General features: G+C 44.0%; 2 protein-coding genes across 2 annotated transcripts; both read right to left on the reverse strand.

The window, feature by feature from the left end:
* Positions 1 to 15,393: 15,393 nt before the first annotated feature.
* On the reverse strand, positions 15,394 to 16,762 carry LOC139401851 (centromere protein X-like). Its single transcript, XM_071145836.1, has 5 exons — positions 16,643 to 16,762; positions 16,292 to 16,343; positions 16,094 to 16,147; positions 15,722 to 15,810; positions 15,394 to 15,616 (listed from the first exon to the last, which is right to left on the reverse strand). Exons 1-5 carry the CDS (start codon positions 16,676 to 16,678, stop codon positions 15,602 to 15,604), a joined length of 246 nt encoding a protein of 81 aa, XP_071001937.1. The 5' UTR covers positions 16,679 to 16,762; the 3' UTR covers positions 15,394 to 15,601.
* Positions 16,763 to 27,683: 10,921 nt separating this feature from the next.
* Positions 27,684 to 59,834, reverse strand: LOC139401850 (transmembrane channel-like protein 6). The gene is made up of 20 exons (XM_071145833.1): positions 59,654 to 59,834; positions 57,519 to 57,625; positions 56,835 to 56,978; positions 55,879 to 56,034; positions 54,909 to 55,017; positions 54,647 to 54,722; positions 54,232 to 54,489; positions 53,643 to 53,845; positions 53,101 to 53,245; positions 45,572 to 45,718; positions 43,043 to 43,215; positions 40,362 to 40,452; positions 34,302 to 34,399; positions 31,916 to 32,011; positions 31,655 to 31,730; positions 29,810 to 29,943; positions 29,331 to 29,507; positions 29,087 to 29,165; positions 28,839 to 28,943; positions 27,684 to 28,356 (listed from the first exon to the last, which is right to left on the reverse strand). The coding sequence occupies exons 1-20, from the start codon at positions 59,704 to 59,706 to the stop codon at positions 28,330 to 28,332; spliced, it is 2,454 nt and encodes an 817-aa protein (XP_071001934.1). The 5' UTR covers positions 59,707 to 59,834; the 3' UTR covers positions 27,684 to 28,329.
* Positions 59,835 to 63,667: the final 3,833 nt, after the last annotated feature.

Below are 63,667 nucleotides of genomic sequence, written 5' to 3' on the forward strand. Positions count from 1 at the left end.
ACTGTAGCTGCACCATCCCACATTATTGGGACCCCATCACCTCTCCACCCCCCTCATCTCCCCCTCACCTTTAAACTGTAGCTGCACCATCCCACATTATTGGGACCCCATCACCTCTCCACCCCCCTCATCTCCCCCTCACCTTTAAACTGTAGCTGCACCATCCCACATTATTGGGACCCCATCACCTCTCCACCCCCCATCATCTCCCCCTCACCTTTAAACTGTAGCTGCACCATCCCACATTATTGGGACCCCATCACCTCTCCACCCCCCTCACCTCTCCAACCCTTCACCTCTCCCTCATCTCTCCACTCCCTTATCTCCCCCTGACCTCTCCACCCCCCTCATCTCCCCCTGACCTCTCCACCCCCCTCACCTCTCCAACCCTTCACCTCTCCCTCATCTCTCCACTCCCTTATCTCCCCCTGACCTCTCCACCCCCCTCATCTCCCCTGACCTCTCCACCCCCTTATCTCCCTCAGTTAACCACCACCCTCATCTCTCCACCTCTTCACCCCTCCCCCTCATCTCTCCACCTCATCCCCCTGGGGTGGCAGGGTGGCCTAGTGGTTAGAGCGTTGGACTAGTGACCGGAAGGTTGCGAGTTCAAACACCCGAGCTGACAAGGTACAAATCTGTCGTTCTGCCCCTGAACAGGCAGTTCCTAGGCCGTCATTGAAAATAAGAATTTGTTCTTAACTGTAAATAAAGGTAAAATATATATATTTTTAAATTACCTCTCCACCCCCTCATCTCTCCACCTTTCCAACCTCTCATCCCTCATCACCTCTCCACCCCCCCATCCCTCATCACCTCTCCACCCCCTCATCCCTCCTCACCTCTCCACCCCCTCACCCCCCCAACTCCATTGTTCCACCCCCTCATCTCTCCACCACTGTAGAGGAGACCGTAAAGAACTGATTCTGAACCTCTTGTGTTGTTGGACAGATATTTTCACTCAGGTTTGTTTGGCGCATTACGAATTCTGTGAATATACTTATCTTAGTCCAGCAGATTGGTGATAACTTTGTGAAGTGTATGATACAAAATTAATGAATTCTGTCTGTGGGCTTTTCTTCCTCATGTGAATTGGGCCGGACAACATCTTACGATCTTGAAAAGAAACTGAAGAATGAAAATTCTCAAATGTATTTACCTATTTTTAAGTTGTGTTTAGCCCTAGTCTCTGTTGCCACTGCTAGCCAAAGCCAAATTCCATTATGTCAGTGGAAGCAAGTGTGAGATCTGCTCCCATTCACCAATCTGCTGGACTATTCACAGAATTCACAGAATCCGTAATGCGCCAAACAAACCTGAGTGAAATGATCTGTCCAACAACACAAGAGGTTCAGAATCAGTTCTTTACGGTCTCCTCCACAGTGGTGGAGAGATGAGGGGGTGGAACAATGGAGAATTGAGCTGCACCATCCCACATTATTGGGACAGTAGATCCCTCATATGTTACCGTAGTAGTAGCCCTTAGACTAGTCCTTCACTCACTGGTCCAGTGAACAGCAGCCACGCGCAGGGGATAACCATGACACCTGTGGATGCCAATCCTCTCCGCAGCCTAACCAAAGGCCAAACATCACACTGTGTCCGCCCCCCTGGCAGCTAAAGACATTTCGGTCATTACTTGCTCCTTTCGAAATATCATCAAACGTTTCCCCTGCTCATATTCCCAGCCCGCTGTAAGCCTGATAGACAGGTACCCAGAGGGCCCGTGCAGCACTATTTTTATTTCAGGCCCTTTGATCGTTCCTAAAAATAGGTTGATCTGCTGACCTCTGGTCCCGCAGGGCCAATCAGCTCATTTGGAGTACGACTTGATCCCCCCCCCCCCCCCCCCCCCCCACACCTTTTGACGTCATTTTAGACAAAGCAGCACTTTATTATTAGAGGGAGGCTTCCCGACATTAATTGAATGGTCTGCTGCCATTCAGTTTGTGCACCATGTGTGTTATGTAAGTGGATTTACTCTTGTTATCGTCGACCTGTACCCTGGCCATGCAGGCCACAGTACTGTGGGTGTGTGTGTGTGTGTGTGTGTGTGTGTGTCAGTTCGCAGTACAGTGTATGTGCAGTGTCTACGATAGAATCCATGGCTCCCGAAATAGCCCCAGTCCTCCACCTAATTGTACATCCCTCCTCCTTCTGCTCCCCTCTTTCCCTCCTCTGCTGCATGCCAAGGTCGCTGACCCCATCATCCACCTCACTGGTTCCGGAAGAGTCCTTTCCGCCCCCTGCGTCGTCCAAAACCCCAGCCAATAGGGAGGGCACAGCAGCAGCCCATCCCGGCCCAGGCCTAACAGCAAAGCGCCAAAACCAGTTAGGAGTGATCCCAGGCCGTCCCAGCCCAAGTAGCTCAAACTGCCAGGTATGTTCTAATCAGAACCACCCAGTGGGCCCAGTGGCTCCCTAACGAGGGCCCTTCAGAGGCTCCGTCCGGGGCCCCTGGAACCTCCCACTGTGTTTGTGTCACGGCCGTGGAAACTGCAGGCAGAGCACACCGTCTGGGTATTTACATTCAGTGCACACACGCTAGGGTTAGGGTACACCCTCTCTCCTCAACACTAGGGTTAGGGTACACCCTCTCTCCTCAACACTAGGGTAGGGTACACCCTCTCTCCCCTCAACAGTAGGGTAGGGTACACCCTCTCTCCTCAACACTAGGGTTAGGGTACACCCTCTCTCCTCAACACTAGAGTTAGGGTACACCCTCTCTCCTCAACACTAGGGTTAGGGGGTTAGGGTACACCCTCTCTCCTCAACACTAGGGTTAGGGTACACCCTCTCTCCTCAACACTAGAGTTAGGGTACACCCCCTCTTCCTCAACACTAGGGTTAGGGTACACCCTCTCTCCCCTCAACACTAGGGTTAGGGTACACCCTCTCTCCTCAACACTAGGGTTAGGGTACACCCTCTCTCCTCAACACTAGAGTTAGGGTACACCCCCTCTTCCCAACACTAGGGTTAGGGTACACCCTCTCTCCTCAACACTAGGGTTAGGGTACACCCTCTCTCCTCAACACTAGGGTTAGGGTACACCCTCTCTCCTCAACACTAGGGTTAGGGTACACCCTCTCTCCTCAACACTAGGGTTAGGGTACACCCTCTCTCCTCGAGACATACAAGCTAGGGGATGTTAGGGCCATACACAAACATACACACAGGTCCATGCGACTGTGTACAGTATGTATGAAGTTTGTTATACAGTGTTGTTCATGTTTGTGAGTAGCATATGTGTTTGTAAGTCTTCATGATTTGTGATTGACTGTTAGCATGTATTGCTAGTGTTTATGAAAATCCTACACACTATGAAGTGACCTATCAGATAGTGTTAATATTTTGAAATGGAGAAATACTCCATGTTTTATGTGCCTCCTAAACTGTATGTGGTACATCCAGTGGTTCAGCTACAGTACTGTTACAGCAGGCCAACCAGTCTGAGACAGAATGCTGCAGGGTGTATAACTGTAGCTCAAACTTATAGTCTGGGCCTGAGAAGAAAATAGTTGGAGGAGTGAAGACAGAATATTGGGAGGCTGAGTCATCGTGGGCTCAAACAGAACGATGGAAACCGGGGGGGGGGGGGGGGGGGGGGTAGTACAAGCTGACATGATCCTGACGTACCCTCAAAGGGACAATAAAGTGATGCTGACGTCCAGACTCACTCCACCCTAAAAACTGACATGATCCTGACCTCAAAGGGACAACACGGATTGATGCTGAAGTCCAGACTCACTCCACCCTAAAAAAAGCGACATCAGCCAAGGCCCAACTCCATCACCCACTGTCGCCACCACTATTATCATCAACGACCCCTGTCGTTGATAATCATAGATTTGTGCTTGCTGGCATAGGGTGTTACCATTATTCTCTCAATGTGTTTTTATTTGCTGTTGTTTACAGAAAATGAGTGTTACTGTGTGTGTGTGTGTGTGTGTGTGTGTGTGTGTGTGTGTGTGTGTGTGTGTGTGTGTGTGTGTGTGTGTGTGTGTGTCAAACCTTGGTTACAGTGAAGATTCTGTTTTGTTTGTTTCCTTTCAGGTAAGACAAGAGAAGACTAGCAGTCCAAGCATTGGAGGAGTAGGTCACGTCACGATGAATATCAACCTTAACTCAGAACCAGAACATACAGCACCACACATAAGAAGAACTTTCCAAGTTTCTCATTACTGACCTCAACCCTTTTAACACAGTCAGAATGACTACCTTAATGATACGAAAGACAACATATTGTAGTGACCTCAACCACTGTAATTTCTGACTCTGTTGAAACAATATCAACCCTACCTTAATGAATTACATCAACCCTACCTTAATGAATGACATCAACCCTTCCTTAATGAATGACATCAACCCTTCCTTAATGAATGACATCAACCCTTCCTTAATGAATGACATCAACCCTAACTTATTGAATGACATCAACCCTTCCTTACTGAATGACATCAACCCTTCCTTAATGAATGACATCAACCCTTCCTTAATGAATGACATCATACCTACCTTAATGAATGACATCAACAGTACCTTACTGAATGACATCAACCCTACCTTACTGAATGACATCAATAGTTCCTTTTATGAATGACATCAACCCTGCCTTACTGAACGAAATCAACATTACCCTAATGAATGACATCAACAGTACCTTAATGAATGACATCAACAGTACCTTAATGAACGACATCAACAGTACCTTAATGAACGACATCAACCCTACCGTAATGAATGACATCAACCCTACCTTACTGAATGACATCAACCCTACCTTACTGAATGACATCAACCCTTCCTTACTGAATGACATCAACCCTTCCTTAATGAATGACATCAACCCTTCCTTAATGAATGACATCAACCCTTCCTTAATAAATGACATCATACCTACCTTAATGAATGACATCAACAGTACCTTACTGAATGACATCAACCCTTCCTTAATGAATGACATCAACCCTTCCTTAATGAATGACATCAACCCTTCCTTAATGAATGACATCAACCCTTCCTTAATGAATGACATCATACCTACCTTAATGAATGACATCAACAGTACCTTACTGAATGACATCAACCCTTCCTTAATGAATGACATCAACCCTTCCTTAATGAATGACATCATACCTACCTTAATGAATGACATCAACAGTACCTTACTGAATGACATCAGCCCTTCCTTAATGAATGACATCAACCCTACCTTAATGAATGACATCAACCCTGCCTTACTGAACGAAATCAACATTACCCTAATGAATGACATCAACAGTACCTTAATGAATGACATCAACAGTACCTTAATGAACGACATCAACAGTACCTTAATGAACGACATCAACCCTACCTTAATGAATGACATCAACCCTACCTTACTGAATGACATCAACAGTACCTTAATGAATGACATCAACAGTACCTTAATGAATGACATCAAATCTACCTTACTGAACAACATCAACATTACCCTAATGAAAGACATCAACAGTACCTTAATGAACGACATCAACCCTACCTTATTGAATGACATCAACCCTACCTTACTGAATGACATCAACAGTACCTTAATGAATGACATCAACAGTACCTTAATGAATGACATCAAATCTACCTTACTGAACGACATCAACATTACCCTAATGAAAGACATCAACAGTACCTTAATGAATGACATCAACAGTACCTTAATGAATGACATCAAATCTACCTTACTGAACGACATCAACATTACCCTAATGAAAGACATCAACATTACCCTAATGAAAGACATCAACCCTTCCTTAATGAATGACACTGCTTCTCAGTGCAAGAGGTGTCACTGCAGTACCTGATTTGAATTCAGGCTGCATCCTATACGGCCATGATTGGGAGTCACATAGGGCACAATTGGCCCAGCGTCGCCCGGGTTTGGCCAGGGTAGGCTGTCATTGTCATTGTTCTTAACTCACTTGCCTAGTTAAATAAAGGTTACATTTTTTTTTTTTAAATAACTTAATAAATGACATCAACCCTACCTTAATGATACAAAGGACAACATATTGTAGCGACCTCAACCCAATGCCTAACAACCTCATCAAGAGGCTCGGATATCTTGGCGTGACAGCTAAGGTGTTGAGTTGACAGTTGCTGAACCTGGGTTTGTATCTTGGTCGGGCTACCCCCACATTCGCTATAATATTTATTTTGTTATTATCATAGATATTGGATTTTGAGTACGTTATTCTGGAAAAAAGCTTATTGAAATTCCTGTCTTTAAAGGCCCCTCTTGGGCCGGAGAAGAGGCCTTCAAACATAGCAGTCTGACGTTATCTCACTTAATATATATATCTCTTTCTGTAGAGAACAGAGCTCGAGGAGAGGCCAGGCATGGCTACTGCTGCTTCCATAACGTCAGTACAGATCATGACGACCACCATCACACTAATAGCCACAGCCACGAGCAGGGCCTTTATCCCACGTGTGTCCAAGACCAGTCATCGGGATTGGAGACGGTTCAGTGTGTGTCTCCTGGTAAAAGCCTCCTTGCTCCGGAGCTTCTCCAATGCGTCTGGAATGGGCTGTGTCTCAAATGGCCCCACCTTATTCCCTACGTAGTGCACTACTTTTGACCAGGGCCCAGTAGTGCACTGTGGAGGAAAGGGTGCCATTTGGGATACAGACATGGGCTGTCGACACTCCCTAGCCTTTAATGTACGATCTAGAAAACCTTCAACTCATTACTCTCTTCCACGATCCTCCCCAGTCTGGTCCTAACTGCTTTCAGATGTTCAGTAATGCTGCCTTCAGATGTCATTAGTTCCACTAAGATGCAGAAGGAGAAAAGTGGTGGGGTAGCGCCACTACTTCACTACCATTACAGAGATCTTCCAAGAGCACTTCAGTGGAGATTTGCAATAGTACTCAGTATTGGAGGTTGACTACAGTTAATGTTTATGCATCTCAAATATCTCTGGACAGTAGGCACAATCATTAAATCAAAGGGAACTGTAAAGTTAACTGTCTCTGTGGAATCATGTCTTCTCATATAATACACACATTGTGAATTGACATCTTTATGATTAGTTACAGTATCTTTGTGGCAATTGTAATGCAATACTTTGAAATTGTTCAGTTACTTACACATTAGGAAACTAAATCAATAGTTTTACATATGCAGTGCATTGGGAAAGTACTCAGATCCCTTGACTTTTCCCACATTTTGTTACGTTACAGCCTCATTCCGAGTGGCTATAGAGTTACTCCCAGCGTCTGCCGGCGTAACTCCCTCCGTTGTGCCCTCAACCGACCTTTGCCGGACGTCGGAGCAGGCCCCAGCCTCGAACTCAGGTCCTGTGTGTAGTTAACTGACCCTCTCTGCCCATCGATCGCCATTTTACCTGTTGTTGTTGTCTTAACTGATTAGCTGTTGTTGTCTTACCCATTGTCTTAGCTAGCTCTCCCAATCAACACCTGTGATTGCCTTCTGCCTCGCTTCATGTCTCTCAAATGTCAATATGCCTTGTATACTGTGGTTTAAGATAGTTATCATTGCTTTAGTTTACTGCGGAGCCCCTAGTCCCACTCAACATGCCCCAGATACCTTCTTTGTCCCACCTCCCACACATGCAGTGACCTCACCCAGCATGACTAGTGCAGCCAGAGATGCAATCTCTCTTATCGTCACTCAATGCCTGGGCTTACCTCCACTGTACCCACACCCTACCATACCGCTGTCTGTACATTATGCCCTGAATCTATCCTACCACACCCAGAAATCTACTCCTTTTATTCTCTGTCCCCAATGCACTAGATGACCAGTTTTGATAGCCTTTAGCCGTACCCTCATCCTACTCCTCCTTTGTTCCTCGGATGATGCGGAGGTAAACCCAGACCCTGCGTGTCCCCATGCACTCTCATTTGTTGACTTCTGTAACCTAAAAAACCTTGGCTTCATGCATGTTAACATCAGAAGCCTCCTCCCTAAGTTTGTTTTACTCACTGCTTTAGCACACTCCTCCAACCCCGATGTCCTTTCTGTGTCTGAATCCTGGTTTAGGAAGGCCACCAAAAATTCTGAGATTTCCATCCCCAACTACAACATTTTCCGTCAAGATAGAACTGCCAAAGGGGGAGGAGTTGCAATATACTGCAAAGATAGCCTGCAAAGTTCTGTGATACTTTCCAGGTCTATGCCCAAACAGTTCGAGCTTCTAATTAAAAAAATTAATCTCTCCTGAAATAAGTCTCTCACTGTTTCCACCTGTTATAGACCCCCCTCAGCTCCCAGCTGTGCCCTGGACACCATATGTGAATTGATTGCCCCCCATCTATCTTCAGAGTTCGTTCTGTTAGGTGACCTAAACTGGGATATGCTTAATACCCCGGCAGTCCTACAATCTAAGCTAGATGCCCTCAATCTCACACAAATTATCAAGGAACCCACCAGGTACAACCCTAAATCCGTAAACATGGGCACCCTCATAGATATTATCCTGACCAACTTGCCTTCCAAATACACCTTCGCTGTTTTCAATCAGGATCTCAGCGATCACTGCCTCATTGCCTGCATCTGCTATGGGTCCACGGTCAAACGACCACCCCTCATCACTGTCAAACGCTCCCTAAAACACTTCTGCGAGCAGGCCTTTCTAATCGACCTGGCCCGGGTATCCTAGAAGGATATTAACCTCATCCTGTCAGTCGAGCATGCCTGGTCGTTCTTTAAATGTAATTTCCTTACCATCTAAAATAAGCATGCCCCTTTCAAAAAATGTAGAACTAAGAACAGATATAGCCCTTGGTTCACTCCAGACCTGACTTCCCTCTACCAGCAAAAAAACATCCTGTGGCGGACTACAATCGCATCGAATAGTCCCAGCAATACGCAACTTTTCAGGGAAGTTAGGAACCAATACACACAGTCAGTCAGGAAAGCAAAGGCTAGCTTTTTCAAACAGAAATTTGCAACTTGTAGCTCTACTTCCAAAAAGTTTTGGGACACTGTAAAGTCCATGGAGAATAAGAGCACCTCATCCCAGCTTCCCACTGCACTGAGGCTAGGAAACACTGTTACCACCAATAAATCCACGATAATTGAGAATTTAAATAAGCATTTATTTACGGCTGGCCATGCTTTCCTCCTGGCTAGCCCAAAAAAAGCTAGCCCCTCTTCAAAGGGGGTGACACTCTAGACCCAAACTGTTACAGAACTATATACATCCTGCCCTGCCTTTCTAAAGTCTTCGAAAGCCAAGTTAATAAACAGATCACTGACCATTTCAAATCCCACCGTACCTTCTCCACTGTGCAATCCGGTTTCCGAGCTGGTCACGGGTGCACCTCAGCCACGCTCAAGGTACTAAACAATATCATAACCGCCACCGATAAAAAACAGTACTGTGCAGCCGTCTTCATCAACCTGGCCAAGGCTTTTGACTCTGTAAATCACCATATTCTTATCGGCAGTCTCAACAGCCTTGGTTTCTAAAATGACTGCCTCGCCTGGTTCACCAGCTAGACAGAGTTCCGTGTGTCAAATCGGAGGGCCTGTTGTCCAGACCTCTGGCAGTCTCTATGGGGGTGCCACAGGGTGCAATTCTCGGGCCGACTCTTTTCTCTGTATATATCAACAATGTCGCTCTTGCTGCGGGTGATTTCCCTGATCCACCTCTACGCAGATGACACCATTCTGTATACATCTGGCCCTTCTTTGGACACTGTGTTAAAAACTTATTCGGGATAGGGGGCAGTATTCGGAAGTTCGGGTGACTGAGGTGCCCAAAGTAAACTGCCTGTTACTCAGGCCCAGAAGCTAGGATATGCATATAATGGTATTGGATAGAAAACACTCTGAAGTTTCTGAATCCGTTAAAATAATGTCTGTGAGTATAACAGAACTGATATGGCCAGTGTAAACCCGAGGAGAATCCATCTGGATTTTTTTTTTTGAGCTGTCTGCCCATTAAAATGCTTGTTTATGGGAAAATCAAAGGAATACCTCCCAGATTGCAGTTCCTAGGGCTTCCACTAGATGTCAACAGTCTTTAGAAAGACTTTCAGGCTTGTTTTTTTTTAAATGAGCTAGAATTTGTAGTTTTTCTAGGTGGCTTTCATTTTGACTGTAGTCTTGTGGCGCGTGTGGATGAGCGCGCGCTCTTCTTTATTTATCTCCGGTAATGTACATACTATTCTCCTTCTTAAATTTGATCGTTTATTTACATATTAGAGTACCTGAGGATTGATTAGAAACGTTGTTTGACTTGTTTGGATGAAGTTTATTGGTAACTTTTGGGATTCCTTTGTATGCATTTTGAACGAGGGGAACAGGTGGATTACTGAATCAAGCGCACCAACTTAACTTACTTTTTGGGATATAAAGATGGACTTTATTGAACAAAACAACCATTTGTTATGTAGCTGGGACCCTTGGGATTGCAAACAGAGGAAGATCTTCAAAGATAAGTGATTTATTTTATCGCTATTTCTGACTTTTGTGACACCTCTGCTTGTTTGGAAAATGTTTTTAATGCTTTTGTACGCAGGGCTCTGTCCTCAGATAATCGCATGGTGTGCTTTTGCCGTAGAGCATTTTTGAAATCTGACAAAACGGCTGGTTTAACAAGAAGTTAAGCTTTTAAACAATGTGAGACACTGATATTTTCATGAATGTTTAATATTACGATTTTTGTATTTTAAATTTCGTTAGCGCCCCACCTATCCCAAAAAGGTCACCTTTTGTGACTAGGGGGCAGTATTTTCATTTTTGGAAAAATAACGTTCCCATAGTAAACGGGATATTTTGTCAGGACAAGATGCTAGAATATGCATATAATTGACAGCTTAGGATAGAAAACACTCTAAAGTTTCCAAAACTGTAATCCAAACGAGCTTCAATGCCATACAACACTCCTTCCGTGGCCTCCAACTCCTCTTAAATGCTAGTAAAACGCAATGCATGCTTTTCAACCGTTCGCCCGCACCCGCACCCCCGACTAGCATCACTACTCTGGATGGTTCTGACTTAGAATATGTGGACAACTACAAATACCTAGGTGTCTGGCTAGACGGTATACTCTCCTTCCAGACTCAAATTAAACATCTCCAATCCAAAATTAAATCTAGAATCGTCATCCTATTTCACAACAAAGCCTCCTTCACTCACGCCACCAAACATACCCTCGTAAAACTGACTATCCTACTGATCCTCGACTTCGGCGATGTCATTTACAAAATAGCCTCCAACACCCTACTCAGCAAACTGGATGCAGTCTATCACAGCGCCCTCCGTTTTGTCACCAAAACTCCATATACCACCCACCACTGCGACCTGTATGCTTTTGTCGGCTGGCCCTCGCTACATATTCGTCACCAGACCCACTGGCTCCAGGTCATCTATAAGTCTTTGCTAGGTAAAGCTCTGCCTTATCTCACCTCACTGGTCATGATAACAACACCCACCCGTAGCACGCACTCCAGCAGGTATATCTCACTGGTCATCCCCAAAGCCAACACCTTCTTTGGCCGCCTTTCCTTCCAGTTCTCTGCTGCCAATGAAGGGAACGAATTGCAAAAATTGCTGAAGCTGAAGACTTATATTTCCCTCACTAACTTTAAACATCAGCTATCTGAGCAGCTAACCGTTCGCTACAGCTGTACATAGCCCATCTGTAAATAGCCCATCCAATCTACCTACCTCATCCCCATATTATTTTGATTTACTTTTCTCTTTTGCACACCAGTATTTGTACTTGCACACTCCAGTGTTAATCTGCTCAATTGTAATTACTTCGCTACGATGGCATATTTATTGCCTTACCTCCTCAATTGTAATTACTTCTCTACGATGGCATATTTATTGCCTTACTCCTCAATTGTAATTACTTCTCTACGATGGCATATTTATTGCCTTACCTCCTCAATTGTAATTACTTCTCTACGATGGCATATTTATTGCCTTACTCCTCAATTGTAATTACTTCTCTACGATGGCATATTTATTGCCTTACTCCTCAATTGTAATTACTTCTCTACGATGGCATATTTATTGCCTTACTCATCAATTGTAATTACTTCTCTACGATGGCATATTTATTGCCTTACTCCTCAATTGCACACATTATATGGACTTTCTTTTTTTCTATTGTGTTATTGACTGTACGTTTGTTTATCCCATGTGTAACTCTGTGTTGTTGTTTGTGTCGCACTGCTTTGCTTTATCTTGGCCAGGTCGCAGCCTACCTGGTTAAATAAAGGTGAAATAAAAAATTACAAAAATAATATTCTAAAAGGTTTGCAGAAATTTTTGCAATTAAAGGAATAAGTGGTTTTGGGTGGATTTTTTTCCTTTGACTAATCAATCAGGTACAAGGAAGGAGTGAAAACCAACAGACACTGCCTTCCATGGAATGAGTTGGACACCTGCACTTTAGGAGAATTGTCACCTATACCTACATAAATGTGTGTGGCTTACCCTTTTCATAGTTAGGTTTAGTCTCTGCTGTGTGGTGCACTGCAGACATACACTCAATAAACACATCACTTTTAGGTTGCTAAGTAAAAATGGTTCCATAAATGTGCAGTGCTGGACATGGAATTGTCGAGATCTAATTCACTACCTAAAAGGGGCTGGGTCATGTTATGTTCTGTTAATTACTGATGCCCCCTTTAAGAATGGAGCACCCTTGGTCATGCGCAGTGTTGTTCTGTTATTCTGGTACTAACTCGTTTTAGTAAATGTGAAGCTCCAGTTCAAGTCCTGGTATTCAGTCTTTCTTATTATATAAATAAGTAATAAGAGCTAAGACACTACAGGTCAAACGCCAGGTGTTGTATCCTTGAGCACCCAGCAGGGCTAGCTATGACTCAAATCCCCCCACTTTACATCCAGCTGTATATGTTAGCAGCAGTTGTAAGCCCAGTGAGTCATTCATCAGCTCCACAAATAAAGTGTGAGGTGCTGTACAGCTATGCTGACTCACAGTGAAACCATGCTGGCTAGGGCCTGTCCAAAATGGCACCCTAGAAAGCGCTCTCAGGTTAGAATAACACAGTCATCAGGCTCTCTCAGGTTAGAATAACCCAGTCATCAGACACTCTCAGGTTAGAATAACCCAGTCATCAGGCTCTCTCAGGTTAGAATAACCCAGTCATCAGGCTCTCTCGGGTTAGAATAACCCACAGTCATCAGGCTCTCAGGTTAGAATAACCCACAGTCATCAGGCTCTCTCAGGTTAGAATAACCCACAGTCATCAGGCTCTCTCAGGTTAGAATAACCCACAGTCATCAGACTCTCTCAAGGTAAAATACCCCCCCTACATGCCTAATTTATTTACCATCACAATTACACCCTGCTCTTCCCCTGTGGGCCATGTTCCAATTCCTTCTGTTTTGCTTCTTCTTTTCAAATGGAAGATCTATGCGTGTGGTCTCTGCAATGGTTTGGCTGACACACACACAGAGAGACAAAAACACACTCATGCACGCACACTCCATTCAACTTTCCCCTGGCCTGTACCTCGAAGTCCCATTCCTCCCCTCCCCTCCTAACTAAACATCGCAGGACAGCAGAAGGGAACTTCAAAGTGTCCGGAGGGGGGTACTCCTTTTTTCCTGCCACTTGTCATCATCCAAGGGCCTGGCTGCTCCCCTTATTACTCTAATTGCTTCCAACTGCTCCAGGAGCCTTTGATGGGGGGGGGGGGGGGGGGGGGAGCCAGCCAGAGAGCATGCTGCAACCACCTGTTGTTGCAGAGCCAGACACAGGTGGGCTGTAGTGTGGCGGTGCTGTATAAAAGAGGACTGCACTACTGGGGTGTATTCATTTATGCAAAACTTTCTGGGGTTCCCAAAAACATAAAGATCATCTTTAGAGCTAAGATCATCTGAAGTCAATTGATAGGCAATGTACAAACAATGACCTTAATGCATAAGACAATCATATCTGTTCCGCATAGTTTCTAAATGTTCTGTGATGTTTCTTAGTCCTGAACATGGCCCCTGGTTTCTGTTTCTATTGTATTAAATATGTATAAACATATTCAGTGCACTCCGTAATTATTGTTGTTTTGGCTTTGTACTCCAGCACTCTGAATTTTAAATGATGAGGTTAAAGTACACACTGTCAGCTTTAGTCCTGAATTAATCATGAATAATGAGTGTGAAAGCTGCACAAATATCATACCCCGCCCCAGAAATGCTAACCTGCCATTATTGTAACGGTGTCATATTATTATTGTTAGCATTTTTTGGGGCGGGGTATGATATTTGTGCAGCTTTCTCACTCATTATTCATGATTAATTCAGGACTATCCGTAATCATGGTATCATCCACATTAATGTGGAAAATACCCTCAAATGAAAGCTGACAGTCTGCACTTTAACCTCATTACTCACGATTCATTAAGGACCATGCATAATCATGGTCGATCCATAAAAGTGTTAAGAAACATTCTATTCTTATTTACAATTAAAGGGACTCCAAATTGACACAATACATTGTTTACCATTCACTTCTAAATGGGCAAGAAAATTAATCTGAAACAACCAAAACTAACAACAAATGCATCCAACAAGTTAGTCACAAGCTTTTGCTCCCCTACAAAAGGGGGAACTATGTACAAAAACCACTGTCATTTCAAAGCGGTTCACCTGACATGAATGAAAATACTAAAATTAAAGCGGGCCGTCTGCACCTTGACCATTAAAGAGGCCCGTCTGCACCTTGACCATTAAAGAGGCCTGTCTGCACCGTGACCATTAAAGAGGCCCGTCTGCACCTTGACCATTAAAGAGGCCCGTCTGCACCTTCACCATTAAAGGCCCGTCTGCACCTTGACCATTAAAGCGGGCCGTCTGCACCTTGACCATTAAAGAGGCCCGTCTGCACCTTGACCATTAAAGCGGGCCGTCTGCACCTTGACCATTAAAGAGGCCCGTCTGCACCTTGACCATTAAAGCGGGCCGTCTGCACCTTGACCATTAAAGAGGCCCGTCTGCACCTTGACCATTGTATAATTTCAAATCCAAAGTGATGTCCCAATAAGGTCACCGTATATGTTTTATTGTCAAACACCAGATCCTCCCCCAATGCTGCTGGAGTACTAGGTGTGAATTCCTATCACACAACTGATTACAATAAAGTGCTTTTAGGTTTACAATACATGTTTCCCCCAAGAAAATAAGTGTCACAGACTGATGTAATAAATAAAAAAAGCACGCAACAACTTTTATTAGTTAGCAATGGTTTCAAATGATTTCAAATAACAAACGTAGGCAAAACCACAGAGCAAAATGTACAGAGTTCATTAGAGACCGTGTGCAATGTAACTCAAATAAAGGACTAATTACAATATAATATCCTATATGGGCTGAATGTACGACTGGTGGAAGGGATCACTGCCCCTACCTCTCTCCAACCAAGGTGCATGAATTAAGAAGTAGATTCAGAAACTCTTGGAGGACAATAGAAGTAAATAAAGTGCTTCTTTATGTTTACAAACAAAACAGAAGCCTTTTTCTTTACTTCCATTGTCCTCCAAGAGTTGGTCAATCTCTCGAATTCTGAATTGAGGACTGGATGGCTCTCTGGCTCCACCTTCTGGCCTGAAGTCATACTAAAAATCCAACAGCTGGAGAAGAAATGAAATATGTTATGACTGTTGATTCTTATACTGTCATTCCTTGACAATAATAGGAGAGGATATTTAATAGAATTCATGGGTATATTTACACACCAGTTGAGGCAGGATCTTCTCAAAGTGTTCTATGTCCATTCTGTCACAGTCCTCAGCCTCAGCCTGTTTTATCGTTCTTTGTGCAGCTTCTGAGAAACAAAGAGTCAGGGTCTGTATTCCTAAAGCAACTCGGAGTAAAGACTGCTGATCTAGGCACAGTTTTGCATTCAGCATTTTAGATCATAATGAATACGATTATTCAATACGACACATCTGATCCTAGATCAGTATTCCTACTCTAAAATGCTTTACGAATCCTGGCCCTGATATCTTCATCTCCTATTGAAGTTATATAAACACCATAATCGCAGCCTGTATAAACACCATTGATTTCCATGTACATTACAGCAACAATCAATCGTTTGAACTTACCTTGAACAAACACATGTAGCATCTCTGCCATAAGGAGGACAGCATCGGCACCGACTTGAGAAAAACAAAGAAACAAAGGTCAAATGGCGATGACTTAGTTAACAGCCTACAACTGCTGCTTCATTTGACTAAACATGATCAGGTCCAACTCCTTTCCAGGATAGTTACATTAAACAACTCCGCTAGCTAGCAACTCGCCTTTAGTTTTCTCGTCCTTGAAGAAGCTTGACAGGAGTTTGCTTACAGTCTCCTAAAAAGAAAGAGAAAACCCATGATTCTGAATAACAGTATGCACGACAACAGTACGTTAAAGTTACTGTAGTGAACTGCTTCCAAAAACAACTGCCAGTGTTGTCAGAAGTATCCAGTAGGCTGATGATTTAGCGCGCTACCCCGCTGAATTAGCTCCATACAGTCTGCTCAGTCTAATTTGAAAATGAGGCTTGTGATCTTGATTTAGTTACAAAACGAGGCTTGTGATCTTGCTTTAGTCGAAATTATGTGACTCACAACATATAACAATTAATAGTATTAGCGACTTTCTCTTACCTTTTTGAATGTGATTTCCGCGCTGCTTTCCGCCATTTTCAGTTTTTGTCGATCAACGCGCTCTCAGCAGTGATTGGCTGCATCGAGTCCGTGATTATTTACGTAAAACGCATCGCGCAACGCTTCTATTCCAAAGGAAAAATAGTACCAAATAAAATGTGGAAAATAGTAAATGTCTTAAGAAAATGTGTGTGCTTGCTAGTTTAAAGTGCATTTACAGTTTTAACAGATGGAACTATCCAAGCAGAAGATAAATCTCCTTCAACCAAACTCAATATCACTTTTGAAATACAATGAATAGCCTATTTTTATTTATTTTTATAAATAGCCTATTAACTTTTCGACAAGTTAACAAATGACATGTTGGATTACATGTTGGCCTAAAGTTAAGGCTATCTTCCAAACTAATGTAACAATAAACCTTAAATGAGTAACACACCCATAGTTATTGTAACTATACATTTCTTCTTATGTAATCATATAAAGCGTGCAGGTTGAAGATAGCATACATACAGTAGGTCGTTGAAGGTTTGTGGAGATCTTCACAAATGTGAAAAAAAATCTGTTGAAATTTCAAACGGCATTGATCACGTGCACTTTTAATGTCATTTCAACTGCAATCCAGGTCATTTGGTTCTGCTAATAAATGAAGCACACTGATAACACATTAATTAATCTGTTGTATAAATAAACACAATATCATTGTATTCCCATTTGAACTTTGCTGTGGTTTTAAATGGTTGAAAGCAAAGTGATAGATATTTGGGTGACAACTAAACCAAAAATCAGACATTGTTTTTCCATTGGAATTTTGTTGTGCTTTTAGATGGTTGAAAGCAGTGATACAACATTGGAAATTCAACCCATTTTTAGCTGTCTTTTTGAGTGGGTAATCGCATTGATTAACGTCTCAACCCAATACTACCCAATTATCCACATTGAAAATATGTGGTGATATCAGTGGGATACCGAGGTGAGTGTGTTTCAGTGTGTGTGTGTGTGTCACAGCAGCGGTTTTACCAGGTAGGTGTGACAGGGTTTGAATTTTATGTTTGCTCTTGACACCTCTTCTGACAGGTGAACCTTGTAGTGAAAGATCTTCATATCCACCTTCAGAAACACAGAAAAGTCACAGGGTTAGAGGAGAGAGAAAGAAAAGATGAGAGAGAGAGAGAGAGAGAGAGAGAGAGAGAAGAGGAGAGGAGAGAGAGAGAGAGATAGAAAGAAAAGATGAGAGAGAGAGAAAGAAAATATGAGAGAGAGAAAGAGAGAGGAGAGAGAGAGAGAAAGAAAAGATGAGAGAGAGAGAAAGAGAAAGAGAGAAAGAGAAAGAGAACGAGAGAGAGAAAGAGAGAGAGAAAGAGAGAGAGAAAGAGAGAGAGAAAGAGAGAGAAAGAGAAAGATAGAGAGAGAGAGAGAGAGAGAGAGAGAGAGAGAGAGAGAGAAAAAAGAGATGAGGGATCGTTGAGTTTCATTTTACAGCCAGTCTCTACTCCTGTAAAGTCATAAAATAATCCACAAGACAGCTTTCCCAAGGACAACCAGTCAGATAAACACGCTGTATTAGAGGTAGGGAATTACACTGGCCAAAGAGATCACAGCAATCACAGCCACCAATTATCATACACCATCTAAAATATACACAGGAATCTAATTGTTTCTTGTTGTATTTGTTGCAAATTCATCAACTTTAGCTGCGCTAAACAACCAGACAAGCAAATGACTGCTATAGTGGAGTTTCAGCACCATGGACAGAGGTCAATCAATTCCCCGCTAATCTGACTACAGTTAGACCTGTGCTCTCTCTTTTATTAGTAAATGTCTATTTCCTATTGTAGAGGAGAGTGGGGTAAGTCGAGCAACATTTTTTGCATTCAGCATCACCCCATCAAGGGAAACATAGTATTCTTTCTAACAAATATATTTGCATATTTTTCAGGATGATGTGTATCCCTGGAAATAATCAGAATTAATGTAAATATTACAGTTTTGAAAACATAGCTTGTTAAAAAACCTTCTCGTGGCACAATATACCCCTTACCCAGGGTAAATTAAGCTGCTTACTTGGTGAAAATCTGTTTTTAGGACACAATGTAAAAACGGAGCGCTGGAGCTCATCTGAGCGGTTGGGTTCTGTTTGATGTCATATTGATATGTTAAATAAATGTGTAATTTGTGATTCCGTCGAACCTACACATGAACCTGTTTTTAATTTGTTTTGTTTATTGTATATTAGCTGTGTTCTCTTTCACTTTAACCAGGCTAAAAATAGAGAATCTCAAATGATTAAGGTTTTATACTAATGGTGAAGGAGAAATAAAACATGTAAACTGTTATAGACTTATTTATTTTGCCACTCAACCCAAACTTTAACAACCCGTATGTGTGTTAGGCAGAGCACCCCATGCTCTTGTATAAACCTGGGGTGGCGTAGTGTGGCAGTTTGACTTGTGCATTTGGTGTTCTTTCAAATTAGCCAACAGTGGCATTTTCTGATGTTTTCAACGTGATTCTTCTTTGAATGAACCAGAGAGCGCACATTGTTCCAAAAAAATCTGGCTCTGCCCAAGTACACACAGGTGTGAAGAACTACATGTTAAGCTGTATCGGCCCTTACCCAGAATCACCAACCCACATTTTTAATGATCATGGTCACAGTATGGAGAAGGTCCACGTGGGGCAAAATACATTGATCCTTAGTGGTTTTGGAACAGTCAGCATTTCATTAAAACAAACAACTAGCAACATCTGAAAGCTAATATGCCCTTTTAACCAAAGCAGTAGAGCAGAGCTTCATATTTCACTACTTAACCAGTTTGTCCAGAACCCATAGCCTATGAAAACCCAATTAGTACCATGAGCATACCACCGTGCATCCCGCCGCTGGCTTGCCTATGAAGCCAAGCAGGGTCTTTCCTGGTCGGTCCCTGGGTGCTGCTGAAAGTGGTGTTGGAGGGCCAGTAGGGGGCACTCTTCCTTCTAGTCTTAAGATCAAAATCCCAATGCCCTAGGGGAAGTGATGGGGACATTTCCCTGCGTAGGAGGCTCTCTTTCGGATGAGACGTTAACGTGTGACCTTACTCTCTGTCACTAAATATCCCATGGCACTTATCGTAAGAGTAGGAGTGTTAACTCTGGCGTCCTGGCTAAATCCGGGCGGCAGGTAGCCTAGCGGTTAAGAACGTTGGGCCAGTAACTGAAAGGTTGCTGGTTTGAATCCCTGAGGTGATATCTGTTGATGTGCCCTTGAGCAAGGCACTTAACCCTATTTGCGCCTGTTCTGGATAAGAGCATTTGCTAACATGTACATTTCCATCATGGCACACCTTCCCCTCATTTCTAATTGGCATGTATCACTCCTCACCTCTCCAGCTGTGGTGAGCGTTTTGGCACAAATGATTGTCATCATCTGGAAAGGCACTATATAAATGTTGGGCCCTGTAAAATCTGTATTTTTTTGTTGTTGCCTGATTCCGATTAGTCTTAATTCCAAATTCCGTTTCCTCCATTTCGTTTAAGGTTTCCATTCTCTGTTTTTTCCCTTCATTTTATCAAGAAAAAAAACAACAAGAAAAAAAACATTTTAATAGAAGACAACTAAATTGGACATGGTCCAAGCACACCAAGAGAGTCGTTAAGAGGGCACGACAAAACCTATCCCCCCTCAGGAGACTGAAAATATTTGTCATGGGTCCTCAGATCCTCAAAAGGTTCTACAGCTGTACCATCGAGAGCACTGGTTGCATCACTGGCTGGCAACTGCTCGGCCTCCATCCACAAGGGTAGTGCGAACATCACTGGAGCCAAGCTTCCTGTCATCCAGGACCTCTATACCAGATGGTGTCAGAGGAAGGCCCTAAAAATTGTCAAAGACTCCAGCCACCCTAGACATAGACTGTTCTCTCTGCTACCGCACGGCAAGCGGTACCGGAGTGCCAAGTCTAGGTTCAAGAGGCTTCTAAACAGCTTCTACGCCCAAGCCATAAGACTCCATAACATCTAATGAAATGTCTACCCAGACTATTTTCATTCCCCCCCCTCTCTACACCACTGCTACTCTCTGTTGTCACCTATGCATAGTCACTTCAATAACTCTACCTACATGTACGTACTACCTCAACTTACCGGTGCCCCCCTGTATATAGTCTCGCGTTTGTTATTTTACTGCTGCTCTTTAATTACTTGTTACTTATTTCTTATTCTAATCTGTATTTTTTTAAACTGCATTGTTGGTTAGGGGCTCATAAGTAAGAATTTCACTCAAAGGACTACACCTGTTGAATTCGGCGCATGTGACTAATACAATTTGATGTTCTAAGTCCAAAGAAAAACAACATCAAGAGACCACTTTTGAGGTCTGGATTTCTTTTGCAAATGTTTGATTTTGGGGTGTATTTACCCTTTAATTCCAGTGTGCACCTACAGTAGCAAGAGGCAGTTTAGAAGTGTTTTTGTAGTGCACACGTGATGGCAGAGTTTGCAAAACAAATACCCACTGATTGATTAGTAAGGTAAGCATAGGCTACTTTGTAGTTAACATCTAATTGCAAAGGTTTATGGGAAAGCCTTTCCATCTACCAGAAGATTTTTGATTAGAATCCTCACTACCAGCTACACAAAGTGGCAGGCTTGCGCACCACACATACAGACAAGGAATTCAAATCAAATCAAATGTTATTGGTCACATACACATGGTTAGCAGATGTTATTGTGAAATGCTTGTGCTTCTAGTTACGACAGTGAAGCAATATCTGCAATAACAAGTAATCTAACAATTCCACAACAACTACCTTATGCACACAAATCTAAATAAAGGAATGGAATAAGAATATGTAAATATATGGATGAGCAATGACAGAGCGGCATACGCAAGATGCAATAGATGGTATAAAATACAGTATATACATATGAGTAATGCAAGATATGTAAACATTAAAGTGCCATTATTAAAGTGACTAGTGATCCATTTATTAAAAGTGGCTAATGATATCAAGTCTGTAGGTAGGCAGCAGCCTCTCTGTGCTAGTGATGGCTGTTTAACAGTCTGATGGCCTTGAGAAATAGCTTCCGTCTCCCAGTCCCAGCTGTGATGCACCTGTACTGACCTCACCTTCTGGATGGTAGTGGGGGGAAACAGGCAGTAGCTCGGGTGGTTGTTGTCTTTGATGATCTTTTTGGCAAACCTGTGATATCGGATGCTGTAGGTGGTGTCCTGGAGGGCAGGTAGTTTTCCCCCGGTAATGCATTGTACAGACCGCACCACCCTCTGGAGAGCCCTGCGGTTATGGGCGGTGCAGTTGCCGTACCGGGCGGTGATACAGCCAGACAGGATGCTCTCAATTGTGCATCTGTAAAAGTTTGTGAGGGTTTTAGGTGACAAATTTCTTCAGCCTCCTGAGGTTGAAGAGGCGCTGTTGTGTCTTCTCACCCCACTGTCTGTGTGCATGGACCATTTCAGTTTGTCCGTGATGTGTACGCAGAAGAACTTTAAAAAACTTTACACCTTCTCCACTGTGGTCCTGTCGACCTAGGGCCTCAAGCTTAATGATGGGCTTGTAGAGTACTATGGTGTTGAATGCTGAGCTGTAGTCAATGAACAGCATTCTTACATAGGTATTCCTCTTGTCCAGATTGGATTGGGCAGTGTGATGGCGAATGCAATTCTCATTGCCCTCTAGAAGTTTGCAGAAAATATGAATCACTGATGCATTGTGTTCATTTCTTATGACATGATAAACTTGGGCAAATTTATTAATTTTCAATAGGCTACATTTTGTTGATACTTTCTAAGCTATATAAATTTTTGAACATTGTTTAATTCTGTTTTAATGTCTGGATTCCGTCAGCGTTCTGCATATCGCAGATTTACAGGGCCCTATAAATGCAATCAATCAATCATTACTACTATTGCTGTCACTATCATAAATACTTCTAGCAAACACACATTTTCTTTAGGAAATGTCCCTTTCTAGTAATATCTTCGCTTATTCTACTAAAAGTTCATGCAACATAGGCCTTATAATGTTCACAGCATTGAAAACAATTGGCATTTCATTACAAATCAGTAAATCACGGTACATAAGACATCTGAAAACAAATTGTTACAATCAAACCAAATCATAGAAAGAAATTATAATCTACATTTATTTTTCAACAAATAATCCATGTATCCCATCCAAAATTGCTTAAAAAAAAAAATAACGTAGGTACAGTATCATCCGGCCTCTGATACATTCTCGAAGATGCTCAATTGATGAACAGACCCATGGTCACGTCTGTGGATAGACCTGGCTGGGATGACCTCAACCTTCTGGGTCATCCATCTATATGAAAGATTAGATTTTAGCATGGTAAAAGAGTTGCAAAAACAGTGACTCGTAACTTCTGTTTGACTCTTGCATATGACTTTAGACTTGACTGTGTTTTAATAGTCAAGTATTGAATCAAAGTATATATATATTTTTAAACAAATTGACCTTTGACCTAGAATAGTCTAACCTGCAACACAATGTTACCCTGCATGGATCAGAACACACATCTGTTTATGAAGAGAGAGACTTGAGATTTGACTCAGACTCGCCCTGTTGAGACTTAAGACTTGACTGGTGCTGAAAGACCTGTGACCCAGACAGTGACATATATCGATAAGACTGGCTGCATGTGCTGGATAAAAGCAACCTACACACAACCACGTCAACACAACACTCATTAAAACATGTTTCCAATGTGTAATCACAACAACAACAAAAAGTCAGCGGATTGAAGTGAAAAAATATGATATTCTCTTTATGTTGATGACTTTTTGTGAATCCAAACAGTTTTCCACGTTGATTCAACATCATCATTTTTACTTTTTTGGTTGATATGACATAGAAACATTGCTGATTCATTCAACAAGTCGTTGCCCAATGCTCTGTTTTGATTTACCTTCAGACTGACAACTCTCTTGGCCTCCACTTCCATGCCTCCTATATAGTGAGGACCCGCCCAGTCTGCCGTATCTGCCTCCTCCTCAGAGGAAAAACTCACGTATCCCAACGCACTGGCACTCTTTGAGTCAGAGTCCTGTGGAGTCTTCTTGATCTGTTTTCAAAGGATGGACCATCACCATTACCAATAAAAACACCAATAATCCAAGAAAATACGTTGTTTTAAAGGGGTCAATCTGTAATAGCTACATCCATTGATTCTTGAGGAATATAACTTATCAGATTAGTTCAACTGTCTTACTGTCTTGTCCCATTAGAATGCAAATTATAAGCTTGTTTTACTCCACTGACTGCAGTGTAAAAAAGGTGGAGGGGTGAATGCTATGTTGTTTAAAACTACAGATTTCCCCTTTAAAAAGGTATGGTTTAGGCCTTATCCACGTGAGGCTAATATTACAATAATTGATATGACTTAATCAGCCCACCGTGCATGCTGTAATGCTGCCCCACTGTCGGAAGTAAGCTTGTAGGTATCAATCATTTATGTTAGTGCTGAGATCCTTAATGACAAGCCCGTGATCCTGTCCAACAGATACAAAATAAAGCCATTCATATTTTTATTTTAAAATGTTATCATGGTAAAGTAACTATATTGTGTGTCTGTAATAGGAATACTATGAAAAATACACTACATCCATTCATAGGCTACTAAGAACTACAGACATCAAACCTTAATTTGATAACCCTGTTGTTGCAACAAATCAAAGACTTGATTTGGCATAACTAAAAATGTCCATTAATTATAATCCACATTTCCTGTTGCTGCAGGATTATTTTCCTGCTGTGACAAACTGATCCTACACCTGTAAGTGTGTTTTAGGATGGTCAGAAAAATAAGTGTTTGTTTACCAGTTTGTACTTTTTGGCCAAAGCGGTCCTGTGTTTTTTAGGGAGAGATATGTACACTCTCCTTTGAGGCTCCATTTTCCCCATAACTAGAGGGAAACAGAATAAATCAATAGTTCATTTCATTTGACCCTGTGAAATGCTGTAGTCTTTGGATATTTGCTTCAGACAAAAACAAAATCGATCACTGTAACTTCTTCTATGCTTTATAAAATATATTAAAAAAATGTATCAGTCATAATTAACTTAACATGAAAATAACCTGTTAGAGCAAGATACAACGAATATTTCCTGAGTAGACTTTATTTTCTGCAATAAAAAGGCCAAAATGTGATCTTTCACTAGTAGTATAATGATATATATATATTGTCTTACATACCAACAGAGGTCGTAGAGATGTACATCCACCTGTTTGTTTGGTAGCCCTAAGAGCATTGCATAGGAAACCCCATCATAAGATATAAATCAACAGGTGGATTCGGGGTGGGTACAAGGTTTCTCTTCCTGCTTCACAAGAAGATGATGCAATCCTACTCTTGGCTTTCTACAAGTTCCATGTTACTCATCCTGCAGCATAACTCACATATTACTGGATTGAGTTCCACAGAAATTTCTGAGTAAATGGGCATTGTTCACCCCTACTTCCCTTTGTGATATTTCGCCTCCTAGCAATGAATGTTAAGTAACAATCTAGGCAATGATGCGGGTCATCTTGGGGTCATGATAGGGGCTGCACAAAATGATTGATGTATTCTAATAATTGATAATGCTTATATTGTGTTAATAGAAGGGGAAGGACTATAAGACCCTCCCCCACTACATGTATAGGGTCCTGGACCACAGATTAGCAATATATGCATTATAAGGTTTAACTTCTTATGGCTGGGGCAGTATTGAGTAGCTTGGATTGATAAGGTGCCCAGAGTAAACGGCCTGCTCCTCAGTCCCAGTTGCTAATATATGCATATTAGTATTAGTACATTTGGATAGAAAACACTCTGAAGTTTTTCTAAAACTGTTTGAATGATGTCTGTGAGTATAACAGAACTCATATGGCAGGCAAAAACAATATGGCGGATATCTTTTTGGCTTGTTTGGTCTCTGAGCGCCGTACTCAGATTACTGCATGGTATGCTTTTTCCGTAAAAAAAAATTGAAATCTGACACAGCGGTTGCTGTGAGAAGTTTATGTAAAAAGAAGTTGCTGTGAGAAGTTTATCTACAGTTCTATGTATAATAGTTGTATCTCTTAATGTTTATGAGTATTTCTGTAAATTGATGTGGCTCTCTGCAAAATCACTGCATGTTTTGGAACTACTGAACATAACACGCCAATGTAAAATGAGATTTTTGGATATAAATATGAACTTTACCGAACAAAACATACATGTATTGTGTAACATGAAGTCCTATGAGTCATCTGTGAGTCATCTGATGAAGATCAAAGGTTAGTGATTAATTTTATTTATGCTTTTTGTGACTCCTCTCTTTGGCTGGAAAAATGGCTGTGTTTTTCTGTGACTTGGTGGTGACTTATTATAATCGTTTGTGGTGCTTTCGCTGTAAAGCCTTTTTGAAATCAGACACTGTGGCTGGATTAACGCGAATTTTATCTTTAAAATGGTGTAAAATACTTGTATGCTTGAGGAATTTTAATTATGAGATTTTTGTTGTTTTGAATTTGGCGCCCTGCACTTTCACTGGCTGTTGGCGGGGTGGGACGCTACCGTCCCACATTTCCCAGAGAGGTTAAACTGATTAATCATGTAACTGTAATTAACTAGGAAGTAGGGGCACCATGGAAAATATTCAGATTACAAAGTTATAATTTTCCAAATATAACTTTCAGATATTTTAATATCTGATCAATCAGTCTTGATTAATGAATCATTATTTACCTCATGTTAGTCTCATTCAAAACGTCGAAAATTGTTGGTTATCTGCACGAACCCAGTCTTCACTATGAGTCATCCATTCATCAATTGTCTTAAAATATTTATTTACTAACTAAGTAATTCACAGAAATGCATAATCAAACAGTAGATTGTTACAAGGAAATGATAGCAGAGTTTCCCTAGTGTGATAAACCGGCATCGCAGCTTGGTGGACAAAAAGGGAAGTGCGGGTCAACTGAGATGAGACACTACAAAGTTAAATATTATAACAATTGAAATACTAATCCTTTGCACATGAACGCTCACTCATTCGGGAACAATTGCAATCAATATATAGATTTACGCTCAGTGTGTCGTCTTGATCTCTGTTGAAAAGTTTGTTTCTGTTGGAGAGTATGTCCACCTTCTCTCTATCTATCGGTCGTGGTTAGAATGGATAGTTCAGAGTGACATTCATTCATGTCGTTATAGATAGATGTTTCGGCGGTTGTCGGTCTTCGTGTTCAATAATACAGAATTCCTAGCTGCAGACTAGTAATTAATATCAAAGACTTGTTCTTATTCTGTCGGTATCGATAGTCTAAGAGTTTAACCACGTGGGATGGTTAAATGATTCAGCAGTCTGGTCTCAAACCTTGGCCCTCTTGTTATCGAGGTAAGCTGGTCTGCAACCTTTGTCTTCACGTAATTGAGAGAAATATGGTCTGTTGAGAATTCTCAAGGTGGGGGTTTTATTCGGAAGAGCAGAAAAAGGCTGTCTCATGATGCCAGGTCCCAACTGTGTTCATGGGGGCGTGCCAGTGACTTAAGTGAAACTTTACACAGAAATACAATTCTCTCACATTACATCATTACATAGCATCCCACAAATAGTTTAATCTTTCCTCATTCATCCTGTACAGCAATTAGATGCAAGCCTCATAACTGAGGCTATTATATAAACAGCGTTATGGTAATGTATTGTCTCCCATGAGTTTCACAAAATTTTACCAAATGGACCAATTCATAGTTGGATTCTTCACCGATCTTTTATACCTTCTCCAGAACATAAATGTTGCTCGGAACTCAAGTTCTGTGAGGTGGAAGAAATTCCTTTGTTCTCTCTATGAAAACTCACTCTGTCTCTATACTGTGGCAATGAGGAGATAATCTCCTCCAGGAATTTACAACCTCTCTCTGACCACAGCAGCCTGGGTGTAGGAGACAGGGGGGTAGGGGGATGGTGCATAGAAAAGGGCTGGTGCAGAGGGAGGGGTGCTCGCTGTACCCAAAGAGGGCAACGTCATGACAAACTGTATCTCAGTAAAATCGTTGAAATTGTTGCATGTTGCGTTTATATTTTTGTTCAGTATACATTGAAGCTTGAAAGCGGTGACAGACAGCCCAGAGACAATAAATATATTTACAAATATATATTAACAAAAGGCAAATTAGACAGTTATGGCCCACATTGGAAATACCATACTAGTATAAAACACACCTCGGATGGTCTTGAATATATATCAGTCTCAGTTACATCACATTTTGATGGTCTAGAATACATATCAGTCTCAGTTACTTCACATTCTGATGGTCTAGAATACATATCAATCTCAGTTACTTCACATTCTGATGGTCTAGAATACATATCAATCTCAGTTACTTCACATTCTGATGGTCTAGAATACATATCAGTCTCAGTTACTTTACATTCTGATAGTCTAGAATACATATCAGTCTCAGTTACTTTACATTCTGATAGTCTAGAATACATATCAGTCTCAGTTACTTCACATTCTGATAGTCTTGAACACACATCAGTCATAGTTACATTCTACAAGAAATGTCTCAATGTCCTTCACCACACACATCACTCCACTTTGAGTTCACTTTGACTGGTTGATAGCAGACAAATATCCTTGATGTGATGGGAGTCCAAAATTTAACATGCAGCATCCAATGAATACTCTGGAATAATTTAATCTTCCACTAAAACATATTCAACCTGAAATGACATAAGGGAAACCGATGTCATATTTAACAGAAATGACCTGAATCTGTTTAGACTAACATATCAACCTGAATCTGTTTAGACTAACATATCAACCTGAATCTGTTTAGACTAACACATCAACCTGAATCTGTTTAGACTAACACATCAACCTGAATCTGTGTTTGCAGGACAAGACAGATCTGTCAGAAGACAACACCATGGTTTTGGTACAGACTAACCACAGCAGCAGCTCTTGGAGGTCATACAACAGGGTCATGTTCATTAGGTACCAAACAGAAGAAAGCACACAAACAGGGAGGGCCTACCTGGACTTCCGTTTCTGTTGCTCAACATTTACATTTTCTGTTGCTGAACATTTTACTTTTCTGTTGCTGAACATTTTAATTTTCTGTTGCTGAACATTTTAATTTTCTGTTGCTGAACATTTTCCTGTTGCGTACGCTAATGAACACGGCACAGTCAGGGTCACTCACCTCACTGCCCTGTGGCTGAGGCCTGGAGGAAGGGGACAGTGGATACTGCCTCTTCTCATGGATGGCGTGCAGACTAGTAATTAAGAACTTCTTGTCCTTCCCCTCCTGGTGATGAAAAAGAACAGATGAGTAACCATCAACACACATATCTATCTTTGTAAGAATATTCAATGAAACAGATGTTTTTTGTCTATACATACATACACACACACACACACACACACACACACACACACACACACACACACATTTTCTATTTGCTCCTGTAGCAGACTGATTATTTTCCTTTGGCCGTCTAAAACTTGGGTGTGAATGTAAATGACCATTCTGAAAAAAAAGAGAGGAAACATTAACTGCCAGGTAGATGAACATAACATGCTTAAAACATACACTGTACTGTTAGTGGCTTTGCATAACAGTGTCAGCCAAACGGCACACAACAAGAAATATCCAGAGCAGTCCAAAGAATGTCCTTGTTGGACGCTGACTCACAGAAAGACACCTGCCAACAGGAACAGGAAGAGGGGGTTCTCCACCAAGCAGCTGTGTACCCAGTTGAGCCAGGCCAGCTTGTGGTTGGTACTCTTCAGCTCCTGGGCCCACTGTTTGCCCGAGTGGAAGATGAAGGGGAGGTTCCTGAAAGGACCACAGCCAGAGGAGGGCTTAATCCTATGGGGGGGAGGCGAAGGGAAGAGTGGAAGAAACATTTGGACCACAACATCCTTTTCATACTGCAGTGTCAACCTGAAGCGTACTGTTCTGGCTGAAATATATTTTCTGTTCATGTTGTCCTTCCCAGCACAATTCCAGAGATGCGTACTTTTCAAGGGATGTTACATAGCAACATAGACTCAAAAGTGAAAAGGTGCATGTACTGTATGCATACTTGTGCCTACATTGGTATAGGTTGATATATTTGTGTGTGTGTGTGTGTGTCAGACACCGCTCGTGTGTGTGTTGGACAGACTCACGTCCATATGGTGTAGGTCACAGACACGGTGGCCCCGAGGAAAGAGGGGAAACACAGCAGAGAGATGAAGAGGGTGCTCATCTGACTGGCTCTCCACGGCTTCCTGGATGCCTGGCAGTTCACCAGTAGGCTGCTCTGAGGAGGGAGAAAAGCAACAAGAGTTCACCAGTAGACTGCTTTGAGGAGGGAGAAAAGCAACAAGAGAGTTCACAAGTAGACTGCTCTGAGCAGGGAGAAAAGCAACAAGAGAGTTCACCAGTAGACTGCTCTGAGGAGGGAGAAAAGCAACAAGAGAGTTCACAAGTAGACTGCTCTGAGGGAGAAAAGTAACAAGAGAGTTCACCAGTAGACTGCTCTGAGGAGGGAGAAAAGCAACAATAGAGTTCACCAGTAGACTGCTCTGAGGAGGGAGAAAAGCAACAAGAGAGTTCACCAGTAGACTGCTCTGAGGAGGGAGAAAAGCAACAAGAGAGTTCACAAGTAGACTGCTCTGAGGAGGGAGAAAAGCAACAAGAGAGTTCACCAGTAGACTGCTCTGAGGAGGGAGAAAAGCAACAAGAGAGTTCACAAGTAGACTGCCCTGAGGGAGAAAAGCAACAAGAGAGTTCACCAGTAGGCTGCTCTGAGGAGGGAGAATAGCAACAAGAGAGTTCACCAGTAGGCTGCTCTGAGGAGGGAGAAAAGCAACAAGAGAGTTCACAAGTAGACTGCTCTGAGGAGGGAGAAAAGCAACAAGAGAGTTCACCAGTAGACTGCTCTGAGGAGGGAGAAAAGCAACAAGAGAGTTCACCAGTAGGCTGCTCTGAGGAGGGAGAAAAGCAACGAGAGAGTTCACCAGTAGACTGCTCTGAGGAGGGAGAAAAGCAACAAGAGAGTTCACCAGTAGGCTGCTCTGAGGAGGGAGAAAAGCAACAAGAGAGTTCACCAGTAGACTGCTCTGAGGAGGGAGAAAAGCAACAACAGAGTTCACAAGTAGACTGCTCTGAGGAGGGAGAAAAGCAACAAGAGAGTTCACCAGTAGGCTGCTCTGAGGAGGGAGAAAAGCAACAAGAGAGTTCACCAGTAGGCTGCTCTGAGGAGGGAGAAAAGCAACAAGAGAGTTCACCAGTAGACTGCTCTGAGGAGGGAGAATAGCAACAAGAGAGTTCACCAGTAGGCTGCTCTGAGGAGGGAGAAAAGCAACAAGAGAGTTCACCAGTAGGCTGCTCTGAGGAGGGAGAAAAGCAACAAGAGAGTTCACCAGTAGACTGCTCTGAGGAGGGAGAATAGCAACAAGAGAGTTCACCAGTAGACTGCTCTGAGGAGGGAGAAAAGCAACAAGAGAGTTCACCAGTAGGCTGCTCTGAGGAGGGAGAAAAGCAACAAGAGAGTTCACCAGTAGACTGCTGTGAGGAGGGAGAATAGCAACAAGAGAGTTCACCAGTAGACTGCTGTGAGGAGGGAGAATAGCAACAAGAGAGTTCACCAGTAGACTGCTCTGAGGATGGCAAACAGCAACAAAATAAGAAAGACTAATTAGTCTAACACCGCTGGGGTTTCCACTGAGTGCGATAGCTGGCAACAAAATGGCGGATCCTATTCATTTTCAATTGAAGGAAGTGGCTCGGGTCAAAGTGAACAAGGTCAGAGAAGGCAGGCAAACAGAGCATGAGCGGGTGGGAATTAAGTTGGGGACCTTAAGTTTCTGGACGGGACCTTTACTTACCTAATCGTTTGTCAACACTTTTTGGGCCTCTGGTTATGACAAGTGCAGAGTTTGGACATGATAGTTTGACCTCTTTTAAGGAGTGTACCACTGTCACTGAAATAGTCACACTGGTTGAGCTCTGAGCTGGGGCCTACCTACCTTTTTCATATGGAACAACAACAACAGCTTGAGGATCTGCACAGCTGGCAGTAAAGGAGTGAAGAGCAAGCCTAGCCTGTGGGAAAAGATGACAGAGAAGGAGACATAAATACCACAGAAACCTCAATGACATTATCATCAAAAGAAAGAGAGACGACCCAGGGCTGACGGCACCTGCAGCATCTAACGAAGCATGACAAAACAATTATGTCACAGAGATACGAGGTGAGACGACTCATGGCATGCCAACAGGCATTTTACCAGGTGAGGGTTTGCCCATAGATGAGCTCGAGTACGTTACGGGCGATATCAAACACTGGCTTCCTCCTTCTCCTCAGCACTCCTTGAGAAAACCGCCTATGGGGGGAAACAGAGTGGAGTATCAGTACATTTTACAGGAATTCTAAACAACATGTTCAGCAGGTCTGCCACGTACAACTTCTATTAAAAAAAAGCTTATTTACAAATTTCCATTTCACAAATACACTTTGGCAGTTACAACTTGAACATACTATACAGAATGACTGCTAATATGACAAGAACAGAAATACAATCACATACAAATAGTACAAAAACCTGTATTGGTTACTGTTTAGCTGTCTGACTAATGAAGGTCATCTAATGAAGGGACTCTTGAAGCATCCTTCAAAAAGACTGTAGAACACAGTCAACATTAAAATAGTAGTGTCAGTACATCTCACAGTGAATGTGAAACAAACAAATGCTCAAGCAGTTCTGGCACTCACAACTTCACTACCGACTTCCTCACAAATTACCCAGAGAGCATGTCAAGCACAGTGAAAATAGAATAGCAGTTACATTGCACATGAATTATCTACACAAACATCTTCAAAATATGCTCAGCTGGTTAGTCACTCAAATATTTCCAGATAGAATCTCCAAAGAGCAAGTAGAGCGAATATGAAAATAGTAGAATACACAGTGCCAGTCAAAAGTTTAGACACACTCATTCTAAACCTACTCATTCAAGGTTTTTTCTTTATTTTTACTCATTTTCTACATTGCATAATAATAGTGAAGCCATAACTATGAAATAACACATTTTGAATCATACAGTAATCAAAAAAGTGTTTTAGATTCTTCAAAGCAGCCACCCTTTTTCTTGACAGCTTTGCACACTCTTGGTATTCTCTCAACCAGCTTCACCTGGAAAGCTTTTCCAACAGTCCTGAAGGTGTTCCCACATATGCTGAGCACTTGTTGGCTGCTTTTCCTTTACTCCACGGTCCAACTCATCCCAAACCATCTCAATTGGGTTGAGGTTGGGTGATTGTTGAGTCCAGATCATCTGATGCAGCACTCCATCACTCTCCTTCTTGGCCAAATAGCCCTTACACAGCCTAGAGGTGTGTTGGGTCATTGTCCCACTAAGCGTAAACCAGATGGGATAGTATATCGCTGCAGAATGCTGTGGTAGCAATGCTGTTTAAGTTTATTTGGGCTGCAATTCCTGAGGCTGGTAACTCTAATGAACGTATCCTCTGCAGCAGAGGTAACTCTGGGTCTTCCTTTCCTGTGGCGGTCCTCATGAGAGACAGTTAACTCTAATGAACTTATTCTCTGCAGCAGAGGTAACTCTGGGTCTTCCTTTCCTGTGGCGGTCCTCATGAGAGCCAGTTAACTGTAATGAACTTATCCTCTGTAGCAGAGGTAACTCTGGGTCTTCCTTTCCTGTGGCGGTCCTCATGAGAGCCAGTTAACTGTAATGAACTTATCCTCTGCAGCAGAGGTAACCCTGGGTCTTCCTTTCCTGTGGTGGTCCTCATGAGAGACAGTTAACTGTAATGAACTTATCCTCTGCAGCAGAGGTAACTCTGGGTCTTCCTTTCCTGTGGTGGTCCTCATGAGAGACAGTTAACTCTGATGAACTTATTCTCTGCAGCAGAGGTAACTCTGGGTCTTCCTTTCCTGTGGTGGTCCTCATGAGAGACAGTTAACTGTAATGAACTTATCCTCTGCAGCAGAGGTAACTCTGGGTCTTCCTTTCCTGTGGCGGTCCTCATGAGAGCCAGTTTCATCATAGCGCTTGATGGTTTTTGCGACTGCACTTAAAGAAACTTTCAAAGTTCTTGAAATGTTCCGGATTGACTGACCTTCATGTCTTGACGTAATGATGGACTGTCGTTTCTCTTTGCTCATTTGAGCTGTTTTTGCAATAATATGGACTTGGTATTTTACCAAATAGGACTATCTTCTGTATACGTCCCCCTACCTTATCACAACACAACTGATTGGCTCAAACACACTAAGAAAATAAATTACAGAAATTAACTTTTTAATTGAAATGCATTCCAGATCACTACATATAGAATGCCAAGAGTGTGCAAAGCTGTCATCAAGGCAAAGGGTGGCTACTTTGAAGAATCTCAAATATATTTAGATTTGTTTAACATTTTTTGGGTTACTACATGATTCCATATGTGTTATTGCATTGTTTTGATGTCTTCACTCTTATTCTACAATGTAGAAAATAGTCAAAATAAAGAAAAACGTGTCCAAAGTATTAGGCGTGTCCAAACTTTTGACTGGTACTGTAGGTTAACACATACAAATCTCCACAACATGGGGTTACAGAGGGGAGTGTCAGTACATCTTACAGGAATTATTACCATAAAACACTTCTTACTTCCAAATAAATTCTCCGAAGACTGTGTAGAGAACCGTGAATATGAAATCCACGAGCAGGAAACGATACAGCTCCTGACCAACAAAGCTCTCCCAGCACTGTAGAGACAGACCAAGATACCAAAGTCAAAATATACATTACAACAACTGTGGTGGGAACTCATTAACAGACTAATTGACATCTGAAAAGAGTCTATACTATCCCAAATATGGGAACTCATTTTGTGGGAGAGCAAAATTGCTCCACTTGCAAGGCCTAGGGGGGGGTCCAAAATAAGGGAGGGTTTTCCAACAATTTTTTTTAAAAAGGTGCTTTGGGGAGGGTTATGCATTTATTTTATTTTATTGGGCACAGGGCATGGTAGTGTGTTTTTTATATATATTTTGTATTGGGCACAGGGCATGGTAGTGTGTTTTTTATATATATGTTGTATTGGGCACAGGGCATGGTAGTGTGTGTTTTTTATATATATTTTGTATTGGGCACAGGGCATGGTAGTGTGTTTTTTATATATATGTTGTATTGGGCACAGGGCATGGTAGTGTTTTTTTTTATATATATTTTGTATTGGGCACAGGGCATGGTAGTGTGTTTTTTATATATATGTTGTATTGGGCACAGGGCATGGTAGTGTGTTTTTTATATATATTTTGTATTGGGCACAGGGCATGGTAGTGTGTTTTTTATATATATGTTGTATTGGGCACAGGGCATGGTAGTGTGTTTTTTATATATATTTTGTATTGGGCACAGGGCATGGTAGTGTGTTTTTTATATATATGTTGTATTGGGCACAGGGCATGGTAGTGTGTTTTTTATATATATTTTGTATTGGGCACAGGGCATGGTAGTGTGTTTTTTATATATATGTTGTATTGGGCACAGGGCATGGTAGTGTGTTTTTTATATATATTTTGTATTGGGCACAGGGCATGGTAGTGTGTTTTTTATATATATATTGTATTGGGCACAGGGGAGGGTAGTGTGTTTTTTATATACAGTGCCTTGCGAAAGTATTCGGCCCCCTTGAACTTTGCGACCTTTTGCCACATTTCAGGCTTCAAACATAAAGATATAAAACTGTATTTTTTTGTGAAGAATCAACAACAAATGGGACACAATCATGAAGTGGAACGACATTTATTGGATATTTAAAACTTTTTTAACAAATCAAAAACTGAAAAATTGGGCGTGCAAAATTATTCAGCCCCTTTACTTTCAGTGCAGCAAACTCTCTCCAGAAGTTCAGTGAGGATCTCTGAATGATCCAATGTTGACCTAAATGACTAATGATGATAAATACAATCCACCTGTGTGTAATCAAGTCTCCGTATAAATGCACCTGCACTGTGATAGTCTCAGAGGTCCGTCAAAAGCGCAGAGAGCATCATGAAGAACAAGGAACACACCAGGCAGGTCCGAGATACTGTTGTGAAGAAGTTTAAAGCCGGATTTGGATACAAAAAGATTTCCCAAGCTTTAAACATCCCAAGGAGCACTGTGCAAGCGATAATATTGAAATGGAAGGAGTATCAGACCACTGCAAATCTACCAAGACCTGGCCGTCCCTCTAAACTTTCAGCTCATACAAGGAGAAGACTGATCAGAGATGCAGCCAAGAGGCCCATGATCACTCTGGATGAACTGCAGAGATCTACAGCTGAGGTGGGAGACTCTGTCCATAGGACAACAATCAGTCGTATATTGCACAAATCTGGCCTTTATGGAAGAGTAGCAAGAAGAAAGCCATTTCTTAAAGATATCCATAAAAAGTGTTGGTTAAAGTTTGCCACAAGCCACCTGGGAGACACACCAAACGTGGAAGAAGGTGCTCTGGTCAGATGAAACCAAAATTGAACTTTTTGGCAACAATGCAAAATGTTATGTTTGGCGTAAAAGCAACACACCATCCCCACTGTCAAACATGGTGGTGGCAGCATCATGGTTTGGGCCTGCTTTTCTTCAGCAGGGACAGGGAAGATGGTTAAAATTGATGGGAAGATGGATGGAGCCAAATACAGGACCATTCTGGAAGAAAACCTGATGGAGTCTGCAAAAGACCTGAGACTGGGACGGAGATTTGTCTTCCAACAAGACAATGATCCAAAACATAAAGCAAAATCTACAATGGAATGGTTCAAAAATAAACATATCCAGGTGTTAGAATGGCCAAGTCAAAGTCCAGACCTGAATCCAATCGAGAATCACAAATGCTCTCCATCCAACCTCACTGAGCTCAAGCTGTTTTGCAAGGAGGAATGGGAAAAAATTTCAGTCTCTCGATGTGCAAAACTGATAGAGACATACCCCAAGCGACTTACAGCTGTAATCGCAGCAAAAGGTGGCGCTACAAAGTATTAACTTAAGGGGGCTGAATAATTTTGCACGCCCAATTTTTCAGTTTTTGATTTGTTAAAAAAGTTTGAAATATCCAATAAATGTCGTTCCACTTCATGATTGTGTCCCACTTGTTGTTGATTCTTCACACAAAAATACAGTTTTATATCTTTATGTTTGAAGCCTGAAATGTGGCAAAAGGTCGCAAAGTTCAAGGGGGCCGAATACTTTCGCAAGGCACTGTATATTTTGTATTGGGCACAGGGGAGGGTAGTGTGTTTTTTATATATATTTTGTATTGGGCACAGGGGAGGGTAGTGTGTTTTTTTTATATATATTTTGTATTGGGCACAGGGGAGGGTAGTGTGTTTTTTATATATATTTTGTATTGGGCACAGGGGAGGGTAGTGTGTTTTTTTATATATATTTTGTATTGGGCACAGGGCATGGTAGTGTGTTTTTTATATATATTTTGTATTGGGCACAGGGCGGGGTAGTGTGTTTTTTATATATATTTTGTATTGGGCACAGGGGAGGGTAGTGTGTTTTTTTTTATATATATATTTTATATTGGGCACAGGGGAGGGTAGTGTGTTATTTTAAATATATATTTTATATTGGGCACAGGGGAGGGTAGTGTGTTTTTTTTAATATATATTTTATATTGGGCACAGGGGAGGGTAGTGTGTTTTTTTCTATATATATATTTTATATTGGGCACAGGGGAGGGTAGTGTGTTATTTTAAATATATATTTTATATTGGGCACAGGGGAGGGTAGTGTGTTTTTTGTAATATATATTTTATATTGGGCACAGGGGAGGGTAGTGTGTTTTTTTTTATATATATATTTTATATTGGGCACAGGGGAGGGTAGTGTGTTTTTTTTTATATATATATTTTATATTGGGCACAGGGGAGGGTAGTGTGTTTTTTGTAATATATATTTTATATTGGGCACAGGGGAGGGTAGTGTGTTTTTTTTTATATATATATTTTATATTGGGCACAGGGGAGGGTAGTGTGTTTTTTTTTATATATATATTTTATATTGGGCACAGGGGAGGGTAGTGTGTTTTTTTTTATATATATATTTTATATTGGGCACAGGGGAGGGTAGTGTGTTTTTTGTAATATATATTTTATATTGGGCACAGGGGAGGGTAGTGTGTTTTTTTTTATATATATATTTTATATTGGGCACAGGGGAGGGTAGTGTGTTTTTTTTTATATATATATTTTATATTGGGCACAGGGGAGGGTAGTGTGTTTTTTTTTATATATATATTTTATATTGGGCACAGGGGAGGGTAGTGTGTTTTTTTTATATATATATTTTATATTGGGCACAGGGGAGGGTAGTGTGTTTTTTATATATATATTTTATATTGGGCACAGGGCATGGTAATGTGTTTTTTAAATATATTTTTGTATTGGGCACAGGGGAGGGTAGTGTGTTTTTTATATATATTTTGTATTGGGCACAGGGCATGGTAGTGTGACCTTACCCCCCTCCAAAGGTGCGGACTCCGGCCGCAAAACCTGAACCTATAGGGGAGGGTCTGGGGCCAGCAACGAGGGTCCCCAGTCTGGGGCCCGCAGAGAGGGTCCTCACACCAGAGGCGCCACCAAAGCGGGGTGAGCCAGAGGTGGAGCGGGGTCTACGTCCCGCACCAGAGCTGCCACCGCGGATAGATGCCCACCCAGACCCTCCCCTATAGGTTCAGGTTTTGCGGGCGGAGTCCGCACCTTTGGAGGGGGGTAAGGTCACACCCTGACCTTAGAGAGCCTTTTTTATGTCTCTTTTTGGTTTGGTCAGGGTGTGATTTGGGTGGGCATTCTATGTCCTATATTTCTATGATTTGTGTTTCTATGTGTTGGCCGGGTATGGTTCTCAATCAGGGACAGCTGTCTAACGTTGTCTCTGATTGAGTATCATACTTAGGTAGCCCTTTTCCCTCCTTTTATTGTGGGTAGTTTACTTTGTTAGTGGCACTATAGCCCTCTTAAGGTTCACGGTCGTTTTGTATTGTTTATTTTGTTGGCGACATTAGAAATAAAGTAATGTACACTCACCACGCTGCGCTTTGGTCCACTTATTCGTTCCAGGAAGACGGCCGTGACAATAGGCGTACGGAGGCCCATTATCAGCAGCTATCACTCCTGTGTTCCAATGGCACGTTGCGTTAGCTAATCCAAGTTTATCATTTTAAAAGGCTAATTGATCATTAGAAAACCCTTTTGCAATTATGTTAGCACAGCTGAAAACTGTTGATCTGATTAAAGAAGCAGTAAAACGGGCCTTCTTTAGACTAGTTGAGTATTTGGAACATCAGCATGTGTGGGTTCGATTACAGGCTCAAAATGGCCAGAAACAAAGACCTTTATTCTGAAACTCGTCAGTCTATTCTTGTTCTGAGAAATTAAGGCTATTCCATGTGAGATATTGCCAAGAAACTGGAGATCTCGTACAACGCTGTGTACTACTCCCTTCACAGAACAGTGCAAACTGGCACTAACCAGAATAGAAAGAGTGGGAGGCCCCGGTGCACAACTGAGCAAGAGGACAAGTACATTAGTGCCTAGTTTGAGAAACAGATACCTCACAAGTCCTCAACTGGCAGCTTCATTAAATAGTACCAGCAAAACACCCGTCTCAACGTCAACAGTGAAGAGACAACTCCGGGATGCTGGCATTCTAGGCAGTGTTGCAAAGAAAAAGCCATCTCAGACTGGCCAATAAAAATAAAAGATTAAGATGGGCAAAAGAACACAGACACTGGACAGAGGAACTCTGCCTAGAAGGCCAGCATCCCGGAGTCGCCTCTTCACTGTTGACGTTGAGACTGGTGTTTTGCGGGCACTATTCAATGAAGCTGCCAGTTGAGGACTTGTGACAAATAAAAAAAATCTATAAATCCAAACAGTGCAGCGGCCATTTGACAAATGGAAAGAGACATCTGTTACAAAACACCAAAATGACAGTTTAATGACAGTCGGAGATTGTCAACACAAGCCTTCAATACTGGGTAGGCCTACAAGGTAGGGAGGGATGCATTTCCAGTTGTCAGTCTATTTGTTGTGGTGCTGAAAACGCAAATGATGATATTGGGGTGCTTGGAATTGGTATGCTTTGTTTATTGGTTGTGTGGCGCATTGGGACAGAAACCTGTTGGTGGAAAATGTGTCACATATTTGACATAGTTATACATATGGCATTAACATTTTAATTCTAATTTCCCCCTAGCTGATCATTGTCTGCATCCGGCTCTGATTGTAGATTAATGAAACAGGCAGGGAGAGTGAGCTCCTCGGTGGTGGTCGGCCAACCCTCAACCTGCACGGCATCAATCGTGCCACAAAAGCATGCTGAAGTGGCAAAGTTGATACCCATGTTTATAAACACAGTGTTGCTACAGTTGTTATTTGTGGTCGTAAACATTATTTTGAGTTAATTCTATGAGTGGGGAGGGTGTGCAATTTATTTTACAGTGAAAAGGGGGGGGGGGGTCATGTGTAAATAGTTAAGCTGAGAAGGGAGGTACATTTTTTGTATGACACCTTGAGTTGGACCAGCCTCCCTAGTAAATATAGAACTGTCCCCTACTACTACTTTGGGCCATAAATTCTTAGCTACTAATGTTTCAATGAAAGGGGACCTTAATTTGAAGGTGACATCTTGTTTTATGACAGACAGCATGGTGACAAGTATCAGGTGTCTTACCTGCAGACCATGTTGCTCTGGTTCAGCTGCAATTTTCCCCAGCCAATGGTAGCACAGTACGCCAAGAATGCTCACCTTCAGCAGTAGGTTCCTGTATAAAAACAGGATGTACAGTATCAAGTGTCTCAGAGTAAGAGTGCTGATTTAAGGTCAGTTTAGCCCAGCCATACTGAAATGGAGGACCGTGGTCCGGACCCAGAACGGGGTCAATACACACAGCGGGTCCTGACTTTTTTGGGGTGAACTTAGTCAGGCTTTCAACTTGCTGCTGTTGATTTATAATAGAATGCACAAGGTGCAATTTGGAAATGTCTAAGTGCATGGACAGTTTTCTTCTTATGTCATTCACTGACAGACCTACAGCTATTTACAACTGACAAATGTTCAGTTGTTAAACTACTAGCCCATGTAAGCTAGACACAGTGCATTGAGAAAGTATTCAGACCCTTTGACTTTTTACACATTTTGTTACGGCTTTATTCTAAAAATGGATTAAATAAATACATCTAATCAATTTACACACAATACCCCATAATGACAAAGTGAAAACAAGTTTTAACGTAAATAATTTGAATTCGAAATTGAGCTCAGGTGCTTCCTGTTTCCATTGATCATCCTTGAGATGTTTCTAAAACTTGATTGGAGTCCACCTGTGTTAAAGAGTCTATATAAGGTCCCACAGTTGGCAGTGCATGTCAGAGCAAAAACCAAGCCATGAGATTATAAGAATTGTCTGTAGAGCTCCGAGACAGGATTGTGTCGAGGAACAGATCTGGGGAAGGGTACCAAAAAATGTCTGCAGCATTGAAGGTCCGCAAGAACACAGTGGCATCCATCATTCTTAAAAGGAAGAAGTTTGGAGTTCTTCTGTGGAGATGGGAAAACCTTCCAGAAGGACAACCATCGCTCCAGCACTCCACCAATCCGGCCTTTATGGTAGAGAGGCCAGACGGAAGCCATTCCTCTGTAAAAAGGCACATGACAGTCCGCTTGGAGTCTGCCAAAAGGCTCTCAGACCATGAGAAACAACATTCTCTGGTCTGATGAAACCAAGAGTGAACTCTTTGGCCTGAATGAGAAGTTTCACGTCGGGAGGAAACCTGGCACCATCCCTACGGTGAAGTATGGTGGTGGCAGCATCATGCTATGGGGATGTTTTTCAGCGGCAGGAACTAGTCAGGATCAAAGGAAAGATGAACGGTGCAAAGAACAGAGAGATCCTTGATGAAAACCTCCTCCAGACCGCTCAGGACTTCAGACTGGGGTGAAGGTTCACTTTCCAACAGGACAACAACCCTAAGCACACAGCCAAGACAATGTAAGAGTGGATTCAGGACATCTTGAACCTGATCGAACATCTCTGGAGAGACCTGAAAATAACTGTGTAGCAACGCTTCACATCCAACCTGACAGAGCTTGAGAGGATCTGCAGAGAAGAATGGGAGAAACTCCCCAAATACAGGTGTGCCAAACTTGTAGCGTCATACCCAAGAAGAATCAAAGCTGTGATTACTGCCAAAGCTGCTTCAACAAAGTACTGAGTAAAGGGTCTGAATACTTATGTAAATCTGATATTTCAGTTTACATTTTTTATACATTTCAAACAAATTCTAGAAACCTGTTTTTGCTTTGTCATTATGGGGTATTGTGTGTAGATTGAGGAGGGAAAAACAATTGAATACATTTTAGAATAAGGCGTAACAAATGTGTAAAAAGTCAAGGGGTCTGAATACTTTCTCAATGCACTGTAGGCAAGTTAGGCTAACCAGCTACATGTCAGCTAGATAACTGGTTAGCCTAATTTACCTATCTAAATCTTGCAGTTATCGTGGCTGGATTACGTATCCAGGGCCCCCCATTGATTTTGTTGAGTCACTCAGGTATCATATGAACACACATTAGACATGTAGAATTGCAGGAAATTAGAATGGGAGGTATTCTGAATGTCTTGTGAAGTTTTGTCTTGAGTTAAGTGGGGGGTTATTTCGGTGGTCAACTCGCCTGTTTTTTGTTTGTTTTACATTTATTTAACTAGGTAAGTCAGTTAAGAACAAATTCTTATATTCAATGACGGCCTACACCGGCCAAACCGGGACGACGCTGGGCCAATTGTGCGCCGCCCTATGGGACTCCCAATCATACCCGGTTGTGATACAGCCTGGAATCGAACCAGGGTGTCTGTAGTGACGCCTCAAGCACTGTGCCTTAGACCGCTCTGCCACTCGGGAGCCTGTTAATGTTACAATCCAAAATGAAATATAGGCTAAGCAACATGTAATTTACATATTTCCATTCATATTGGATTGTGACATTAGCTTTGGTAAGATAATTCACCAACTTAATTTGTTGGACAACCAGGGTTGTCATTTTCACCAAAATTAGCTGTTTTTCCAGAAATCCCAGTTGGAAGATTCCCAGAATCAGGAAGGAAAAAGCAGGAAATCCAGAATCAGGAGGGAATAAGCAGGAAATCCAGAATCAGGAGGGAATAAGCAGGAAATCCAGAATCAGGAGGGAATAAGCAGGAAATCCAGAATCAGGAGGGAATAAGCAGGAAATCCAGAATCCTTCAACCAGGATTTCTGGGAAAAATATTGGAACTCTGGAACTTACCACAATGCTAATGTACTAATATGTGTCAAACACTGAACATCTCTGAACGCAGTTCTAGTCGCATTTACCTGAAGATGGAAACATAGAGACGTACAATGGGCGAGTTGAAGTTCTCCATCCAAGACACGAGGTTGAAGAGACCAGGGAGGAGGAGGTTCCCACAGGACACAACCCCAGGCAGAGCCAGCAGACGAGCCTCATGCACCACACTGACCTCCCCCTCTGCATCCTCAAGTCTCCTCTGGTCACATTGAAGGAAAAACATTAAACAAAGGACTGTGTTGTCAAAAAGAGAGAGTGTAACAAAATAGCAGGAGTGTTGCATAGGCCTACAGTAGAGACCAGGAGTGTTGCATAGGCCTACAGTAGAGACCAGGGGTGTTGCATAGGCCTACAGTAGAGACCAGGAGTGTTGCATAGGCCTACAGTAGAGACCAGGGGTGTTGCATAGGCCTACAGTAGAGACCAGGAGTGTTGCATAGGCCTACAGTAGAGACCAGGGGTGTTGCATAGGCTTACAGTAGAGACCAGGGGTGTTGCATAGGCCTACAGTGAGACCAGGAGTGTTGCATATGCCTAGAGTAGAGACCAGGGGTGTTGCATAGGTCTACAGGAGTGTTGCATAGACCTACAGTAGAGACCAGGAGTGTTGCATAGGCCTACAGTAGACACCAGGGGTGTTGCATAGGCCTACAGTAGACACCAGGAGTGTTGCATAGGCCTACAGTAGAGATCAGGGGTGTTGCATAGGCCTACAGTAGAGACCAGGGATATTGCATAGGCCTACAGTAGAGACCAGGAGTGTTGCATAGGCCTATAGTAGAGACCTGGGGTGTTGCATAGGCCTACAGGAGTGTTGCATAGGCCTACAGTAGAGACCAGGGGTGTTGCATAGGCCTACAGGAGTGTTGCATAGGCCTACAGTAGAGACCAGGGGTGTTGCATAGGCCTACAGTAGAGACCAGGAGTGTTGCATAGGCCTACAGTACAGGATTATTAGAGACCAGGAGTATTGCATAGGCCTAAAGTAGAGACCAAGGGTGTTGCATAGGCCTATAGTAGAGACCAGGGGTGATGCATAGGCCTACAGGAGTATTGCATAGGCCTACAGTAAAGACCAGGGGTGTTGCATAGGCCTACAGTAGAGACCAGGAGTATTGCATAGGCCTACAGTAAAGACCAGGGGTGTTGCATAGGCCTACAGTAGAGACCAGGAGTATTGCATAGGCCTACATTAGAGACCAGGGGTGTTGCATAGGCCTACAGTAGAGACCAGGGGTGTTGCATAGGCCTACAGTAGAGACCAGGGGTGTTGCATAGGCCTACAGTAGAGACCAGGGGTGTTGCATAGGCCTACAGTAGAGACCAGGGGTGTTGCATAGGCCTACAGTAGAGACCAGGGGTGTTGCATAGGCCTACAGTAGAGACCAGGGGTGTTGCATAGGCCTACAGTGAGACCAGGAGTGTTGCATAGGCCTACAGTAGAGACCAGGGGTGCTGGAGGCGTTTTCCGTTGGGCACAATGTTCAGAATTTTGTTGCTATGAATATTAGTTGGGTGGGCAGTGGTCGCAGATCAGTCTTCTCAACTCCTATGGTCATTGTCAAACGTACAACCGTAGGAGTTGGCTATACAGAACAAACAGATCTGTGACCTGGCTATAGAAACACTGCAGTGCAGACAGACATTAAGGTAAGAACAAGCAAGGCTCTACATCGCTGACTATAGTCTGCTCCTCCCAGATCTGTTTGTGTTATTTGGCATGACAAAGTCCATAGGAGTGGGCTATACACCACAGATCTGGGACCAGGCTTCTGACCTACTCCAACATTGAGAATGTTGCATTCCCTTCGAGTAGGCCCCGAGACATCTCCCCATCTTGTTTTGCAGGCAACAACATGTCTTAAGCTGCTCTCTGATTTCACAATGTGATTTCCTCTGTCGACTCACCAAAGTAGAATTCTGCAACAAACAAAAACCGTTCCTGTCTGATTCTCAGAGAAACTCTGAAAAAACCTTATCCCCAAAAACTGTGGCAATACTTGAAAGTAAAGTGGTGATAGTCCTCTTCCAATATCCACCCACTAACTTACTTACTTAGAAGGAAGTTATGTATTGCCAATATCCACCCACTAATGTTCTACTTAAAAAGGAAGTTATGTACAGTGTTGGGCAGTGTATTCTATGTGGTATGCTAGTATGAAAATGGGAAGGTAGCGAATGGGCTGGTGTGCCAGCAGCAGTGGGTTAGTGACAGAGTAAGCTCTCTCTCCTTCCTTGGTAAAGGCTCATCTATCTACCTTTGAGAGAGCAGCCACAAGAAACTCTGGCAGTAATACCCCTATTGTGCAAACCTGAACCGTACTGTGCTGGTCCGTATAGCCCATTTTCTTTCCACATTGTCCTCTCCAGCACAGTTCCAGCAGCTATATAGGATGCCTAACCAGGCCAGTGCAGTACAGCTCATGCTTGGCTCAGCAGTATGAAAAAGGTGCAACAGTTTAGCTGGGGTTGGATTTGCATAGCGTTCTATGGTGTGATACGAGCCCCCCCCCCCCCCCCCCCCCCCCCACACACACACACACACACACACTAACCAGGTGCATGTACTTGGCAAAGCAGTGGATGCCGAGTGCACAGAAGAAGGTGCTCCCCAGAGAAATGCTCCATGCTAGCAGGTGCACCGCCATCCCAGACAGCCTGCCCTTCTCCTCCTCTCCGCCTTTCACCTCCGACAACAGCTCCTGGAAAGAATGAAGAGACAGTTTATTTATTTATTCAACAAGGACAGTACACAATAACCAACAATACAGCTCATTTTCATCAGTAGCCAAACAGTGTTTGTGAATGTAGAGTCAGTGAAACTACAACACTGAAAAATAACTTCCCCAGTCAGTATTTTAATCTGCGTCATAATGTAGTTCCTTGTAGCTAACTTAGTCTTATTTGTACATCTTAAAATGGTTGCATATTCTTGTTCATTTTCTGTTGACACTGGGCAAGAATGTAGCTTTCTATAGGCATGCTACACCACAAACACCTAGACCCACATCCTGTGTGTGTTTCAATGCCAGCTAGAACAGTTGTCCTTTAGATACTGTAGATATGCAGATCTATCCGAGGCAAATTGATGGACTGGGAGTGGCCTTCAGCCTCTGACTGGCTGACTGACTGGGAGTGGGCTTCAGCCTCTGACTGACTGACTGAGAGTGGCCTTCAGCCTCTGACTGACTGAGAGTGGCCTTCAGACTCTGACTGACTGACTGACTGACTGAGAGTGGCCTTCAGCCTCTGACTGACTGACTGACTGAGAGTGGCCTTCAGCCTCTGACTGACTGACTGAGAGTGGCCTTCAGCCTCTGACTGACTGACTGGGAGTGGCCTTCAGCCTCTGACTGACTGACTGACTGACTGACTGACTGACTGACTGGGAGTGTCCTTCAGCCTCTGACTGACTGACTGACTGGGAGTGGCCTTCAGCCTCTGACTGACTGACTGACTGGGAGTGGCCTTCAGCCTCTGACTGACAGGGAGTGGCCTTCAGCCTCTGACTGACAGGGAGTGGCCTTCAGCCTCTGACTGACAGGGAGTGGCCTTCAGCCTCTGACTGACAGGGAGTGGCCTTCAGCCTCTGACTGACTGGGAGTGGCCTTCAGCCTCTGACTGACTGGGAGTGGCCTTCAGCCTCTGACTGACTGGGAGTGGCCTTCAGCCTCTGACTGACTGGGAGTGGCCTTCAGCCTCTGACTGACTGGGAGTGGCCTTCAGCCTCTGACTGACTGACTGACTGACAGGGAGTGGCCTTCAGCCTCTGACTGACTGGGAGTGGGCTTCAGCCTCTGACTGACTGGGAGTGGGCTTCAGCCTCTGACTGACTGGGAGTGGCCTTCAGCCTCTGACTGACTGACTGGGAGTGGCATTCAGCCTCTGACTGAGTGACTGACTGGGAGTGGCCTTCAGCCTCTGACTGACTGACTGACTGGGAGTGGGCTTCAGCCTCTGACTGACTGACTGGGAGTGGCCTTCAGCCTCTGACTGACTGACTGGGAGTGGCCTTCAGCCTCTGACTGACTGACTGGGAGTGGCCTTCAGCCTCTGACTGACTGACTGAGAGTGGCCTTCAGCCTCTGACTGACTGACTGACTGAGAGTGGCCTTCAGCCTCTGACTGACTGAGAGTGGCCTTCAGCCTCTGACTGACTGAGAGTGGCCTTCAGCCTCTGACTGACTGAGAGTGGCCTTCATCCTCTGACTGACTGAGAGTGGCCTTCAGCCTCTGACTGACTGACTGACTGAGAGTGGACTTCAGCCTCTGACTGACTGAGAGTGGCCTTCAGCCTCTGACTGACTGAGAGTGGCCTTCAGCCTCTGACTGACTGAGAGTGGCCTTCAGCCTCTGACTGACTGAGAGTGGCCTTCAGCCTCTGACTGACTGAGAGTGGCCTTCAGCCTCTGACTGACTGAGAGTGGCCTTCAGCCTCTGACTGACTGACTGACTGGGAGTGTCCTTCAGCCTCTGACTGACTGACTGGGAGTGTCCTTCAGCCTCTGACTGACTGACTGACTGACTGGGAGTGGCCTTCAGCCTCTGACTGACTGACTGACTGGTAGTGGCCTTCAGCCTCTGACTGACTGGGAGTGGCCTTCAGCCTCTGACTGACTGGGAGTGGCCTTCAGCCTCTGACTGACTGGGAGTGGCCTTCAGCCTCTGACTGACTGGGAGTGGCCTTCAGCCTCTGACTGACTGGGAGTGGCCTTCAGCCTCTGACTGACTGGGAGTGGCCTTCAGCCTCTGACTGACTGGGAGTAGCCTTCAGCCTCTGACTGACTGGGAGTAGCCTTCAGCCTCTGACTGACTGGGAGTGGCCTTCAGCCTCTGACTGACTGGGAGTGGCCTTCAGCCTCTGACTGACTGGGAGTGGCCTTCAGCCTCTGACTGACTGGGAGTGGCCTTCAGCCTCTGACTGAATGACTGACTGGGAGTGGCCTTCAGCCTCTGACTGACTGACTGACTGGGAGTGGCCTTCAGCCTCTGACTGACTGACTGGGAGTGTCCTTCAGCCTCTGACTGACTGACTGACTGACTGGGAGTGGCCTTCAGCCTCTGACTGACTGACTGGGAGTGGGCTTCAGCCTCTGACTGACTGACTGGGAGTGGGCTTCAGCCTCTGACTGACTGACTGGGAGTGGCCTTCAGCCTCTGACTGACTGACTGACTGGGAGTGGCCTTCAGCCTCTGACTGACTGACTGACTGGGAGTGGCCTTCAGCCTCTGACTGACTGACTGACTGGGAGTGGCCTTCAGCCTCTGACTGACTGGGAGTAGCCTTCAGCCTCTGACTGACTGGGAGTAGCCTTCAGCCTCTGACTGACTGGGAGTAGCCTTCAGCCTCTGACTGACTGGGAGTAGCCTTCAGCCTCTGACTGACTGGGAGTGGCCTTCAGCCTCTGACTGACTGGGAGTGGCCTTCAGCCTCTGACTGACTGGGAGTGGCCTTCAGCCTCTGACTGACTGACCGACTGGGAGTGGCCTTCAGCCTCTGACTGACTGACTGACTGGGAGTGGGCTTCAGCCTCTGACTGACTGACTGACTGGGAGTGGGCTTCAGTCTCTGACTGACTGACTGACTGGGAGTGGCCTTCAGCCTCTGACTGACTGAGAGTGGCCTTCAGCCTCTGACTGACTGAGAGTGGCCTTCAGCCTCTGACTGACTGAGAGTGGCCTTCAGCCTCTGACTGACTGACTGACTGGGAGTGGCCTTCAGCCTCTGACTGACTGACTGACTGGGAGTGGCCTTCAGCCTCTGACTGACTGACTGACTGGGAGTGTCCTTCAGCCTCTGACTGACTGACTGACTGACTGGGAGTGGCCTTCAGCCTCTGACTGACTGGGAGTGGCCTTCAGCCTCTGACTGACTGGGAGTGGCCTTCAGCCTCTGACTGACTGACTGACTGGGAGTGGCCTTCAGCCTCTGACTGACTGACTGACTGGGAGTGGCCTTCAGCCTCTGACTGACTGACTGACTGACTGACTGGGAGTGGCCTTCAGCCTCTGACTGACTGACTGACTGGGAGTGGCCTTCAGCCTGACTGACTGACTGGGAGTGGCCTTCAGCCTGACTGACTGACTGGGAGTGGCCTTCAGCCTGACTGACTGACTGACTGACTGACTGAGAGTGTCCTTCAGCCTCTGACTGACTGACTGACTGGGAGTGGCCTTCAGCCTCTGACTGACTGACTGACTGGGAGTGGCCTTCAGCCTCTGACTGACTGACTGACTGGGAGTGGCCTTCAGCCTCTGACTGACTGACTGACTGGGAGTGGCCTTCAGCCTCTGACTGACTGACTGACTGGGAGTGGCCTTCAGCCTCTGACTGACTGACTGACTAGGAGTGGCCTTCAGCCTCTGACTGACTGACTGACTGGGAGTGGCCTTCAGCCTCTGACTGACTGACTGACTGGGAGTGGCCTTCAGCCTCTGACTGACTGACTGACTGGGAGTGGCCTTCAGCCTCTGACTGACTGACTGACTGGGAGTGGCCTTCAGCCTCTGACTGACTGACTGACTGACTGGGAGTGGACCTCAGCCTCTGACTGACTGACTGACTGACTGGGAGTGGCCTTCAGCCTGACTGACTGACTGGGAGTGTCCTTCAGCCTCTGACTGACTGACTGGGAGTGTCCTTCAGCCTCTGGCTGACTGACTGGGAGTGTCCTTCAGCCTCTGGCTGACTGACTGGGAGTGTCCTTCAGCCTCTGACTGACTGACTGACTGGGAGTGGCCTTCAGCCTCTGACTGACTGACTGGGAGTGGCCTTCAGCCTCTGACTGACTGACTGACTGGGAGTGGCCTTCAGCCTCTGACTGACTGACTGACTGGGAGTGGCCTTCAGCCTCTGACTGACTGACTGACTGGGAGTGGCCTTCAGCCTCTGACTGACTGACTGACTGAGAGTGGCCTTCAGCCTCTGACTGACTGGAGTGGCCTTCAGCCTCTGACTGACTGACTGACTGGGAGTGGCCTTCAGCCTCTGACTGACTGACTGGGAGTGGCCTTCAGCCTGACTGACTGACTGGGAGTGGCCTTCAGCCTGACTGACTGACTGGGAGTGGCCTTCAGCCTGACTGACTTGGAGTGGCCTTCAGCCTCTGACTGACTGACTGGGAGTGTCCTTCAGCCTCTGACTGACTGACTGGGAGTGTCTTTCAGCCTCTGACTGACTGACTGACTGGGAGTGGGCTTCAGCCTCTGACTGACTGACTGGGAGTGGCCTTCAGCCTCTGATTGACTGACTGGGAGTGGCCTTCAGCCTCTGACTGACTGACTGACTGACTGGGAGTGTCCTTCAGCCTCTGACTGACTGACTGGGAGTGGCCTTCAGCCTCTGACTGACTGACTGACTGGGATTGGCCTTCAGCCTCTGACTGACTGACTGACTGGGAGTGGCCTTCAGCCTCTGACTGACTGACTGACTGACTGGGAGTGGCCCTCAGCCTCTGACTGACTGACTGACTGACTGGGAGTGGCCTTCAGCCTGACTGACTGACTGGGAGTGGCCTTCAGCCTCTGACTGACTGACTGGGAGTGTCCTTCAGCCTCTGGCTGACTGACTGGGAGTGTCCTTCAGCCTCTGGCTGACTGACTGGGAGTGTCCTTCAGCCTCTGACTGACTGACTGACTGGGAGTGGCCTTCAGCCTCTGACTGACTGACTGACTGGGAGTGGCCTTCAGCCTCTGACTGACTGACTGGGAGTGGCCTTCAGCCTCTGACTGACTGACTGACTGGGAGTGGCCTTCAGCCTCTGACTGACTGACTGACTGGGAGTGGCCTTCAGCCTCTGACTGACTGACTGACTGGGAGTGGCCTTCAGCCTCTGACTGACTGACTGACTGGGAGTGGCCCTCAGCCTCTGACTGACTGACTGACTGACTGGGAGTGGCCTTCAGCCTCTGGCTGACTGACTGGGAGTGTCCTTCAGCCTCTGGCTGACTGACTGGGAGTGTCCTTCAGCCTCTGACTGACTGACTGACTGGGAGTGGCCTTCAGCCTCTGACTGACTGACTGACTGACTGGGAGTGGCCTTCAGCCTCTGACTGACTGACTGACTGGGAGTGGGCTTCAGCCTCTGACTGACTGACTGACTGGGAGTGTCCTTCAGCCTCTGACTGACTGGGAGTGGCCTTCAGCCTCTGACTGACTGGGAGTGGCCTTCAGCCTCTGACTGACTGGGAGTGGCCTTCAGCCTCTGACTGACTGGGAGTGGCCTTCAGCCTCTGACTGACTGACTGGGAGTGGCCTTCAGCCTCTGACTGACTGACTGACTGGGAGTGTCCTTCAGCCTCTGACTGACTGACTGACTGGGAGTGGGCTTCAGCCTCTCACTGACTGACTGGGAGTGGCCTTCAGCCTCTGACTGACTGACTGGGAGTAGCCTTCAGCCTCTGACTGACTGACTGACTGGCTGAGAGTGGCCTTCAGCCTCTGACTGACTGACTGACTGGCTGAGAGTGGCCTTCAGCCTCTGACTGACTGACTGACTGGCTGAGAGTGTCCTTCAGCCTCAGACTGACTGACTGACTGACTGACTGAGAGTGTCCTTCAGCCTCTGACTGACTGAGAGTGTCCTTCAGCCTCTGACTGACTGGGAGTGTCCTTCAGCCTCTGACTGACTGACTGACTGGGAGTGTCCTTCAGCCTCTGACTGACTGACTGACTGGGAGTGTCCTTCAGCCTCTGACTGACTGACTGACTGGGAGTGTCCTTCAGCCTCTGACTGACTGGGAGTGGCATTCAGCCTCTGACTGACTGGGAGTGGCCTTCAGCCTCTGACTGACTGGGAGTGGCCTTCAGCCTCTGACTGACTGGGAGTGGCCTTCAGCCTCTGACTGACTGGGAGTGGCCTTCAGCCTCTGACTGACTGGGAGTGGCCTTCAGCCTCTGACTGACTGGGAGTGGCCTTCAGCCTCTGACTGACTGGGAGTGGCCTTCAGCCTCTGACTGACTGGGAGTGGCCTTCAGCCTCTGACTGACTGGGAGTGGCCTTCAGCCTCTGACTGACTGGGAGTGGCCTTCAGCCTCTGACTGACTGGGAGTGGCCTTCAGCCTCTGACTGACTGACTGACTGGGAGTGGCCTTCAGCCTCTGACTGACTGACTGACTGGGAGTGGCCTTCAGCCTCTGACTGACTGACTGACTGACTGGGAGTGGCCTTCAGCCTCTGACTGACTGACTGACTGGGAGTGGCCTTCAGCCTCTGACTGACTGACGGACTGGGAGTGGGCTTCAGCCTCTGACTGACTGACGGACTGGGAGTGGGCTTCAGCCTCTGACTGACGGACTGGGAGTGGGCTTCAGCCTCTGACTGACGGACTGGGAGTGGGCTTCAGCCTCTGACTGACGGACTGGGAGTGGGCTTCAGCCTCTGACTGACGGACTGGGAGTGGGCTTCAGCCTCTGACTGACGGACTGGGAGTGGGCTTCAGCCTCTGACGGACTGGGAGTGGGCTTCAGCCTCTGACTGACGGACTGGGAGTGGGCTTCAGCCTCTGACTGACGGACTGGGAGTGGGCTTCAGCCTCTGACTGACGGACTGGGAGTGGGCTTCAGCCTCTGACTTAGCATAGAATATGAGCTTGATCAGGCCTCTATCCTATCTGTTCTGTTCTGTTTGTTAGTTATAGTCTACGCAGGATTTTGCTCCTGCCCATCACTAACATGCCTGATTCAAACATGCCTGATTCAAATGATCAGCAAATAATCATGGCTCATCACACCTAAAACAAATGATCATGGCTCATCACACCTAAAACAAATGATCATGACTCATCACACCTAAAACAAATGATCATGGCTCATCACACCTAAAACAAATGGTCAGTGAATCATGGACCACATTTGGCTGAATAAGGTGTATTAGTGATGGACACCTGTTGACGTTAGTTCTACAGCACTAGAGTTGGAAACCCCTGGGTCGTGTTCATTAGGCACAAAATGGAATAAACAGACTGAAACAGGGACTGACTACCTGGATTTGTCCAATAAGAAATGCTTATTTGAGTTTTTGGGCTGGAATTGTATTTTTATTTTTTCATTGTGAGCCCTAATGAACATGATCCTGTCCCGTACCTTGAGCTGGGTGGTGATGTTCTCCGACTGCATCCTGATAGACATCTTCTTGCTGACTTTGAAATCCCAGGAGCAGAAGACCTTTATGGCCATGTTTCCCTGAGACTTGAACACACGGAAACTCCTCTCAAAGGACTTGGACATGCTAAGACAAGTACAATGAAAACATTTTATTATTCCCATGAAAGACCAACAAGGAGAAAAACGTCAAAGATCTGTCCTGCCAACTCTTATGGGCATTTTCACACCAACACGGACCATAGCAGTTGGCTGTAGAGCACAAACAGATCTTGGACCAGGCTAACAAAGAGATTCCAAATGAATAGATCAGGGTCATATTCATGTTATGATCAAGGGCTGTGTTTACACAGGTAGCCCAATTCTGATATTTTGCTGGTAATTGGTCTTTTGACCAATCAGATCAGATCTTTCGCCAATAATTGGGCAAAATATCAGAATTGGACTGCCTGTGTGAACGCAGCTTAAAAATGATAATCTGATTCTATATCAGCACTTCAAAAGGTTTGAGAGGGTTGTTCAACCTGTAAACGAGGACGATGCCGGTGATAAAGAATGTTATGCCGATGGTGAAGCAGTAGGCTAAGGGAATGTTGTAGGCCATCATGTGAGGGTCACTGGTGGTGCCGCAGCCAGTCCCGGCGGTAGCTTCATCAGGTCTACAACTTGTGTTGATGGTGGAGTTGGTGTAGTAGCCATAAAACATTAGAGAGTTCGAGAGATAACCCTGAGAAGGAAGAGAGGTGATGTGGTTTCAGAAACAGACTGACAACACTGATGTAGTGTTTTGATATAGAAGTGCTCTTGCAGGTGCTTTACATTTGTATGGGTGGGCATTGCATTGTGACTTAGCTAGGTATGTCAGCAGCAGTTGTTTTATTGGCGTAGGCTGGATTTACACTCCACTAGGTGTACTCTGTAGAGGCTCAACAACCACGTCGTGCTTTCACCGCACACAGCAGAGATTTTGGTACATGCCAGAAATTGTAACTTAACCAATCGGTGACATTTCGCTGGACGATCGGTGGAGTTTCAACTTTAGAGTGAATCACATTAAGGTCAAAACCTTGTGGATGAACATAATCAACCAATCAATCATAAACCTCATCTTACCGTGCCGGTGAACAGCTCCAGGCCTGTGACTCTGTGGGAGCTGGGGGTGTGAAGGGGCGGGTGGATGGCCTGGGGGAGGACCAGGAACAGGCCGTTGATGAGGAAGAGAAAGACGTTGAAGAGCAGAAGAGTCCTGATGAAGAGAAAGTAGGAGAGCACACCAGTGCCAAAGCGGCCACCCAGCCTCTTCAAAGCCACCTGCCACAACTGCAGGGAACTGAGGATGAAGAGACATCCGAACCAGATGTGATACAAAGCCTGTGGACACAGAACGCAGAGTAACTTTCATGCCTAACATCTCTGTGCAGAGATTAACGTCAGGATTGGAGCACTTTCCTCAGATTTTACATCTGAATGATAGTCGTGAAATTGCCAACAGCATGTTTTATGCTAGTGATAGCTTGGTTATACTCACTCGCTTAAGGAGGCTACAGCAGGGAACCTGGCTGCTCAAGAGGGACTGTCCAACTTTGTCACTGAATACAAGTTTCCTAAGGAGAGATGTTGACTGTAAAAGGGGTCTTTGAAGATTCAGCAATGATGAGAGAGAAGGGTTTAAGTAGCTTTCGTGTAATTTGTTTATTGTCAAATTTTACATTGGCATCATGTAAAGCAAATGGTGTCCTGGAACAATTAAGATTATCAATTACAAACAATGAAGAGAATATGGCACACACCTCAGTTTAGTCTTCTCAGCCAGACTAAGGGGCGTGGCACGCAGCATACGCACACGGTCACCGGCCGACAGACTCTGAAGACTGTTGACCAGCTCCTGTCTCTTGGTCTCTGTAATCCACACAAAGTTAAAAGGATACCATAAAACTTCAATTTAATAGCCCAGGCATTTATTTGCTTCAATCACTGAACACAACCACAAATATAAGAGACAGGCTTGTATTTGCCTGGCTATTAAGAGAGCATGCAACTGGCATGCTGACTGCAGAAATGTCCAACAGAGCTGTTGCCAGATAATTTAATGTTAATTTCTCTACCATAAGCCACCTCCAACATTGTTTTAGAGAATTTGTCAGTAGGTCCAACCGGCCTCAACCACAGATCACATGTAACCACAAAAGCCCAGGACCTCCACATCCGGCTTCTTTTTTTTTAAGGTATAGGTGACCAACAAATCTGTAACTAACAAAAAAATGTGTTTGATACCATTCCACTTATTCCGCTCCGCCAATACCACAAGCCCGTCCTCCCCAATTAAGGTGCCACAAACCTACCGTGGTTCCCAGTCATGAAATCCATAGATTAGGGCCGAATTAAATGCATTTCAATTGACTGATTTCTTTATATGAACTGTTAGTCAGTGAAATCTTTGAAATTGCTGCATGTTGATTTATATTTTTGTTCAGTATAACATTTTCTAACCAAACCTTGATATCTTTAGCTTCTACCAGCGGAGTCATTCTTGTTGGTACAGCCCATCTCAGCAGAGCACACAAAACAGACACCGACTCCCAGCGGAGGGACAGAATGTTCACTCTGTTCAAAGGTTGATCTAAAAGATCTAAAACTGTCTGGTTTCAAATGCCATACACATTGTCATGTGTCTGTAGTGAGGGTGGTAGAAGGCCCCTCAAAGCTGGTGAAAGACTATTGCCTTCAGGGGTGGATGGTGAAGTGGGTTTGGGGATTCACCTTCCTCACAGACATCCTCAGAGTCTGCCTCGATCCCATAGCCACGGATACTAGGTCTGGAGGAGAGGGAAACGTCTTGGGTCTGGCGGTGGTACCTGCGCAGCTGAGTAGAACGGATGTTGCACTGGGAGATGATTTCAAGACGACTCTGCTGCCCTGAGTGAGGAGAGACCATTTCCTGAGGTTTAAAAGGAGGAAGATTACATTTACTACCTGGGTGTATTCACTAGGAACCAAACGGAAACAAATGGCCGAAACAGTTGTCTAACCTGAACTTGTCCAATAAGTATTCTGTTGCACAGCATACATGGTTCGCTACGGTGTGCACTAATGAATACGCCTCAGCAGTTTATTCAAACGTCAACCACTTGTGAGGTCAGTGGCTTTTGCGTAGGCCATATTCTCCTCCAGTAATTTTCTGAAACTTCTGACACAGTAAGACAAGAGACAGGAAACTCATCTAATGACTTATGCAGGTTCTTAGACCCCACATTTTGACCATCCACATAGATGTAGATTTCCGAACCATTGTACATATTTAAAATGTGTGTGGTGCGTTTACACTTATCCAGAGTGACTTACAGTAGTGAGTGAATACGTTTTCATACTGATTCCCGGTAGGAATCGAACACACAACCCTGTGTGCTATGCTCTACCAACTGAGCCACATGGGTAACAGGGCAGAGACAAGAGGAACTGCAACATTTTTGTATGCTCTCAAAATATCACCCATAGTCTCTTTATGAGTCACACAAAAGCCTTTGGCCTGGGTCTTGTTCATTAGAGCACAACGTGGCAAAACCGTTTGCAACGTCAAACGAAAACAAGCATTTATTTGGACAAATTCAGGAAGTACCTCACGGTTTCAAGCCGTTTTCTTCCCTTCTGTGTCTATTAAACACAACCCTGAGGTTTCCCCTTAACAAATCGGCTTGTGACTGAAAGGATGGTCTCACCGATGCTGCGACTGGGCATGGAGGACAGGACCCTCAGGGTGGCGGTAGACCAGCTCTTCCTGACCAGAAGGTTGGTCTGTATGGATTCCTCACTCCTCTCATCTGCCCGCTCTCTGACATCACTCATCTGGCTGGCCAGCCTATCTGTGGGGAACATATGATTGAATATGATTAATCAGATGATAAAATATATTCAGTAAGACACACTGTACTGGCCTTGGTCGTGTTCATTAGGGCATGCAATGGAAAATTATTTTTAAAAATGTTTCAACTGCAAACATTTCTTATTGAACAAGTCCAAGTAGCCTCTCCTTGTTTCATTCAGTTTTGTTACATTTGGTGCCTAATGAACACGACCCTGGTGGTAGTCTGCTTGTGCTTTATCCAACTCCTCTGTGTATTATGTTCTTTGTCATACATGTAGGCATGGCAATGATAAAGACAAGTTGGCTACAGCACAGTATGGGACCAGGCTAACACTGTTATGGACGTAGTGGTTATCAGAGGGAGTTAGAAGATATCAGTCCTCACCTCAATGAGCATATCAGTTCACTGGAAAACATTCACTTGTAACAAACTGGCTACGTCCTAAAAGACAACCGATTGCCCACATAGTGCACTACTTTTGACCAGGGCCCATAGGGAATAGGGTGCCACTTGGGATACAACCACATATAGAAGTACCTCTGCCTTCTGTTGTAAGGACCTCCATTTCCAGGGTTTCAGGACTGCCACTCTCCAGACCTGTTCCCGTCATAGAGTCCTGGGCCGTATCATCACCCCTAAGACTCCTGGTCGTAAACAAATGCACACACACACAGCAGTGTTATTCTAGTGGTTAGAGCGTTGGGCCAGTAACCGGAAGGTTGCGGGATCGAATCCCCGAGCTGACAAGGTCAAAATCTGTCATTCTGCCCCTGAGCAAGACAGTTAACCCACTATTCCCCCACACCTCTCTGATTCAGAGGGGTTGGGTTAAATGCGGAAGACACATTTAAGTTGCACAACTGACTAGGTATCCACCTTTCCCTTATTCTTGGTTTTATCTACATATAAAAACACATTCAATATGAATTATGCAACAATTGAGGAAAAAATAGCCAGTGCTTGTAGATGTTATGATTTCCTATTCTCAGGACAATGATTAATCGAACAAAAGGCTCCAATGTTGCCAAGGCAACTGGGGTCACTGGAACATATCCAAAAGAGAGAAACAGACCAGAGGACAAATAACTGCTTCTAAATGCTAGTAAAACTAAGCACATGCTCTTCAACCGATCGCTGCCCGCACCCGCCCGCCTGACTAGCATCACTACTCTGGACGGTTCTGACTTAGAATATGTGGACAACTACAAATACCTAGGAGTCTGGTTAGACTGTAAACTGTCCTTCCACTCACATTAAACATCTCCAATCCAAAATTAAATCAAGAATCTGCTTCCTATTTCGCAACAAACACCTCCTTCACTCATGCTGCCAAACATACCCTCGTAAAACTGACTATACTACAGATCCTTGACTTTGGCGATGTCATTTACAAAATAGCCCCCAACACTCTACTCAGTAAATTGGATGGAGCCTATCATAGTGCCAACCGTTTTGTCACCAAAGCCCCATATACTACCCACCACTGCAACCTCTATGCTCTCGTTGGCTGGCCCTCACTACATATCCGTCGCCAAACCCACTGGCTCCAGGTCATCTACAAGTCTCTGCTAGGTAAAGCCCCGCCTTATCTCAGCTCACTGGTCACCATAGCAACACCAAACTGTAGCACACACTCCAGCAGGTATATCTCACTGGTCATCCCCAAAGCCAACACTTACTTTGGCCGCCTTTCCTTCCAGTTCTCTGCTGCCAATGACTGGAACGAATTGCAAAAATCTCTGAAACTGGAGTCTTATATCTCCCTCTCGAACTTTAAGAATCAGCTGTCAGAGCAGCTTACATTTGCACGCACTGCACATAGATTCTTCTATTTTTCTTTTCTATTGTGTTATTGACTGTACGTTTGTTTATGTGTAAGCCTGTGTTGTTGTTTTTGTCACACTGCTTTGCTTAATCTTGGCCAGGTCGCAGTTGTAAAAGAGAACTTGTTTTCAACTGGCCTACCTGGTTAAATAAAAAGGTGAAATAAAAATTAAATAAATAAATGAAAATCATTTTTCTGTAAAAAAAATTCTGTGTACACTTTAACTACTAAAACCACATATAACGTATGTAGAACAGATAACGAAGCTATATATTTTAAATAAGATTGTCTTTGAGAACTAACATTCACTGAACAAACACTAGACAGTCTAGGAGAAACTAAAATTCCTAAATGTCACTGCAATAAAGAAGCACTTTTTTATCAACTTCCACTGTACTCCAAAAGCTCTTTGCTTCAGTTTGCTCCTCAAATCAACCTTGGTTAGAGAGCGGCAGTGTTCCCTTCCCTTACAACCATACAGTAGTTGGACAGCGTTAAAGGAACTTTTGAATGGGATGATTAGACCTTGACTAATCTCACGTGAACAGACTGCATAAACATAAATGGTCATCCAGTATCTGACCAAATTACGCAATAATGTTGTTCCGGGTTAACTGAGATTAAACCTTGATCTATTCCAAACTAATGATGTCCTATGCACCAACTATGTACAACCAGACAGAGAGAGTGTGTGAAACTAGAACTAACAACGAGGAACAACAATGCACACACAATAATGCAGTATCTCCTGCAGGATATGCAACTGTGGACAGACATGGGCTACAAAACACAGCTCTACTTAAACATCCCGCCATTAACAGAGAGATGAGAGTAAAGAGCAACTTACTCTAATTCAAGCTCCATTATAGGTCTCAGATTGAAGTCCACACTGTATGCCATCCTCCTGGTCTTCACTCTGCGTGGCCACACCTGTCTGTCTGTATCATGGACTTACCCTTTTCCAATCAGACAGAACCATAGGGGAGCACACCAAGAAGAAAGGATTGGTGGAACAGAGGTACTGTTGCGTTATATACTGTAGTTAGTGCATCGTCCCAGTCTTGTCTTCCAGTTCTCAGGAGAGGGAACTATTAGGAGCTCTTAGTGGGTGGGTTTAGGAGTTAGGACTTTGTCTGACCAACTTACACTCTCAACTCATTATCTACCAAACCCAAAATATGAAGAAAAAAAAAGACTGACGGAAGGGTTGTTTCACAATCAAAAGAAGACTATAGAGGAAGTGGTCCCTCCCACAGACCACTAGTGTACTCCTTCCTCCGTCCTCCATCCTCCCAAAGATCCTTATCACAGGCAATGTGCCATGTTCACATGTTATCAGGAACTTCTTCAACAGGAATTGAGAGGAACTTGTGGAGGTTAAAGAAAATAAAAACAATCAAGGACTAACCATCCATTATATCAACATTATTGTTGTAAGCATACATTGTTTACATTTAATTCATTTACAAACAGAGTAAAACAAGCTTTCGGGTTCTGACGGGGTAGTACAGTTGAGCTCAGCCCATGAGGCATTTAAGTTCTATTCTGCAAAAATGTATGTAGAAATTGCTTACTGCCCCTTTAAGCTCCCTCTTGGATCTAGTTGAGTTCATTTTACTAAAGAAAAACAACAACACAGTATGTATATTTCTAATAACTAGTTTCTGGAATACCTTTGGATTTTATATAAAGCTATCCAACAAAATGTATTAAATAAATTCATCCAGAGTTTCTAAGTGATTGACAGCAGTGGAGGCTGGTAGGAGGAGCTATAAGATGACAGCTCATTGTAATGGCTGGAATGGAATCATTGAAACAGTATGAAACATATGGAAACCTCATGTTTGAGTCCGTTCCAATAACTCCATTCCAGCCATTACACAGAGCCCGTCCTCCTATAACTGTTCCCAACAGCCTCCACTAATTAACAGCTGTGAATTGATTCAATGTGTTAGTTCCATTTCCACAGGTTTCCAGATGGAAACACAATAGAAACAACACCAGTCAATACACTAAACTTCTGAATCATTATTCATAGGCAGTAGCCTATGACTTAGCAAAACTGCATATGTATTGTAACTGCAAAAAGAAACTTCAAATTGAATAGGTTGATGCATAAGACTTGCATTATCGATGTATGTTCTACCCCTCACCATTTCTGAAGACTTCATTTTTTCAAGACTGCCATGCACAGAACCAAATCACCAATCAACTTTCAGCTCGAGCGGCTTTCTCTGGCGCAGACTCAACCAATGAAATACATTCTCCTCATTAGAGGTGTGTTCATTATGCGAAAAGTTTCGAAAACGTTAATAAAATATTTCCAAATGAATGTCAAGTTTATTCTAGACAGTTTGAATACATTTTGTAAGTCAATGTAACATTCTAATTGCAATCCTGCATTACAGTGGTGCACAACTAAAATGCATTGGCACATCACTAAAGAATAAAATGAAGTGAAAATATAATTCATAATAAACTGTCTGTCTCTCACAGCAGGAATCCCTTGTGTGCTACTGCTGTCCTCTAGTGGTAAACCTACATTATGAATGGAGTTTAGTGGGATATGATAGCAGTTGTTTGAGACGATATTAGTTAGAGAAGTGAATAACAGTGATATGCAGACCTCACAACAACACCAATAAATGTTTTCTATTTGGTGGTCAATATGCAATGTTTTCATGTCCAAAGCACATTACACAGCCTGTGTCCCAATCAAAAGGCAGCATCCTTGCTGATTGGGAGGCCAGTGGAGGCTGCTGGGGGAAGAACGGACCATAATAATGTCTGGAACGGAGCAAATGGAATGGCATCAAACACATGGAAACCATGGAAACCATGTGTTGGATGTATTTGATACCATTCCACCAATTCTGCTCCAGCCATTACCATGAGCCTGTCCTCCACAATTAAGGTGCCACCAACCGCCTGTGGATGCCACCATCATAGCCTATGGAAGGTGGTTGTTCCTAGGGGTATCATTGCAAATACTGCCTTGATGATGAGCTATAGCCTTGACAATAACGATGAATTATATATTATATACTATAGCCAGAATTATATTTTATCTTGCTCTCTTCCACACCATAATGTCAGCCACTAGGCTACATAAGCCTATCTATTATTCTCAAAGCGTGTGAAAATGAAGTTGATACAAGCCATTGTGTACACAATGGGGTGTGTGTAAGGGGACACAGACACATAGAGAGAGGATAGATGCTTATTTATTTTGTACAAACCCTTTGAAAATGTGTGATAATGTGACAATACTGAACACTATGGTCAAAAGGTCACTGTGAGAGTAGCAGTACCCCCATTTATTTGAAGCAATTATTAGTCCTATGAAGAAAAAAAATCCTAGAGATGACGTGGTCATTGTCCGGGGCGGTTCTTTAACTTTTCAGGAAATGAGAGTGAAAACAAAACCACAGATCTGCAACTTCACAAATGAGACCTGCGCATAGTCACTTTCTAGCTGAAGTTGGGACATATTAATCGGCATAAAAATATATATATAAAAAATGGAATCTGGTGCCTATGGGGCCTCGCTGGCCGGAGGTGACTTCGATTTTATGAGCTTTATTAAACAACCTCAAACCATAGTCCGCATCTTGAGCTGGGTGAGTGATTTACTCTAGGTTGACAGCCAGCTAAGCGTGTTATCTTAGGAAACTTTTGAAGTAGCTAACGTTAGCTAGCAACCATAGCGAGCTGTCTGTTTAACTACAGTGCACATCACAGTTGTATTTTCTTTTTATGTAAAAGCTTTGCGCATCAAGGCAAGAAGACAACATGAAAGAGTTGTTGACCTGTTTTCTAGTTTGTGATGTTGTGGAAAAGTTGCGAATGACACTTGGCTAATGCTAGCTAACAGGCTATCCAGCTGTGTTCTAGTAGGGAACTTTTACTCGTGACCAGTTTAGCTGTGTCAACCAAACTAAGCGTTTTGCCAACTGTTGATGATGGTAGTTGTAAGCCTGCCAACGGCCAGCTTTTGAGCTACAGATGTTAGTAGCTTGCTGCTGTAACTTTAGCTCGCTGGCATGACGTGGAAGATGTTTGTTTAGCTACTATCTGATCAACTGTCAGTCTGACAGATCCACCACACCACACGGTCATCCCATCAACTTCCGTACCCCTGTAAAAGTTCTGCAAGGATAGCTGTGATGACAATTTGTTTGCATGCAACTATCTATATTATTATAAGATGGACAATATGTTTAGTTTAATGGGGAAAAACATGTTAATTGATGTTGCATTACACTTCAATGTCAAGAAGAGATCTTGGATGCACTGAGCTAGCTAACCAAAAGCTGAAGCCCTTGTGGAAAAGTCCCATTGGATACCAATCGGAAATCATCATGGGATACAGGTCATGGGGCCCCAGTTTGGTTGTTTTCACTTAAAAACCCCAATGGGGTGACCGAGGGGCAAGCTCAACGCAACTTGCAACTGCTCAGTTCACTTGCCCCAGGCAACCCAAAAAATTGACCCAGAAAAAAGATACATTTATTTTTCGTGTCTCTGTTTCACAATTTTCCTTCAATTCTTAAGTGGCTGATGTGTCTCACCGGAGAAAGCATCCGATCGAGTGAAACAGGCTACACATACAGGAGACAGAGGAGCACTATCTATCTGATGCTGTCTGGTCAAAAGGAGCATGACATTGTTGCCGCCTGTAGCATTGAATGCAAGGGAAGCCAGCAAGCATTTGGCTTCCCTTGATACAAATAAAATAATAGCCAATCAGCGTTGCGCTAAACTGAGTGAGCCCACACATTTCACCCACGCACTGCTATAGCTGTCCAAAGGGTTTCAATGGGAATTCCAATAGAATGCACATTTTGTGGTTGATCGAGTA

Source organism: Oncorhynchus clarkii, unplaced genomic scaffold (assembly GCF_045791955.1).
Source record: "Oncorhynchus clarkii lewisi isolate Uvic-CL-2024 unplaced genomic scaffold, UVic_Ocla_1.0 unplaced_contig_3010_pilon_pilon, whole genome shotgun sequence".
Taxonomy (NCBI): Eukaryota; Metazoa; Chordata; class Actinopteri; order Salmoniformes; family Salmonidae; genus Oncorhynchus; species Oncorhynchus clarkii.

Bases quoted from the DNA above. Each gene is read 5' to 3' on its own strand.
- LOC139401851 (XM_071145836.1), bottom strand. From the start codon at position 16,678: ATGGCGGAAAGCAGCGCGGAAATCACATTCAAAAAG. The intron at 16,344-16,642 runs GTAAGAGAAAGT...CTTTCTTTTTAG, and splicing joins CGGAAATCACATTCAAAAAG to GAGACTGTAAGCAAACTCCT. The intron at 16,148-16,291 runs GCGAGTTGCTAG...GTTTTTCTCAAG, and splicing joins CAAGGACGAGAAAACTAAAG to TCGGTGCCGATGCTGTCCTC.
- LOC139401850 (XM_071145833.1), bottom strand. From the start codon at position 59,706: ATGGCATACAGTGTGGACTTCAATCTGAGACCTATAATGGAGCTTGAA. The intron at 57,626-59,653 runs GTAAGTTGCTCT...GTTTACGACCAG, and splicing joins ATAATGGAGCTTGAATTAGA to GAGTCTTAGGGGTGATGATA. The intron at 31,731-31,915 runs GTAAAATGCCTG...CTTTTCCCACAG, and splicing joins TATGGGCAAACCCTCACCTG to GCTAGGCTTGCTCTTCACTC.